Raw genomic sequence first — 72,089 nt, forward strand, 5'->3', positions numbered from 1 at the left:
TCTTATCTAATTGGGTGGCTGTATATGTATGAGCCACATGTGGGGCAGGCTCTGAATGGGTGTTCCTTCTGCCTCTGTTCTAAACTTTGCCTCCCTATTCCCTGCCAAGGGTATTCTTGTTCCCCTTTTAAAGAAGGAATGAAGCATTCGCATTTTGGTCATCCTTCTTGAGTTTCATGTGTTCTGTGCATCTAAGGTAATTCGAGCATTTGGGTTAATATCCACTTATCAATGAGTGCATACCATGTGTGTTTTTCTGTGATTGGGTTACCTCACTCAGGATGATATTTTCCAGTTCCATCCATTTGCCTATGAATTTTATAAAGTCATTGTTTTTGATAGCTGAGTAATATTCATTGTGTACATGTACCACATTCTCTGTATCCATTCCTCTGTTGAAGGACATCTGGGTTCTTTGCAGATTCTGGTTATTATAAATAAGGCTGCTATGAACATAGTGGAGTATGTGTCTTTGTTATATGTTGGGGCATCTTTTGGGTATATGCCGAAGAGAAGTATAACTGGGTCCTCAGGTGGTTAAATGTCCCATTTTCTGAGGAACCTCCAGGATGATTTCCAGAATGGTTGTACCAGTTTGCAATCCCACCAACAATGGAGGAGTGTTCCTCTTTCTCCACATCCTCGAAGCATTTGCTGTCACCTGAGTTTTTGAACTTAACCATTCTCACTGGTGTGAGGTGAAATCTCAGGGTTGTTTTGATTTGCATTTCCCTTATGACTAAAGATGTTGAACATTTCTTTAGGTGTTTCTCAGCCATTCGGCATTTCTCAGCTGTGAATTCTTTGTTTAGCTCTGAACCCCATTTTTTAATAGGGTTATTTCTCTCCCTGCAGCCTACCTTCTTGAGTTCTTTATATATTTTGGATATAAGGCCTCCATCTGTTGTAGGATTGGTAAAGATCTTTTCCCAATCTGTTGCTTGCCATTTTGTCCTAACCACAGTGTCCTTTGCCTTACAGAAGCTTCGCAGTTTTATGAGATCCCATTTGTCGATTCTTGATCTTAGAGCATAAGCCATTGGTGTTTTGTTCAGGAAATTCTCTCCACTGTTCATGTGTTTGAGATGCTTCCCCACTTTTTCTTCTATTAGTTTGAGTGTATCTGGTTTGATGTGGAGGTCCTTGATCCACTTGGACTTAAGCTTTGTACAGGGTGATAAGCATGGATCGATCTGAATTCTTCTACATGTTGACCTCCAGTTGAATCAGCACCATTTGCTGAAATTGCTATCTTTTTTCCATTGGATGGATTTGGCTCCTTTGTCAAAAATCAAGTGACCATAGGTGTGTGGGTTCATTTCTGGGTCTTCAATTCTATTCCATTGGTCTATCTGTCTGTCTCTGTACCAATACCATGCAGTTTTTATCACAATTGCTCTGTAATACTTCTTGAGTTCAGGGATAGTGATTCCCCCAGATGTCCTTTTATTGTTGAGGATACTTTTAGCTATCCTGGGTTTTTTGTTATTCCAGATGAATTTGCAAATTGTTCTAACTCTCTGAAGAATTGAATTGGTAGTTTGATGGGGATTGCATTGAGTCTGTAGATCGCTTTTGGTAAAATGGCCATATTTACTATATTAATCCTGCCAGTCCATGAGCATGGGAGATCTTTCTTTCTTCTGAGGTCTTCTTCAATTTCTTTCTTCAGAGTCTTGAAGTCCTTATCATACAGATCTTTTCCTTCCTCGGTTAAAGTCACACTGAGTTATTTTATATTATTTGGGACTATTATGAAGGGTGTTGTTTCCCTAATTTCTTTCTAGGCTTCTTTTTCTTTTGTGTAGAGGAAGGCTACTGATTTATTTGAGTTAATTTTATTCCCAGTCACTTTGCTGAAGGTGTTTATCAGCTTTAGTAGTTCTCTGGTGGAACTTTTGGGATCACTTAAATATACTATAATATCATCTGCAAATAGTGATATTTTGACTTCTTCTTTTCCGATCTGTATCCCCTTGATCTCCTTTTGTTGTCTGATTGCTCTGGCTAGAACTTCAAGAACTATATTGAATAAGTAGGGAGAGAGTGGGCAGCCTTGTCTAGTCCCTGATTTTAGTGGGATTGCTTCAAGTTTCTCTCCATTTAGTTTAATGTTAGCAACTGGTTTGCTGTATATGGCTTTTACTATGTTTAGGTATGGCCTTGAAATCATATTATTTCCAGGACTTTTATCATGAAGGGGTGTTGAATTTTGTCAAATGCTTTCAGCATCTAATGAAATGATCATGTGGTTTTGTTCTTTCAGTTTGTTTATATAATGGATCACGTTGATGGTTTTTTTATATTAAACCATCCCTGCATGGCTGGGATGAAGCCTACTTGATCATGGTGGATGATTGTTTTGATGTGCTCTTGGATTCGGTTTGCCAGAATTTTATTGAGTATTTTTCGTCGATATTCATAAGGGAAACTGGTCTGAAGTTCTCTTTCTTTGTTGGGTCTTTGTGTGGTTTAGGTATAAGAGTAATTGTGGCTTCATAGATGGAATTAGTAGTGCTCCATCTGTTTCAATTTTGTGGAATAGTTTGGATAGTATTGGTATGAGGTCTTCTATGAAGGTCTGATTGAATTCTGCACTGAACCCGTCTGGACCTGGGCTCTTTTTGGTTGGGAGACCTTTAATGACTGCTTCTATTTCGTTAGGAGTTATGGAGTTGTTTAAATAGTTTATCTGTTCCTGATTTAACTTCAGTACCTGGTATCTGTCTAGGAAATTGTCCATTTCCTGAAGATTTTCAAGTTTTGTTGAATATAGGCTTTTGAAGTAGGATCTGATGATTTTTTGAATTTCCTCTGATTCTGTAGTTATGTCTCCCTTTACATTTCTCATTTTGTTAATTTGGACACACTCTCTGTTTGCTCTTGTTAGTCTGCCTAAGGGTTTATCTACCTTGTTGACTTTCTCAAAGAACCAACGTTTGGGTCTGTTCATTCTTTCTATGGTCCTTTTTGTTTCTACTTGGTTGATTTCAGCTCTGAGTTTGATTATTTCCTACCTTCTACTCCTCCTGGGTGTATTTGCTTCTTTTTGTTCTAGAGATTTTAGGTGTGCTGTCAAGCTGCTGACATATGCTCTCTCCTGTTTCTTTCTGCAGGCACTCAGAGCTATGAGTTTTCCTCTAGCACAGCTTTCATTGTGTCCCATAAGTTTGGGTATGTTGTACCTTCATTTTCATTAAATTCTAAGAAGTCTTTAATTTTTTCTTTATTTCTTCCTTGACAAGGTTATCCTTGAGTACAGCATTATTCAACTTTCATGTATATGTGAGCGTTCTTCCCTTATTTTTATTGAAAACCAGCTTTAGCCCGTGGTGGTCTGATAGGACGCATGAGATTATTTCTATCTTTCTATATCTGTTGAGGCCTGTTTTATAACCAATTATATGGTCAATTTTGGAGAAAGTACCATGAGGTGGTGAGAAGAACGTATTTCCTTTTGTTTTAGGATAGAATGTTCTATAAATATCTGTTTAGTCCATTTGGTTCATGATTTCTCTTAGTTTGTCTATGTCTCTGTTTAATTTCTGTTTCCATGACCTGTCCATTGATGAGAGTGGGGTGTTGAAATCTCCTACTATTATTGTGTGAGGTGCAATGTGTGCTTTAAACTTTAGTAAGGTTTCTTTTATGTATGTAGGTGCCCTTGTATTTGGAACATAGATATTTAGGATTGAGAGTTCATCTTGGTGGATTTTTCCTTTTATGAATATGAAGTGTCCTTCCTTATCTTTTTTGATGACTTTTAGTTGGAAATTGATTTTATTTGATATTAGAATGGCTACTCCAGCTTGCTTCTTCTGACCATTTGCTTGGAAAGTTGTTTCCCAGCCTTTCACTCTGAGGTAGTGTCTGTCTTTGTCTCTGAGGTGTGTTTCCTGTAGGCAGCAGAATGCAGGGTCCTCGTTGTGTATCCAGTTTGTTAATCTATGTCTTTTTATTGTGGAGTTGAGACCATTGATGTTGAGAGATACTAAGGAATAGTGATTATTGCTTCCTGTTATATTCATATTTGGATGTGAGGTTATGTTTGTGTGCTTTTCTTCTCTTTGTTTTGTTGCCAAGATGATTAGTTTCTTGCTTTTTCTAGGGTGTAGCTTGCCTCCTTATGTTGGGTTTTACTATTTATAATCCTTTTTGGTGCTGGATTTGTAGAAAGATATTGTGTAAATTTGGTTTTGTCATGGAATATCTTGGTTTCTCCATCTATATTAATTGAGAGTTTTGCAGGATACAGTAACCTGGGCTGGCACTTGTGTTCTCTTATGGTCTGTATGACATCTGTCCAGGATCTTCTGGCTTTCATAGTCTCTGGAGAGAAGTCTGATGTGATTCTGATAGGTCTGCCTTTATATGTTACTCGACCTTTTTCCCTTACTGCTTTTAATATTCTTTCTTTACTTTGTGCATTTACTGTTTTGACTGTTATGTGACGGGAGGAGTTTTTTTTTTTCTGGTCCCATCTACTTGGAGTTCTGTAGGCTTCTTGGGTGTTTATGAGCATCTCTTTCTTTAGGTTAGGGAAGTTTTCTTCTATGATTTTGTTGAAGATATTTACTGGTCTTTTGAGCTGGGAGTCTTCACTCCCTTCTATACCTATTATCCTTAGGATTGATCTTCTCATTGAGTCCTGGATTTCCTGTATGTTTTGGACCAGTTGCTTTTTCCGCTTTACATTATCTTTGACAGTTGTGTCGATGATTTCTATGGAATCTTCTGCTCCTGAGATTCTCTCTTCTATCTCTTGTATTCTGTTGGTAATGCCTGTATCTATGGCTCCTTGTCTCGTCCTTTGGTTTTCTATATCCAGGGTTGTTTCTCTGTGTTCTTTCTTCATTGCTTCTATTTCCTTTTTTAATTCCTTCATCTGTTTTATTGTGTTTTCCTGGAATTCTTTCAGGGATTTTTGTGATTCGTCTCTATAGGCTTCTACTTGTTTAGTTATGTTTTCCTGCGTTTCTCTAAGGGAGTTCTTCATATCTTTCTTGAAGTCCTCCAGCCTCATGAACAAATATGATTTTAAATCTAGATCTTGCTTTCCTGGTGTTTGGATATTCACTGTTTGCTTGGGGGGGGATTGGGCTCCAATGATGCCATGTATTCTTGGTTTCTGTTGCTTGGGTTCCTGCGCTTGCCTCTCACCATCAGATTATCTCTAGTGTTACTTTGTTCTGCTATTTCTGACATTGGCTAGAATGTCCTATAAGCCTGTGTGTCAGGAGTGCTGTAGACCTGTTTTCCTGTGTTCCTTCAGCCAGTTATGGGAACAGAGTGTTCTGCTTTTGGGTGTGTAGTCTTTCCTGTCTACTGGTCTTCAGCTGTTCCTGTGGGCCTGTGTCCTGAGTCGACCAGGAAAGTCGCTTGGAGCAGAAAAGTTGGTCTTATCTTTGTTCCTGTGGCTCAAGTTTGCTCGTGGGGGGCTGCTTTTGAGCTCTCCGTGAGGGTGGCAACCAGGAGGGCCTTGCTGCCTTTTCTGGGAGCCCCCATGTACCAGTGTTCCAGATGGCATTAGGTGTTTTCCTCTGGAGTCAGAAATGTGGGCAGAGTGTAGTCTCTTCTGGCTTCCCAGGCGTGTCTGCCCCTCTGAAGGGTTAGCTCTCCCTCCCTCGGGATTTGGGTGCAGAGAACTGTTAATCCAGTCCCTTTAGGTCCCGGCGGTGTCTGGAACGCAGGGGACCTGCCGCGTAAGTGCCCATACTATGTGTATTATTTTGTGACTCATTTACCTCACTCAGGATTATATTTTCAAGTTCCATCCATTTGCCTGCCAATTTAATTTTCTTTAATAGCTGAGTAGTATTCCCTTGTGGAAATGTGCCACATCTTCTGTATCCATTCCTCTGTTGAGAGACATCGTGGTTGTTTCTAGTTTCTGGCTATTATAAATAGGGCTGCTATGAACATAATGGAGTATGTGTCCTTGTTATATGTTGGAGCATCATTTGGGTATATGCCCAAGAGTGGTATAGCTGGGTCCTCAGGTAGTACTATGTGAAAATTTGTGAGAAACCTCTAGACTGATTTCCACAGTGGTTGTACCATCTTACAATCCCACCAACAATGGAGGAATGCTCCTCTTCCTCCACATTCTCAGCAGCATCTGTTGTCACCTGAGTTTTTGATCTTAGCTATTCTGACTGGTGTGAGGTGGAATCTCAGAGTTGTTTTGATTTGCATTTCTCTGATGATTAAGGATATTGAACATTTCTCTAGGCACTTCTCAGCCATTCGATATTCCTTAGCTGAGAATTCTTTGTTTAGCTCTGTATCCCATTTTTAAATAGAGTTATTTGATTCTCTGGAGTCTATATTCTTGAGTTCTTTGTATATTTTGGATATTAGCCCTCTATCTGATGTAGATATAGATGGTAAAGACATTTTCCCAATCTGTTGCTTGCTTTTTTGTCTTTTTGACAGTGTCCTTTGATTTACTGAAGCTTTTTAATTTTATGAGGTCTCTTTTTTCAACTCTTGGCCTTAGAACATAAGCCATTGGTGTTCTGTTCAGGAATTTTTCTTTTATGTCAATGTGTTTGAGGTTCTTCCCCATTTTTTCTTCTGTTAGCTTGAGTGTATCTGGTTTTTATGGAGGTCCTTGATCCACTTGGACTTAAGCTTTGTACAGGGCAATAAGAATAGATTGATTTGCATTTCCTACATGTTGACCTCCAGTTGAACCAGCACCATTTGTTGAAAATGCTATCTTTTTCCACTGGATGGTTTTAGCTTCATTGTCAAAGATCAAGTGACCATAGGCATGTTGGTTAATTTCTGGGTCTTCGGTTCTATTCCGCTGATCTACCTGCCTGTCTCTGTATCAATACCATGCAGGTTTTGATCACTCTTGCTCTGTAGTATATCTTGAGGTCAGAGAAGGTGATTCCCCCCACAAGTTCTTTCATTGTTGAGAATATTATTTGATATCTTGGGTTTTTTGTTATTCCAGATAAATTTGAGAATTGCTCTTTCTATCTCTGTGAAACACTAAGTTGGAATTTTGATGGGAATTGCATTGAATCTGTAGATTGCTTTAGGTAAGATGGACAATTTGACTATGTTAATCATGCTGATCTATGAGCATGGTAGATCTTTCCATTTTCTGAGATCTTCGATTTCTTCAAAGACTTGAAGTTCTTGTCATACAGACCTGTCATTTGATTGGTTAGAGTCACACTGAGATATTTCATATTATTTGTGACTATTGTAAAGGGTGTCTTTTTCCTGATTTCTTTCTCATCCTGTTTATCCTTTGAATAGAGGAAAACTACTGATTTGTTTGAGTTAATTTTATATCCAGCCACTTTGCTGAATTGTTTTTAAGTTTTAGGACTTCTCTCCTGGATTGTTTTGGGTCACTTATTTATAATATCATATCATCTGCAAATAGTGATATCTTGACTTTCTCCTTTCTAATTTATATTCCTTTGATCTCCTTTTGTTGCCTAATTGCTCTGGGTAGAACTTCAAGTACTATATTGAGTAGAGAGGGACAGTGGGTAGCCTTGTCTTGTCCTTGAATCTGGTTTGATTGCTTAAAGTTCCCTCCATTTAGTTTTCTGTTGCCTATTTGCTTGCTGTATATTGCTTTTACTATATTTAGGTATGGACCCTGAATTCCTATTCTTTCCACTATTTTTAGCATGAAGGTGTGTTGTATTTTGTCAAAGGCATTTTTAGCACCTAATAAAATGATTATGTGGTTTTTTTCTCTGGGTTTGTTTCTATAGTGGATTATGTTGATGGATTTCCATATATTGAACCATCCCTGCACCCCTAGGATGAAGTCTACCTGATTATCATGAATGATCATTCTGATATGTTCTTGGATTCTGTTTGCAAGAATTTTTTGATATATATTTGCGTCAATATTCTGAGGGAAATTAGTTTGAAGTTCTCTTGGATCTTTGTGTGACTTAGGTATTGGTGTAATTGTGACTTCATAGAATGTATTAGATAGTGTTCCTTCTGTTCCTATTTAATGAAATTCTTTGAGAAGTATTAGTATTAGGTCTTCTTTGAAGGTCTGATAGAATTCTGTACTAAAACTATGTGGTTCTGGCAATTTTTTTGGTTGGGAGAATTTTAATGGCTGCTTCTATTTCCTTCAGAGTTATGGGACTGTTTAAATGGTTTATCTGATTCTGATTTAACTTTGGTACTTGGTATCTGTCTAGAAAATCATCCATTTCATCTAGATTTTCCAGTTTTCTTGAGTATAGACTTTTGTAATAGGATGTGGCATTTTTTTTCGAATTTCTTCAGTTTCTGTTGTTATGTCTTCCTTTTCATTTCTGATATTGTTAGTTTGGATACTGTCTCTATGCCCTCTTGTTAGTCTAAGAGTTTATCTATCTTGTTGATTTTCTCAAATAACTAGCTTCTGGTTTTCTTGATTCTTTGTATAGTTCTTTTTGTTTCTACTTGTTTGATTTCAGCTCTAAGTTTCATTAATTCGTGCTATCAACTTCTCTTAGGTATGTTTGCTTATTTTTGTTCTAGAGCATTCAGATGTGCTATTAATCTGCTAGTGTATATTCTCTCCAATTTCTATATGGAAGCACTCAGAGCTATGTGTATTCCTCTTAGCACAGCTTTCATTGTGTCCCATAAGTTTAGTATGATGTCCCTTCACTTTCATTAAATTCTAAAATGTCTTTAATTTCTTCCTTGACAAAGTTATCATTCCATCTTGTTTCTTGGGACCATTTGCCTTGAAAAAAATTCCAGCCATTTATTTGAGATGATGTATGTCTTTGTCACTGAGAGGTGTTTCCTCTATGCAGCAAAATGTTGGGTCCTCTTTTTGTATCCAGCCTCCTAGTCTATGACTTTTTGTTGGGGAATTGAGTCCAATGATATTGAGAGATATTAAAGATCAATGATTGTTGCTTCCTGTTATTTTTTCTTGGAGGTAGAATTATGCTTGTGCTTTTCAGTTCCTTTTGGTTGTTGTGAGAAGATTAGTTTCTTTCTTTCTCTTAGGTGTAGTTTCCCTCCATGTGTTAGAGTTTTTCTTCTATTAGCCTCTGTAGGGCGGGATTGTTGGAAAGGTATTGTTTGAATTTTGTTTTTTCATGGCATATCTTGGCTTTTTTCCCCTAGGTATTTGAAAGTTTTGCTAGTATAGTAGCCTGGGATGGCATTTGTGTTCTCTTAGGGTCTGTATGACATCAGCCTAAGATCTTCTGGATTTTATAGTCTCTGTAGAGAAGTCTGGTGTAATTCTGATGGGTCTCACTTTATGTTACTTGATCTTTTTCCCTTACTACTTTTCGTATTCTTTTTTGGTTCTGTGCATTTGGTATTTTGAATATTATGTGACAGGAGTAATTTCTTTTCTGGTTCTATCTATTTGGTGTTCTGTAAGTTTCTTTTATGTTTATAGGTATTTCTTTTTTAAGGTTAGGGAAGTTTTCTTCTATAATTTTGTTAAAGATGTTAGCTGGCTCTTAGAGTTGGGAATCTTTACTCTCTTCTATACCTATTATTCTTAGGTTTGGTCTTTTCATTTTGTCCTGGATTTCTTGAATATTTTGAGTTAGTAGCTTTTTGTTTTTTGTAATTTCTTTGACTGTTGTGTCAATATCTTCCTTCTACTCCTGGGATTTTCTCTTCTATCTCTTGCATTCTGTTGGTGATGCTTACATTTGTGACTCCTAATCACTTTCCTAGGTTTTCAATCTCAGTGTTGTCTTCCTTTATGATTTCTTGTTTCTATTTTCATTTTTAGAACCTGGATGGTTTTGTTCAATTCCTTTTCCTGTTTGATTTTCCTGTATTTAAGAGATTTTTTTTTTCTTCTTTAAGGCCCTTCTACTTGTTTACCTGTGTTGTCCTGTATTTCTTTACAGGAGTTATTTATGTCCTTCTTAAAGTCCTCTATCATAATTATGAGATGGGATTTTAGGTCCGAATCTTACTTTTCAGGTGTGTTAGGGTTTCCAGGTCTTAGTGTGGTAGAAGAACTAGGTTCTGATCTTGTCAAGTAGTATTGGTTTCTGTTGTTATGTTCTTACACTTGCCTTTCCATTTGGTTATCTCTAGTGTTAGGCTTCCTTTGCTGTCTCTGACTGGAGCCTGTCCCTCCTGTGATCCTGGTTGTGTCAGAACTCCTAGGTATTCAGCTAGGTGATTCTGGGAGCCTGTGATCCTGCAATCCTGGGTTGTCAGAGCTCCTGGGAGTCAAACTTTCTTAGGGTGTTGCAGGAGCCAGAGCCCTGGGTCTGCACTGGAGACAGGTGCAAGCTGAAGGGACTTGTGCCTCTGGCTGGGCCAATGTCCCTGAGTCCCTGGATCCTGGGGGTCCCAGTTACTCTGGGTGGAGGGGCAGGTGTTGTGAACTTACCTGTGATCCTGGGCATACTAGAGCACCTGGTTGTTGAACTTCCTTTGTTTTTGTTTTTTGTTTTTTGTTTTTTGTTTTTGTTTTTTGTTTTTTGTTTTTGTTTTTTGTTTTTTGTTTTGTTTTGTTTTGTTTTGAGTGGGTGCAGAGCCACTGCCCCATGTCTGTTCTAGGTACAGCTTCAAACAGAAAGGAACCCATGCTCTGGCTGGGCAAGGGTTCCTGCAACCCTGGATTCTAGGGTGTCCCAGTTACTTCTGGTGGTGGGGTAGAGGTTGTGGCCTCACCTGTAATCCTGGGTGTTTCAGAGCACCTGGGAGTCAGGCTCCCTCTGTGTGTTGTAGAAGTGGGTGCTACTCATAAAGGCATCTTTTTTCTGTAAGTATATTATGTACCTTGACCATATTCACTCCCAAACTGTCTCTGTGTCCCCTCTTTCACATTATGATAGCATCCTTTCCTCCTTAAAATAATCTCACTTTAAGGTCATAAATACAAAAATGGTTTTATGTATCTATATGAAATCTATAATACATAAATTAGAGAGTATGTATAATACTTGTCTTTTTTTGATTCTGAGTTATTTCACATATGTGATGATCTTTCATTGCATGTATTTTTCTACAAATGTTATAATTTAATTCTTCTTCATCACTGAATAAAATCCTATTCTTTCTATATATCACAGTCCACTATGGCAGGTAGAGTAGAGTAGATCAATGAGGTTCATATTACAGTGGCTAGAAAGGATATAAAAAGAAAATGCAGGCTAGGTCCAGGGAAATTATAGCTATAAGAATCGATTTCAACTTCTATTCTTCCTCTAGCTAAAATTCAAATTTTAAAGATTCTAGACGTTACCTTAATGGTGCCACCAACTAGGAAGAGTGAAATACAAGCCAATGGAAAAGTTACCTGTGAAAAAAATTAACTTGAGACATTTTTGTTATTTCAATAAGCTATGTACACACACTTGTATTATTAAGTTCTTTGTATTTGGTACATTTCTCGTTGCCAATATATATCTTAGAAGAAGCAGTTTGTGAAGAAAGAGTTAATCTTAGTCTCTAGTTCTAGAGCATCATTTCATATGACATGGAAGGCATGACAGCAGGAGTGGGAGGCATGAGAGAGGTTCAAAGACTCAGCTTCTAGGCATTGTCCTGGTGGTATGCATTATGGATCTACTAGGTGTAGGGAGCTGTATTGGATTTGGGCCTGGCTGCTTTTTGACTGCATGGCTCAAAGTGGCTAGATGACTCTGGGCTGTTTGGCCACAGATATTCACCCCTAAGATGACTGACATAAAGTCTTGAGATTGTTGGACAAAAGCCTCTCCCATGAATTTATGGCACAGGAAGATAACATTCAAGGGATGCCTCAGCTCGAGCAGATACCAGTTATCTCCTGAGTCAACACCCGGTGTCTCCACCGCCTGTCCTCATCGTCTACCGCCTGACCGCTTTGCCTCCTGCTATCACTGCCTGTACCCTCATCCCTCCATCCTTCATGTTTCACAAAGGACACTCCCCCTACCCAAAAGCCTTAAAAACTGTAACGTTCACCCCAATAAATGAGACCTTGACAACAGAACTTTTGCTTGGTCTCCTTCTTCTCTTCACCCCCATTTGGCCCACAGGTAGAAAGCCTCTTCAGGACCCTGAATAACTGGGTCTCCGCTGGCGGGGGCAACTAGGTACTTCACTCAATGTTGTAACAAAATTGCTTGGAAGTAATGACTGATAGGAATAAATATTTATTCTGGCCAGAGCTTCAGAAGAAGAGTAGAGTGTATCTTGGAGGTATGGTAACAAGAGCAACTCTGTTAATGGTTATGGGAACGTGACTATTGTTTACCATATTATGGCCTATCAGGACTGGGAGAATTAGATGCTGACCAAAAGGAATTATCATCTTCAAAGTAACCTCTAATGGTCTGCTTGCCAATTGGGTTCCATATCCCAAAGGTTATTCGGCCTTTCAAAATAGTTTTCCACTAGCTGGAGAACAAATGTTCCCATAAACTTATAGGAACATTTCATGTCCAAACCATAAAATTCTGCTCCTGGTCCTAGAGTTTCATGATCATCTCATAATATAAAATATATCTAGTACGACTTCAAGAGTTTTCAAAAGTACAAAATGCAAAGTCTTCGTTGAGATTTAAATCAATTTCTTAGCTGTGAGTGCTCATGAAACCAAAAAGCACAAGTTACATATTTGTAATGTCAATGCCTTATCCCAAAAGGAAGGAGTGGAAAAATAGCATGAAAAGGCCAGACAAAAAGAAAACTAACCCCAAACAAGATTTAATCGTCAATCCCACACCTCCACAGCTAGTATATAGCACACATAATATCATTATCTGGATTTGTGCCAGACCGTAGAGGATTTCAATTTCAAGCCCTAGATTTAATTTATTTTCCATCTTAAGTGGAAGCATCTCTATGGCAGCTGGTTATTTAAAGTTGGGGAAAGGATGATGTCTTAGGGTTTCCATTGCTATAAAGAGAAACCCTGATCAAGGCAATTCTTTTAAAGGCACACATTTAATTGGGACTGGAGTACCAAGTCAGAGAGGTTTAAGTCCATTATAATCATAGTAGGAAATATGGTAGTATGAAGGCAGAATGGTGCTAGAGAAGGAGCTGAAAGTTATGCATCTTGATCCAAAGGTGACCAGGAGAGACTGGCAACTATCTGTAGGCAGCCAGATGGAGACTTCTTCCATACTGGAGCCTGAGCATAGGACCTCAAAGCCTGTATACATAGTGATACACTTCCTCTAACAGGGACACATCACCTAATAGTGCCACTTCCCATGGGCCAAGCATATTCAAAATATCACATTTTACTCCCTGGTTCCATAGACCTGTTCAAACACATGAGTCTATTGCGCCACACCTAGCCATAGCATAATGAAAAATACATTTAGTTCAACTTCAAAGATCCCCATAGTCTATAGCAGTTTAACAATGTTAAAATTCCAAAGTTCAAAGTCTCTTTTGAGATTCATTCAGTCATTTAACTGTAATCCCCAATGCAAGACTAAAAACCAGCTGGACAAACTCCAATTTCGGCATCTCCATGCCTGATATCAAAGCAATCTTCAGATCTCCAACTCCTTTCTGCTCTTTTGATTAGAACAATCTTCTTTTTATTGAATGGTTCTACTACCTGTAAACAGCTTTCCTCAGAAGGTATCCCATAGCTCTGGGTTCCATACATGATCTCCTAGATTCCTCCAAAGGCCTTGGTCACATCTTCAGCTGCTGAGTCTAGCATGGCTTTGGGTATGGGTAGAATGAAACAGGGCCATCAGACATGGGCCTCCATGAGTGTCAATGGCTACTGTGGACATAAGACTTGTTTGTATAGTAATGTACATATTTTCACATTCCTCTGAGGAATGTCCTCCCTGTTAATGTTAATGACTCCATGTTAATTAAAACAGTTCAAGTCCAGGAGTTGAAGGTATGTCTTTCTTTAGTAAAATGTTCAATGCTAGAACCTTCAGGACAGCCCTTAAGGCTGCTGAATAGAACTCTAAACATATGAGTTCAAAAATATATAATTTCTCAACTATGTAAAATATAAGGATGCTATATGAATTGTATAAGAAGCTTTATATGTCTAAAGGAAGAAAGGCAGCTGTGCTATGAGCCAACTTGTCAGAAAGATACTAACGAAGGATATAAAGAGATTTTGTGAGTTGTGATCACAGGAGATTCTCACCCCGCTAAGTTTTTGTTGTTGTTGTTGTTTATGCTTACAATGGCAGGCAGATTCCTGAGTTGGGATTGGCCTGGGACAGAGAAAGATTAGGCCCAGGCAAGGTAGAATTGATAATTTCAGGGCCAGGTCCCACCCTGTTTATCATCTGTGTTTAACAAATGCAGGAAGAGCTCAAAATTCTTTTGATATGTTAAAAATGTGCTTGCTGTTTCCCCGGAATCAAAGGGATAGGGTAATGAGATGTTGATTCATGGGATAATTAAAATGTAAGCTGGGGTAATGTTTGAATTGATATGGAAAATAAAAGATTGGTTGTTTGGTTTTTTTTGTTTTTTGTTTTTTTTTGTTATTTTTGCTTTTTTTGGTTCCCAGAGTGTTTTTAGACTAGCAAGAGAAAGCTGTCTCAAGCAGAGTAGAACACACACACACACACACACACACACACACACACACACACACACACGAGAGAGGGAGGGGGAGCAAGCAGAGTTTGGAAAGCTATCTTGAGCAGGACGTAGGCTGCCAGCTTGTATCCCATGATTTTTTTTTTAACTGCTCTTGAAAGGAAAATTATACAGATTTAAGGTTTAAAAATATGAAGTTAAAAGAGTAAGTTTCAAAATTCACAGACTCAGGGCTAAACACTGTGAAAAGCAAGTCCAGGCAGCCCCGCCCTGCCGCTAGGACTAACAGACCATAAAGATAAAGAAAAGGAATGCAGGAACCAGCCCGAGTTATCAGGACTGACTCAAACCATCTGGCAGAAGGGCACCTCCCCCAGCTTACTCAGAGTCACACCTTAACCAGATGTCCTTCAAACCCTGATACACCCCTAGCTTCTAAAATCCTGTACGCTCCAGTCAATACATACTCTCCTGCTATGCTGTAATCTCACTGCCATGTTTAAATGAGACAATCACTTATAGCCGCGCCAGAAATTAGCCAATTGTGTGTAACGTGCAAACCCCTAGCCTTCCTATATAAACCCCTGACTTTTTTGAGCTTGAGTTCGACACCTCTGTCTCCTGCACAGGATGCGTAATAGACCTGGAATCCCGTAATAGATATCCGTAATAAACCTCGCCTTTGCTTATTACATCCAAAATGGTCTCTCTGTGTCTGGTGTCCGCGATTTCCCGCGACTTTAGAAAGGGTCTCTCTTTGGGGATCTCTCACTCTCAAACACCCCTTCTCTCAGGACCCCTTTCTAAGCTGAGGCTTGTTCTTGGCATCTAGCTCTGGCTTCTATAACACTACAGGGTCTGGTTGACTCTATCTACTTTATTGCTGCTGCTGGTTGCTGGTTTTGGTAGTCATCCCATTGTACTGGCATCTCCAATATGCTGGCGCCTTCTGCTGCAACTAGGCTTCACCAATAGCCTCTATAGGCTCTCTTCATAGTGCCAAGCCTCAAGTCCTTTGCATGACTTTTTCAGTCCTCACTTCAAAACCAATACCACCTGGCTGATTTTTATATATTACTAAGTCCAGCTGCAACATGAGGTACAACCTTGAATATCTCTGGAACACAGCTTCTTTGTGCTCTCAGAAAATACTTCCCAGAATATTTCACCTCAGTGATGTTGGTCTCTTCTTAAGCACTGCTAATTTCTTAGCTAAACCTAATCAGCATCAATTGTCTCAGTAACCACTTCTACTTGTGACTTTAAAGCCAGACACATGGCTAAAGCTGCCAAGTTCTGCTGCTTTCTGGGGTTGGAACATGCCCCCCACCTTGTTCTATTATATCATCACTAGCTTTCTATTTTCCAAATTCTTCATTGCCTAAACTTGGCTGCCCTGGAATTTATCCTTTAGAGTGACCTTGCATGGCTCTGTCTCCTGAATGCTGGGATTAAAGGCATGTACCACCACACCTGGACCTGTATCTTTCTTACTTGGAACCCGCTCTGTACCACACTGCTCTTGAACTCAGAGATCTGCTTGCTTTTGTCTCCTGGAATTAAAGGTGTGTACCGCTATACCTGGGCATAAGCTTTTCATGGCCACTGTGCTTCAAGATTCAGATAAAAATGTATATCATCTCATGACAAGATCCTCTTGGGCCAGGAATGTGAGCAGAAGTGGTGGTCTCCCTGATCTCTCAGGATGTCTGCATTTTTGAGGGTCCAGCTCTCTCCCCAACTAGATTTGGGTGCAGGGAGCTGTGGGGACCGGTTGAGTTCAGTTCCAGGTGCACGCAGAAACCAGCTTGTTCCTACAGCTGACTGCTCCTATATTCCTATATCCAGAGGCCACTCACTAAGCAGATTCTTCTTGGGTCAGGAATGTGAGCAGAAGTGGCAATCCTGGGCTCTCAGGATTGTCTGCACTTCTGAGAGTTCAGCTCTCCTCCTCAAGGAATTCTCAGATGCCCTTCAACAGAGTGAAAGATAAAAGTTTTAAAGTTGCCCCCCTAGACACAAAGTTTAGAGCAGAAAAAAAAAAAGAAAACAGGTTAGGCCCCAGAATTGTATGTTCCAAGAAGCCTCTCCTAGGGCTATAGAATGGATAATTACATTGGCCAGCTCAACAGCTTTCTCCCAGAAACTAGCTGACCATAAATCTTAGAGAACAATTTTGAGAAGCAGGAAACAACGTCTCCTAAGAACTAGCGGACCATGAAGTTAAACAATCTGAGAAGTAAGAGACAGCTTCTCCTAGGAAACAATCTTGGGAGACAGAGAGTTCTTCCTTGTGATTTTTCACTGTTATTCTATGACGCCATCCCTGCCCCCTCAGGTTGTGGTTTCTCCCTTTAAATACCTCTTCTTCCAGCCTCTCGGGGTCGAACTCCACTGCCCCTGCATGGGATAGGAGTCTCGACCCCAGTGCACTGGTTGCTATCGATAAACCTCATGTAATTACAACAGGGCGGTCTTGTGTGAGTTCTTGGGGGTTGCGTCATCGAGACTTGGTGAGGTCTCCCCCTCCGGGGTCTTTTCATTTGGGGCTCGTCCGGGATGGGTGACCCCCTCATCTCCAAAGACCCACTTGGAGGTGAGATAGCATCTGTGTCTTTGTCTGTGTCTGTGTTTTGTGCCGGCTAAACTCTGGGTCTGTATTTGCTACTCTGGGTCTGTATTTGCTCGCGTGTTCTGGAGTTCTGGTTTCACAGTCACTCCCATCTCGCGCTGAGAGGGAGGCTCGTTTCTCAGGAGAGAAGCGAGTGTGAGCGGTAGACGTGCCTGGGGCTCACTGATTGCACTGCCCTGGGAGACGTCCCAGGAGGTGAGGAGGGACCCCAGGGATGCCTGGGAGATTCCCATCTGGGTGCTTGTGAGGATTCAGTGATTCTCCTGGATTGGAGAAAAGACCTGCCCTCCTGGCCATCTGTATTTCCAGAGTGGTTTTTGTCTGTGTGTCTTAGGTCTTTGTTTTGTGTTCTGGTTGGGAAAGAGGAGTGATGTGGAATCCGCTCCCCTTCATCTGTTTTTGGTGAGCTCACGGAAGCTCCCATCTGAATCAGTTTGGTTTTGTGGTGATCTTGCGGTGGCCACTTGTCTTTTGTTTTTGTGCACACTTCTGTTTTTTTGTCTGTTAATCTCTTGATTGTCTTTCTGTGTGACTGAATGCTTTTGTCCTTTTTGGCGGACCTCTATTTTCTGGACTCTCTTCTTGCTTTCTCACCACCCCACTTGAGATGCTTGTTAATAGCTGTTACAGGAAATACAGAATCCTACTAGAGGCCAGAAAAAAAATGTTCCAGACACGGATGTAAGGCCCTCAATTCTGCCTGTTGGATTCAATACGCCTGAAGGTAGGGGAGTGCTCCGGGTCTGCCCCAGGCTCAAGGGTGGGTCTCGAGGGGCTGGAAAATGCCCCACCAATCTGGCTAAGATAAGAAAAAAGATATAAAGAAAAGTTACAGAAATTTAAAGGAGTTAAAAAGTTAGAGAAACTGAAGAGATAAAAAGACAAGAGGAACATATACTGGCCACAGTAGTTAGGGAACCTAAGAAGACAGTACCTGACAACAAAGAGAATTCCTGGCTAAAGATTAGTGTGCCTAGTACAAAAAAAAGGACACTGGGTCAGGGACTGCCCAGAAAAGAACAAGAGGGGCCACTGGAGAGCCTCTTGGTCCTAGAGTGCTAGCTGTCTTGAGATAGAAAAAAAGCCTGCCCAGTTGTTTTATGGATACAGAGTCCCAACCCTCTGTGCTCCCTACGACCCAGTGAGCCAGTGTCCATCAAAAGACCTTGGGTACAGGGGGCTACTGGCAACAAACAATACTTATGGACTACCCGAAGAACAGTGGACCTTGGCGTGGGCCGGGTAACCCACTAGCTCATGGTCATCCCTGACTGCCCCTATCCCTTGCTCATGAAAAATTTGCTCTCCAATATGGCTTGCGTGGGCTAAAATGGCTGGGTGAGGCCATGTATATACATATCTGCAGACTGTGTATGTGAAGCTTAAGACCTGTCTCAGTGCATCAGTACCTGATGCTGGGAGATGTGTGGCTTAGTGCTGTTCTGCCTAGAACCCATCACTCCTGCCAGCTGGACACTAACAATTATTACTCAATCCAGGACTTAAACTGTGGTAGAGTGGCTGATGTTTTGCCTTTGAATAAAACATCCCAAAGGATGGGACCACTGGTCAGCTGCCATGGACTAGATTCTCCACCTGTTGGGGGCAATCTGGTCACCTTGCTGCCAATCCTGACCTGAGCCACTACAACATGAGTGTCAAGCACTGGCAGAAGCCCATGGGTGGAGGGAAGACCTCTACGACTGGCTGATTGACCCCTGCTGAAAGCCGAGGACCTTGTCCACAGACGGGAACAGTTCTCTTCATGAAGGTCAGAGATAAGTGGGTGCTGCCGTGGTAGACAACACAATGTCATCTGGGATGGCTGAACCCCAACCCCCCAGCACATCAGTGCCGCAGATGCCTTTGCCATCTCTTGGATGCCCTGGTGAAGCCAACAACTGTGAGTACTATTCATTGCTCAGGATATCAGGAGGGAAGAGATTCAGTATATATAATTGTTATTCAGCAATAACAAAACAGATAAAGTGGCTCGGAGAATGGCTATGCAGGAGCCTATCCTTGTTACAGGCCTGCAAGAGACAGCCACTGAGAACTGGGATTGGACTAAGGGATGGCCTCATTTAGAAAAGGCCCAAATTGCTTAAACGAAAAATAGACGATGGCACACTTGAGGGAAAACTATATTCCTCAGAGAACAAACAAAAGACTCACTTTGCCAAATATCATATGTCAATAAGTGAATGCTTAACAAACGAACAGGACAAAGAGACCTAGAGAGATTAATAAAAAGTCAAAGTGAATTTCACCGAGATAAAACCAAAAAAATATGATCACAAATATCTCCTAGTGCTTGTAGACACCTTTCCAGGGATAAAAGCTTTCCTCACCAAACAAGAGATGGCCTCGGTAGTCATCAAGAAGATACTGGAAAAAATCTTCCCCAGGTCTGGAGTGCCCAAGGTAATCGAGTCAGACAACGGCCCTACTTTCGTTGCCAAGGTAAGCCAGGGTGTGGCCAAGTATTTAGAGGTCGATTAAAAATTACATTATATCTACAGACCTCAAAGTTCAAGACAGATAAAATAAATAGATAAAGCTCTAAAAGAGACCCTGACCAAATTAACCATAGAGACTGGTGCAGACTGGGTGATACTCCTTCCCTCTTGCTCTCTTCAGAGCAAGAAATCTCCCTTCTAGATTCAGCCTAACCTCCTTTGAGATCTTATATGGGGCCTCAGCTCCTCTGACTATATTAGATGATGTTACTGAACCAATATGTCATAGTAATAATTTTATATGCCAGGCTAAAAGACCTACAGGTGATACAGAAAAGAATCTGGTCTGATTGACAACAGCCTATGGCCCGGGGACTCCTGGACATCTCACCAGTTCAGGTTGGAGACTTGGCTACATACAACGACACTGAGCCCAGACACTTGAGCCCTCTAAAAAGACCGTACCTGGTGCTGCTGACCACCCTGATAGCTGTCAAGTCTCAGCCTTCACCAGCCACATACTAGCTGTTGGGGCTAAGAGCTGGGACCTAGAGAGACACTCAGATCTTCAAAAAGCTCCCTAGACTTACACATCAGAGATGGTTCGAGAGCTGGTTTAGTAGATCTCCTTGGATGACTACTCTGATATCTTCCCTTATGGGACCCTTCTTAATTTTGCTTCTGTTTCCGATTATAGGTCCCTGTGTGTTAAATAAGCTAGTTACCTTTATTAGAAAAAGATGAGTACTGTTCAGATTTTGATGTTACCTCAACAATACCATGTTTTACAAGGTTAAAAAAAAACAATATTATAAAGATACAAAAATTTAGTTCTAAGAATAGAACTAGCCACAAGAAGAAGTGGGGAATGAAAGATAAAAGTTTTAAAGTTGCCCCCCTAGACATAAAGTTTAGAGCAGAAAAAGAAAACAGGTTAGGCCCCAGAATTGTATGTTCCAAGAAGCCTCTCCTAGGGCTATAGAATAGATAATTACATTGGCCAGCTCAACAGCTTTCTCCCAGAAACTAGCTGACCATAAATCTTAGAGAACAATTTTGAGAAGCAGGAAACAACGTCTCCCTAAGAACTAGCGGACCATGAAGTTAAACAATCTGAGAAGTAGAGACAGCTTCTCCTAGGGAAACAATCTTGGGAGACAGAAGTTCTTCCTTGTGATTTTCACTGTTATTCTATGGCCCATCCCTGCCCCCCTCAGGTTGTGGTTTCTCCCTTTAAATACCTCTTCTTCCAGCCTCTGAGGTGAACTCCACTGCCCCTGCATGAATCGATGTCTCGACCCCAGTGCACTGGTTGCTATCGATAAACCTCATGTAATTACAACAAGGACGGTCTTGTGTGAGTTCTTGGGGGGTTGCGTCATCCCGAGACTTGAGTGAGGGTCTCCCCACTCCGGGGGTCTTTCAAGAGGAATGGATACAGAAAATGTGGTACATCTACATAATGTAGTATTACTCAGCTCTCAAAAACAATGACCTCATGAAATTCATAGACAAATGGATGGAACTAGAAAATATCATCCTGAGTAAGGTAACCCAATCACAGAAAAACACACACAGTATGCACTCACTGATAAGGGATGATATTAGCCCAAAATCTCAGATTACTCAAGATGCCATCCACAGACCACATGAAGCTGAAGAAGAAAGATGACCAAAGTGCAGATGCTTCAGTCCTTCTTAAAAGGGAGAACAAAAATATTCATAAGAAAGAATATGGAGGTAAAATTTGGAGCACAAACTGAAGGAATGGCCATTCAGATCCTGCCCCACTTGGGGATCCAGCCCATACATATACAGCCACCAAAACTAGATAATGTTGATGAAGCTAAGAAGTGCATTCTGACAGGAGCCTGAAAGTCACCTGAAAGGCACAGCCAGAGCATGCCAAATATAGAGGCGAATGCTAGCAGCAAACCATTGAACTGAGAAAGGGGTCTCTATTTGTAGAAATTAGAAAAAGGATTGGAAGGGAGCTAAAAGGGGCAACTCCATAAGAATAATACCAACCAGCAGAGCTCCCAGGGCCTAAACCACTACACAAAGCATCCATATGGATAGACCCATGGCTCCAGCTGCATATGTAGCAGAGGATGGCCTTGTTGGGCACCAATGAAAGGAGAAGCCCTTGGTCCTGCCAAAGCTGGACCCCTCTCCCAGTGTAGGGAAATGCCGGGGTGGGGCAGGAAGGGAGGTATTTTGGGTGGGGGAACACCCTTATAGAAGAAGGGGGGGGATGGTATAGGGGGCTCATGGTCAGGAAAACAGGAAAGGGAGTAACATTTCAAATGCAAATTAAAAATATCCAATAAAAAAGAAGGGCATCTGTTTTTTTCCAGTTTCTGGCTATTATAAATAGGGCTGGTATGAACATAGTGGAGCATGTGTCTTTGTCAGGGACTGGACGTCAGAACTAAGCAAAGCTAGAGCCCTGCCCTGAGCAGATTCCTGAGAAGGGCTTGACCTTTTCAAAGAACTTGTCCCGGGAAGACTGTTGCCTCATTGTCTAAGGAGAATACCTTGCAGTTTAATGATTCACCTTATGTACTTGGGCACTTCCCAGTACTACCCCACACCCTAAGCTTCAGTTCCTGCTTCAATTCCTGCTACATAGCTTTAAATGCTGTACTTTCCTCTCAATAAACAGACCTTGACAAGGACACTGCTTGGTCTCTCTACTCTTTCTTGCCCATTCCTCTTCAGGTTTAGATCCCCCTCGGTTCCTGTAAATTACGAAGCTCCTGCTTGCAGGGGCATAGCTTTTTTTTTTATTATTATTATTATTAACTTGAGTATTTCGAGTATTTCTTACTTACATTTTGAGTGTTATTCCCTTTCCCGGTTTCCGGGCAATCATTCCCCTAATCCCTCCCCTTCCCGTTCTTTATGGGTGTTCCCCTCCCCATCCTCCCCCCATTGCCGCCCTCCACCCCAACAATCACGTTCACTGGGGGTTCAGTCTTAGTAGGAAAAAGGGCTTCCCTTTCCACTGGTGATCTTACTAGAATATTCATTGCTACCTATGAGGTCAGAGTCCAGGGTCAGTCCATGTATAGTCTTTAGGTAGTGGCTTAGTCCCTGGAAGCTCTGGTTGCTTGGCATTGTTGTTCATAAGGGGTCTCGAGCTCCTTCAAGCTCTTCCAGTTCTTTCTCTGATTCCTTCAACGGGGGTCCTATTCTCAATTCAGTGGTTTGCTGCTGGCATACGCCTCTGTGTTTGCTGTATTCTGGCTGTGTCTCTCGGGAGAGATCTACATCCGGCTCCTGTCGGCCTGCACTTCTTTGCTTCATCCATCTTGTCTAATTGGATGGCTGTATATGCATGGGCCACATGTGGGGCAGGCTCTGAATGGGTGTTCCTTCTGTCTCTGTTTTAATCTTTGCCTCTCTATTCCCTGCCAAGGGTATTCTTGTTTCCCTTTTAAAGAAGGAGTAAAGCATTCATATTTTGATCATCCGTCTTGAGTTTCATTTGTTCTAGGCATCTAGGGTAATTCAATCATTTGGTCTAATAGCCACTTATCAATGAGTGCATACCATGTGTGTTTTTCTGTGATTGGGTTGCCTCACTCAGGATGATATTTTCCAGTTCCAACCATTTGCCTACGAATTTCATAAAGGCATTGTTTTTTATAGCTGAGTAATATTCCATTGTGTAGATGTACCACATTTTCTGTATCCATTCCTCTGTTGAAGGGCATCTGGGTTCTTTCCAGCTTCTGGCTATTATAAATAAGGCTGCTATGAACATAGTGGAGCATGTGTCTTTTTTATATGTTGGGGCATCTTTTGGGTATATGCCCAAGAGAGGTGTAGCTGGATCCTCAGGCAGTTCAATGTCCAATTTTCTGAGGAACCTCCAGACTGATTTCCAGAATGGTTGTACCAGTCTGCAACCCCACCAACAATGGAGGAGTGTTCCTCTTTCTCCGAATCCTCGCCAGCATCTGCTGTCACCTGAGTTTTTGATCTTAGCCATTCTCAGTGGTGTGAGGTGAAATCTCAGGGTTGTTTTGATTTGCATTTCCCTTATGACTAAAGATGTTGAACATTTCTTTAGGTGTTTCTCATCCATTTGGCAGTTCTCAGCTGTGAATTCTTTGTTTAGCTCTGAACCCCATTTTTAATAGGGTTATTTGTCTCCCTGCAGTCTAACTTCTTGAGTTCTTCGTATATTTTGGATATAAGGCCTCTATCTGTTGTAGGATTGGTAAAGATCTTTTCCCAATCTGTTGGTTGTCATTTTGTCCTAACCACAGTGTCCTTTGCCTTACAGAAGCTTTGCAGTTTTATAAGATCCCATTTGTTGATTCTTGATCTTAGAGCATAAGCCATTGGTGTTTTGTTCAGGAAATTTTTCCAGTGCCCATGTGTTCCAGATGCTTCCCTAGTTTTTCTTCTATTAGTTTGAGTGTATCTGGTTTGATGTGGAGGTCCTTGATCCACTTGGACTTAAGCTTTGTACAGGGTGATAAGCATGGATCGATCTGCATTCTTCTACATGTTGACCTCAGTTGAACCAGCACCATTTGCTGAAAATGCTATCTTTTTCCATTGGATGGTTTTGGCTCCTTGTCAAAATCAAGTGCCCATAGGTGTGGGTTCATTTCTGGGTCTTCAATTCTATTCCATTGGTCTATCTTTCTGTCTCTGTACCAATACCATGCAGTTTTTATCACTATTGCTCTGTAATACTGCTTGAGTTCAGGGATAGTGATTCCCCCAGAAGTCCTTTTATTGTTGACGATAGTTTTAGCTATCCTGGGTTTTTTTGTTATTCCAGATGAGTTTGCAAATTGTTCTGTCTAACTATTTGAAGAATTGGATTGGTATTTTGATGGGGATTGCATTGAATCTGTAGATCGCTTTTGGTAGAATGGCCATTTTTACTATATTAATCCTGCCAATCCATGAGCATGGGAGATCTTTCCATCTTCTGAGGTCTTCTTCAATTTCTTTCTTCAGAGGCTTGAAGTTCTTATTGTACAGATCTTTTTTTACTTGCTTGGTTAAAGTCACACCGAGGTACTTTATATTATTTGGGTCTATTATTGTCGGCGCCAGCACCGACACAGTACCGAGAATCGGGCGAAAGCCTACGGGATGAAAGAAACAGGCACACACACACAGGTTATCATGTCAAGCCAGGAGGAAGAGAGAGAGAGAGAGAGAGAGAGAGAGAGAGAGAGAGAGAGAGAGAGATGGGGAAGAGCAGAAGGAAGAGTGAGAGTCTCCTGTAGCTTTATTCACCACTTATATACCCAAGTCTCCAGGTAGAAAATAACTGGGAAGCACAGTGGGAAACCCTGGCTCATGACTTCGGTAACAAAAGACCAACTAGGTGACCTGAATTAATTAGGGAGAAATCCGAGAAGACCAGCCTAAATCTCAAGGATAAAGGCTGAGGAAGCAAAAGGCAGAAGTAAATTGACCACCATCCAGGTGTGGTCCAGGTGTGTCAGTTCCTCATGTATCAGGCGGCTCAGCAGAGGTCATGCAGTGGAGACACCGGATGTTACTACTTGGGTCTTTTCTTCCTGTGCCGTAAATACATGGGAGAGGCCTCTGTCCAACAATCCCATGACGTCTTAACTGTGGCCATGCAGTTACAAAGCGACCAGACCCAAATCCAATATGGCTCGCTACATATTATGAAGGGTGTCATTTCCCTAATTTCTTTCTCGGCTTGTTTCTCTTTTGTGTAGAGGAAGGCTACTGATTTATTTGAGTTAATTTTATACCCAGCCACTTTGCTGAAGTTGTTTATCAGCTTTAGTAGTTCTCTGGTGGAACTTTTGGGATCACTTAAATATACTATCATATCATCTGCAAATAGTGATATTTTGACTTCTTCTTTCCGATCTGTATCCCCTTGACCTCCTTTTGTTGTCTGATTGCTCTGGCTAGAACTTCAAGAACTATATTGAATAAGTAGGGAGAGAGTGGGCAGCCTTGTCTAGTCCCTGATTTTAGTGGGATTGCTTCAAGTTTCTCTCCATTTAGTTTAATGTTAGCAACTGGTTTGCTGTATATGGCTTTTACTATGTTCAGGTATGGGCCTTGAATTCCTATTCTTTCCAGGACTTTTATCATGAAGGGGTGTTGAATTTTGTCAAATGCTTTCTCAGCATCTAATGAAATGATCATGTGGTTTTGTTCTTTCAGTTTGTTTATATAATGGATGACGTTGATGGTTTTCCGTATATTAAACCATCCCTGCATGCCTGGGATGAAGCCTACTTGATCATGGTGGATGATTGTTTTGATGTGCTCTTGGATTCGGTTTGCCAGAATTTTATTGAGTATTTTTTAAATTCGATATTCATAAGGAAATTGGTCTGAAGTTCTCTTTCTTTGTTGGGTCTTTGTGTGGTTTAGGTATAAGAGTAATTGTGGCTTATAGAAGGTATTCGATAGTGATCCATCTGTTTCAATTTTGTGGAATAGTTTGGATAATATTGGTATGAGGTCTTCTATGAAGGTCTGATAGAATTCTGCACTAAACCTGTCTGGACCTGGGCTCTTTTTGGTTGGGAGACCTTTAATGACTGCTTCTATTTCCTTAGGAGTTATGGGGTTGTTTAACTGGTTTATCTGTTCCTGATTTAACTTCGGTACCTGGTATCTGTCTAGGAAGTTGTCCATTTCCTGCAGATTTTCAAGTTTTGTTGAATATAGGCTTTTATAGTAAGATCTGATGATTTTTTGAATTTCTTCTGAATCTGTAGTTATGTCTCCCTTTTCATTTCTGATTTTGTTAATTTGGACACACTCTCTGTGTCCTCTCGTTAGTCTGGCTAAGGATTTATCTATCTTGTTGATTTTCTCACAGAACCAACTTTTGGTTCTGTTGATTCTTTCTATGGTCCTTTTTGTTTCTACTTGGTTGATTTCAGCTCTGAGTTTGATTATTTCCTGCCTTCTACTCCTCCTGGGTGTATTTGCTTCTTTTGTTCTAGAGCTTTTAGGTGTGTTGTCAAGCTGGTGACATATGCTCTTTCCTGTTTCTTTCTGCAGGCACTCAGCACTATGAGTTTTCCTCTTAGCACAGCTTTCATTGTGTCCCATAAGTTTGGGTATGTTGTACCTTCATTTTCATTAAATTCTAAAAAGTCTTTAATTTCTTTCTTTATTTCTTCCTTGACCAGGATATCATTGAGTAGAGCATTTTTCAATTTCCATGTATATGTGGGAATTCTTCCCTTATTGCTATTGAAGACCAGCTTTAGGCCGTGGTGGTCTGAAAGCATGCATGGGATTATGTCTATCTTTCTGTACCTGTTGAGGCCCGTTTTTCGACCAATTATATGGTCAATTTTGGAGAAAGTACCATGAGGTGCTGAGAAGAAGGTATATCCTTTTGCTTTAGGATAGAATGTTCTATAAATATCTGTTAAGTCCATTTGGCTCATGACTTCTCTTAGTCTGTCTACGTCTCTGTTTAATTTCTGTTTCCATGATCTGTCCATTGAAGAGAGTGGGTGTTGAAATCTCCTACTATTATTGTGTGAGGTGCAATGTGTTTTTGAGCTTTAGTAAGGTTTCTTTTATGTATGTAGGTGCCCTTGTATTTGGGGCATAGATATTTAGGATTGAGAGTTCATCTTGGTGGATTTTTCCTTTGATGAATATGAAGTGTCCTTCCTTATCTTTTGATGAATTTTAGTTGAAAATTGATTTTATTTGCTATTAGAATGGCTACTCCAGCTTGTTTCTTCCGACCATTTGCTTGGAAAGTTGTTTTCCAGCCTTTCACTCTGAGGTAGTGTCTGTCTTTGTCTCTGAGGTGTGTTTCCTGTAGGCAGAAGAATACAGGGTACTCGTTGCGCATCCAGTTTGTTAATCTATGTCTTTTTATTGGGGAGTTGAGACCATTGATGTTGAGAGATAATAAGGAATAGTAATTATTTCTTCCTGTTATATTCATATTTGGATGTGAGGTTATGTTTGTGTGCTTTTCTTCTCTTTGTTTTGTTGCCAAGACGATTAGTTTCTTGCTTCTTCTAGGGTATAGCTTGCCTTCTTATGTTGGGCTTTACCATTTATTATCCTTTGTAGTGCTGGATTTGTAGAAAGATATTGTGTAAATTTGGTTTTGTCATGGAATATCTTGGTTTCTCCATCTATGTTAATTGAGAGTTTTGCAGGATACAGTATCCTGGGCTGGCATTTGTGTTCTCTTATGGTCTGTATGACATCTGTCCAGGATCTTCTGGTTTCATAGTTTCTGGCGAAAATTCTGGTGTGATTCTGATAGGTCTGCCTTTATATGTTACTTGACCTTTTTCCCTTACTGCTTTTAATATTCTTTCTTTATTTTGTGGCGTTTGGTGTTTTCACTATTATGTGATGGGAGGTGTTTCTTTTCTGGTCCAATCTATTTGGAGTTCTGTAGGCTTCTTGAATGCCTATGGGTATCTCTTTTTTTAGGTTAGGGAAGTTTTCTTCTATGATTTTGTTGAAGATATTTACTGGTCCTTTGAGCTGGGAGTCTTCACTCTCTTCTATACCTATTATCCTTAGGTTTGATCTTCTCATTGAATCCTGGATTTCCTGTATGTTTTGGACCAGTAGCTTTTTCTGCTTTACATTATCTTTGACAGTTGAGTCAATGATTTCTATGGAATCTTCTGCTCCTGAGATTCTCTCTTCCATCTCTTGTATTCTGTTGGTGAAACTTGTATCTACAGCTCCTTGTCTCTTCTTTTGGTTTTCTATATCCAGGGTTGTTTCCATGTGTTCTTTCTTGATTGCTTCTATTTCCATTTTTAATTCCTTCAACTGTTTGATTGTGTTTTCCTGGAATTCTTTCAGGGATTTTTGTGACTCCTCTCTATGGGCTTCTACTTGTTTAGTTATGTTTTCCTGGAATTCTTTCAGGCATTTTTTCGATTCCTCTCTGTAGGCTTCTACTTGTTCTCTAAGGGAGTTCTTCACGTCTTTCTTGAAGTCCTCCAGCATCATGATCAAATACGATTTTGAAACTAGATCTTGCTTTTCTGGTGTGTTTGAATATCCCGTGTTTGCTTTGGTGGGAGAATTGGGCTCCGATGATGCCATGTAGTCTTGGTTTCTGTTGCTTGGTTTCCTGTGCTTGCCTCTCGCCATCAGATTATCTCTAGTGTTACTTTGTTCTTCTATTTCTGACAGTGGCTATACTGTCCTATAAGCCTGTGTTTCAGGAGTGTTGTAGACCTGTTTTCCTGTTTCCTTTCAGCCAGTTATGTCGACAGAGTGTTCTGCTTTCAGGCGTGTAGTTTTTCCTATCTACAGGTCTTCAACTGTTCCTGTGGGCCTGTGTCTTGAGTTCACCAGGCAGGTCGCTTGCAGCAGAAAAGTTAGTCTTACCTGTGGTCCCGAGGCTCAAGTTTGCTCATGGTGTGTTGCTTATGAGCTCTCCCCGGCCGCAGCAACCTAGAAGATCTGCGCCGCCCTTTCTGGGAGCTTCTGTGCACCAGGGTTCCAGATGTCGTTTGGTGTTTTCCTCTGGAATCAGTAATGTGTGCAGAGTGCAGTCTCCTCTGGTTTCCCAGGCGTGTCTGCCTCTCTGAAGGTTTAGCTCTCCCTCCCAAGGGATTTGGGTGCAGAGAACTGTTTATCCCCAGGGGCATGTCTTTATTGTATCTTGGAGCATCTTTTTTTTTTTTTTTTTTTTTTTTTTTTTTTTTCCGGAGCTGGGGACCGAACAGGGCCTTGCGCTTCCTAGGCAAGCGCCTACCACTGAGCTAAATCCCCAACCCCTTTGGAGCATCTTTTGAGTAAATATTGTTCCCATAGTATGCCACCATTATATATTCAGGTAATTGTTTATTGTTTGTAAATTGATTCTTTGTAAACTTAGCCATTTTCAATGATGCAATAATTTTTTTTATAATTGCTGTTTTATATGTGTGAAATCACCAGACCTCGTAGAAAAAAATGACACCTCTTTGAAAATACATCTGAAATCTAGTCATTTTCTGATAACAGTTTGATATCAAGATTATAATGGTGGTGAGCTCAAGTCCTTTCCACCGAAAGCTCTGAGTACTGAGCTACATATGTGTCTCATTGGCAGCACCTTCCCATTCCTATAGTCCCCAGCCCCCAGAGCCTGAATGATTCAATGTAGAGTATCCTCAAAAAACTAGAAACAAATCTATTATATACTCAACCATATCACTCCTCAGGAATTCATATTCTATTACAGAGGCACTTATGCAATCATGTTTGTATAAACCATACTCATAAGAGCTAGGAAATGGAATCACCCTCGATGCTCCCCAACTGATAAACATATACATACACTGTAGTCCACAGTGGAATACACTGTATATATACACTGTGGAATTTTTTTGAGATAAAGAAAAATTATGAAATTTGTACGTAAACTGATAGAACTGGTAATAATTACTGAATGGGGTAACTGAGACCCAGAAAGACAAATACCAGATGGTAATATGTAGTGAAGGAAACTAGCTTTAAAGCCATACACATGCATATTTAAATTGGAGTATTCAAAGAAGTCAGAAAAGTAGTAAGGTGTCTTGATGGAGAATTTAAATGGAAAGGACATAAAATGCAGGTAGTATAACAGGGGAAAGGTCATAATGAGGCAAAGAAGATTAAATATGGTGGGGATGGAAAAGCAGGGTAGACAAGGAGAAATGGAGAGTGAAAATAACACTGAATACCTTTGAAATCTCCATATAGAAACTATAGCAAGGAATGGGGACTGGGATGAACTCATCAGTTCAGTTGGTGTCTAGGTACCTTCTCTGAATTTTCAGTCGTACCCTCAGCTGTAGGCAGAGGCATTCAATTAGGTGGATATTTAACAAGAAAACAGGAAGCAGAACTGTCTTTTAGTATTCCTGTTTTCCAGAAAGGGCATCTTAAGAATTGCAGGTTTGGGCATCATGTAAAAGTCACTTAAGAAAAAGAGCTATGCAAATTCTTAGCAGCCTACTTCTTGTTGTAGTATTTCCTGGATTTTGAACATGGAATATTGTGATTTAATGTTTTCCTGGTTGACTTCAATATGGCTTTGTAATTAGTTGTTGCCCTTTTCTTGTGACTAGCTTTGGAATTAGACTATTTATCTGGTGTCATTTTATCTTGAAGGTACTGAACTTTGTCTTTTACTTCTTTCAGGCTATACCAGCCAAGAGTTTTTCTTGAGTCTCAGTGGAGACTTTATACTTGGACTTTTGAGCACTACTAGGATAAATCTCCAGACAGTTTTGGAAATTAACTGAAAATATTTTGCAATTAAGAAGTACATAAGAATTTTGGGGCCAAACTATAGTTCAGTGTCCCTAGAAAGCACGCATATTAAAGATTAATCTGTAGCTTTGCAGTATTGGAAAGTAGTTCAAACTTTAAGATTGGAACCTAGTGGGAAGCCTTTCATTCGCTATAGTTTCCCTGAGATGATAGCAGGATTCTAGACCTTTTCTCCATTTTAATAATGAAGAAGGATCTGGCTATTTTATTTTGTTTTCTTTTCCATATGTTAAGTTGAAAGATCCCCAAAGAGAGACCCTTACTCAAGTCTTGGGAAATCGTGGACCCCAGACACAGAGAGACCATTTTGGATGTAATAAGCAAAGGCGAGGTTTATTATGGAGATCTATTACGGAGATCTCCAGGCCGACACGTATCCCATGCAGGAGACAGAGGTGGCGACCCGGGCTTTTAGAAGCAAGGGGTTTTTATAGGGTGAGGAACAGGGGGATGGGGAGAGTTGGCTCAGCTATAAGTGATTGGCACATTCAAACATAGCAGTGAGATTACAACACAGCAGAAGAGTACGTGCTGACTGAAGCTTACAGGATTTTAGAAGCCAGGGGCTTATCAGGGTTTGAAGGACATCTGGTTAAAGTGTGACTCTGAGTAAGCTGGGGGAGATGCCCTCCTGTCAGATGGTTTATGAGTCAGTCCTGATAGCTTGGGCTGGTTCCTGTATGACTTTTTTTTATCTTTATGGTCTGTTAGTCCTACTGGCAGGGCGGGCCCGTCATGTTTGGACTTGCCTGGGCTTGTTTTTCACAGTGTTTAGCCCTGAGTCTGTGAATTTTGAAACTTAAACCTTAAATCTGTATAATTTTCCTTTCAAAGTGTAACAGGAATAAACAAAATGTGGCAAGGTCATCCATGAGATTGTTTCATTTTCATACAAACATAGAATTTGTATCAGAATGAAGGTTCAGTGAATGGAATAAAATATCACATCATTTTAGTCTGAGTAGCAAGCATTTGACAAATGTAGAACATGTCTCTATAAATCATCCTTTAAGTCTTATGAAATGTCAATTGCACATGAGCATGTCATTTACCAGCCCGCAGCTCTGCATGCCTTTGGGGAGGCCTGCTGCCACCTGGGACAATAATTCTCAGAGGCCTGCTATTCTCATAGTCTACCAGGACAGCCAGTATCAGAGATAAACAGAAGTTTAGGGGAAAGTGCAAGAACACAATCTACAAAAGCCAGTGAAATATGGCAGCATCAAAACCTAGTTCTCCTACTGCACAAACCCTGGATATTTTACACACTTGAAGAGCAAGACTATGACATTAAATCTCATCTCATAAAGATGATAGATGCCTTTAAAGAGGAAATAAATGAATCCCTTAAAGAAATACAAGAAAATACAGCCAAACAGATGAAGGAAATGAATAAAATTGTTCAAGACCTAAAAATGGAAATAGAAGCAATAAAGAAAGGCAACCATAAAGATGGAAAACCTAGGAAAGAGAACAGGAACTATAGGCACAACTATCACCAACAGAAAATAAGACAGAAGAGAATCTCAGGAGAAGACAGTACATTAGAATTGGGAGGGGTTAGGGGGCTGATGGACAGGAAACCAGGAAAGGGAATAACATTTGAAATGTAAATAAGAAATATCCAATTTTAAAAAAAGAAAATTAAAACAAAACCAAACAAGGAAACAAACAAAAAACAAAAAATAAAAAAAAGAAGAAATTGATGCATTGGTCAAAGAAAATGCCAAATCTATGGAGTTTCTAATGCAAATCATGCAGAAAATTTGGGACAGTATGAAAGACCAAACCTAAGAATAATAGGAATACAGAAGGGAGAAGATTACCAGTTCAAAGGCCTAGAAAGTATCTTCCCAAAAATCCTAGAAGAAAATATCTCTAACTTAAAGAAAGACATGGCTATAAATGTATATGAAATATACAGAATACCAAATAGATTGGAGAAGAAAAGAAAATCCTCTCACCACCTAATAAATACAACACTAAATGTATAGAATAATAAAAGATATTAGAAGATGCAAGTGAAAAAGGTGAACATGTAAAGGCAGACCTACCAGAAATATACCTCACTTCTCCACAGAGACTCTAAAAACCAGAAGATTGTGGACATATGTTTTGTAGATCATAAGAGATCACAGATATCAGCCCAGACTATTTTACCCAGCAAAAATTTCAATCACCATAGATGGAGAAACCAAGATATTCTATGTCAAAACCAAACTTAAACAATGTCTTTCTACTAATTCAGGATTACAGAGGAAACTAGAACAAAAACTCTGACATAAGGAGGGTGACTATATCCAAGAAAACACAAGAAATTAATCATCTCATAACAAACCCAAAAGAAGAAAGTCACAAACACATAATACTACCTCAAACAACAAAAAATTAACAGGAAATACCAATCTTTTTTAAATCTTTATTAACTTGAGTATTTCTTATTTACATTTCAATTGTTATTCCCTTCCCAGTTTCCAGGCCAACATCCCCCTAACCCCTCCCCTTCTCCTTCTCTATGGGTGTTCCCCTACACAGCCTCCCCCCATTAATGCCCTCCCACCAACAATCACGTTCACTGGGGGTTCAGTCTTGGCAGGACCAAGGGCTTCCCCTTCCACTGGTGATCTTACTAGGATATTCATTGCTATGTATGTAGTTGGAGTCCAGGGTCAGTCCATGTATAGTCTTTGGGTAGTGGCTTAGTTCCTGGAAGCTCTGGTTGGTTGGTATTGTTGTTCATATGGGGTCTCACGCCCCTTCAAACTCTTTCAGTCCTTTCTCTGATTCCTTCAACGGGGTTCCCATTCTCAGTTCAATGGTTTAATGATGGCATCTGCCTATGTATTTGTTGTATTCTGGCTGTGTCTCTCAGGAGAGATCTACATCCGGTTCCTGTCGGCCTGCACTTCTTTGCTTCATCCATCTTATCTAGTTTGGTGGCTGTATATATAAGGGCCACATGTGGGGCAGGCTCTGAATGGGCGTTCCTTCAGTCTCTGTTCTAAACTTTGCCTCCCTATTCCCTCCCAAGGGTATTCTTGTTCCAGTTTTAAAGGAGTAAAGCATCTGCATTTTGGTCATCCTTCTTGAGTTCCATGTGTTCTGTGCATTTAGTCTCATTCCAGCATTTGGGCTAATATCCACTTATCAATGAGTGCAATGAGGTCTTATAATATCTCCCAACATCAGTGGACTGAACTCCCCATAAAAAGACATAGGTAAACAGACTGGTTATGAAAGCAGGATCCAGCATTTTGCTGCATACAAGAAACACACCTCAGTGACAAAGAGAGACACTACCTCGGAATAAATGGCTGAAAAATATATTCCAAGCAAATGGACCCAAGATACAAACTTGAGTAGCCAATGCAACATCTAATAAAATAGGCTTTCAACCAAAATTTATCAAAAGAGATGGGGAAAGACACTTTATACCCATCACAGGAATAATCCACCAAGATAAGGTCTCAATTCTATGCCCCAAATACAAGGGTATCCAAATTCATAAAATAAACATTATTAAAGCTCAAATAACATATCGAAGTCCACAAAATAATAATGAGGGACCTCAACACCCCACTCTCCGCAATGGAGAGGCCATTGAAACAGAAATTAAACAGAGGAATAATGAAACTAATAGATGTTATGAACCAATTGAATCTAACCGATATCTACAGAACCTTTCACACAAAACCAAAAGAACATTCCTTTTTCTCAGCACCTCACAGTACACTCTTAAAAATTTACTATATATTCTGGTACAAAGCAAGCCTCAATAGATACAAGAAGATTGACGTCACCCCTTGAATCTTATCAGATTAACATGGATTAAGGCTTTATTTCAACAACAACAGAAACAACAGAAAGCCTACAAATTCCTGGAAACTGAACAACTGTCTACTTAATGATTACTTAGTAAGGGAGGAAATAAAGAAATGAAAGACTTTCTAGAATTCAATGAAAAAGAAGGTAGAGCATACCCAAATATATGGTACACAATGAAAGCAGTGCTAAGAGGAAAACTCATTGTACTAAGTGCCTTCATAAAAAAATCAGAGACATCCCATAAAGTAACTTAATAGCACACCTAAAAGCTCTAGAAGAAAAAGAAGAAAACACACCCAAGAGGAGTAGATGTCAGGAAATAGTCAATTTCAGGGCAGAAATCCATCAGTTAGAAACGGAGAACAATACAAAGAATCAACAAAACTGAGAGGTGGTCCTACGAGAAAAATCAACAAGATAGACAAACCCTTAGTCAAAATAACTAAAAGGCAGAGTCAGTATCCAAATTATCAAAATCAGAAATAAAATGGGGGATGCAATAATAGACACTGAAGAAATGAGAAAAATCATTAGGCTTTATTTCAAAAGCCTGTACTCCACAAAATTGAAAAATCTATGTGAAATAGATGATTTTTTTAGACAGATAACAATTACCAAAGTGAAGTCAAGATCAAGTAAACCATCTAATTAGCTTTATAATCCTTAAAGAAGAAAAGCAGTTATAAAAGGTCTCCAAACCAGAAAATTCCCAGAGCCAGATGGTTTTAGTGTAGAATTCTATCAGACATTCAAAGTAGAACTAACACCAATTTTCCTCAAATTACTCTACAAAATAGAAACAGAAAGAACATGGCTGAATTCATTCTATGAGGCCACAGTCACCATGATAACTAAACCACACAAAGACTCAAGAAAGAAAGAGGATTTCAGCCCAATTTCCCTTAAGAACATAAATGCAAAAATAATCAATAAAATTTTTGAAAACCAAATCCAAGAGAACATCAAAAACATCATTCAACCTGATCAACCAGGCTTCAATCCCAGGGAGGCCAGAATGATTGAACATATAAAAATCCATCAAATTAATCCACCATATAAACAAGGTGAAAGAAAAAACAAATCAGGTGATTATCTCATTAGATGCTGAAAAAGCCTCTTACAAACCCCAACACCCATTAATATTAACAGTCTTGAAAATACCAGGGATACAAGGCACATACCTAAACGTAATAATAGCAATATACAACAAGACAATACCCAATATCAAATTAAAGGAAGAAACACTTAAATGTATTCCATTAAGATCAGGGAGAAGATATAGGTTCCCACTCTCTCTGTAACTATTTCATATAATACTTGAAGTTCCAGCTAGAACAATAAGACAACAAAAGAGATCAAGGAAATACAAATTAGAAAGGAAGATCTTAGTCAAAGTATCACTATTCATAGATGATATGATAATATACATGTCACCCAAAAATTCTACCAGAGAACTCCTACAGCTAATAAACAACTTCAGCAAAGAGTCTAGATAAAAATTAACTCAAAGAAATCAGTAGCTTTCCATTACACAAATGATAAATAGGCTGAGAAAGAAATTAGTGAAATGACATCCTTCAGAACAGCTAAAAACAGCCAAGCAAGTGAAAGACCTGTATTCACATACAGGTATTCAAATACAATGGTAGTGGACAGTAGTAGACAGTGGTGGACAACGGTAGTGGATAGTGGTTGACAGTGGTGGACAATGGTAGTGGACAGTGTTGGACATTGGTAGTGGACAGCGTGGGACAATGGAGGGCAGTGGTGGTGGACAGTGTTTGATAATAGTAGTGGCCAGTAGTGTACAACAGTAGTGGACAGTTATGGCCAGTGGTGGACAACAGAAGTGGACAGAGGTGGACAATACTGGATAGTAGTGGACTGTGGGGGACAACAGTGGACAGTGGTGGACAGTGGTAAGCAGTAGTGGACAGTGGTGGACAACAGCGATGGATAGTGGTGAACAGTAGTGTACAACAGTAGCGGTCAGTGGTGAACAGTATTGACAACAGTAGTGGACAGTAGAGGACAGTGGTGCACAGTGATGGACAATGGTAGTGGACAGTGGTGGACAAAAGTGTGGATAGTAGTAGGACAGTGGTAGACAATGGTAGTGGACAGTAGTCGACAACAGTAGTGAGCAGTGTTGGACAATAGTAGTAGACAGTGGTAGAGGATAGTGTTGGACAATGGTAGTGGACAGTGGTGGAGAGTAATGTACAATGATAGTGAACAGTGGTGAACAACAGTAGTGAACAGCGGTGGTCAGTGGTTGACAACAGTAGTGGACAGCAGTGTACACCAGTAGTGGACAGTGGTAGTCAGTGGTGAACAACAGTACTTGACAGGCGTGGTCAGTGATGGACAGTGGTTGACATCAGTAGTAGACAGTATTGTAAAACAGTAGTGGACAGTGGTGGTCAGTGGTGGACAAGAGTAGTGGACAGTGGTGAATAGTGCTGGACAGTAGTGCACAGTGGGGGACAACAGTGGACAGTGGTGAACAGTGCTAGACAGTAGTGGACAGTAGTATACAACAGTAGTGGACAGTGGTGGTCAGTGGTGAACAGTGGTGGACAGTAGTGGACAGTGGTGAACAATGGTAGAGGACAGTGGGGACAGTAGTGGACAGTGGTGGACAACTGTACTGGACAGTGGTGGGTGGTGGTGGACAATGGTAGTGGACAGTGTTGGACAATCATAGTGGACAGTAGTGGACAGTGGTGGACAACCATATTGGACAGTGGTGGACAGTTGTGGACAATGGTAGTGGACAGTGGTGGAGAGTGGTGGATAGTAGTGGACAGTGGGGGAAAGTAGTGCACAGTGGTGGACAAATGTAGTGGACAGTGGTGGACAATGGTAGTGGACAGTGTGAGAGAGTAGTGGGCAGTGGTGGTCAGTGGTGGACAATGGTAGTGTACAGTGGTTGACAGTGGTGGACAACAGTGGACAGTGTTGGACATGGGTAGTGGACAGTGAGGGACAGTAGTGGTCAGTGGTGGACAATGGTAGTGGACATTGGTGGAGAACAGTAGTGGAAAGAAGGGGAAACAGTAGTGGAGAGTAGTGTACAACAGTAGTGGACAGTGGTAGACAGTAATATACAACAGTAGTGGTCAGTGGTGAACAATACTTGACAAGAGTAGTGGACAGTAAAGGACGGTGGTAGACAGTGATGAACAATGGTAGTGGACAGCGTTGGACAACAGTAGTGGACAGTGGTAGTGGACAGTGGTAGACAATATTAGTGGACAGTGACAACAGTAGGGTACAGTGTTGGACAACAGTAGTAGACAGTGGTAGTGGACAGTGTTGGACAATGGTAGTGGACAGTGGTGAGCCGTAATTTACAACGATGGTGAACACTGGTGGATAACAGGAGTGGACAGTGGTGGTCAGTGGTGGACAGTGTTTGACAACAGTAGTGGACAGAGGTGGACAACAGTAGTGGACAGAGGTGGCCAGTGGTGGACAACAGTAGAGGACAGAGGTGGACAGTGCTGGACAGTGCTGGATAGTAGTGGACTGTGGGGGACAACAGTGGACAGTGGTAGGCACTAGTGAACAGTATTGGAGAACAGTGATGGACAGTGGTGGACAGTAGTGTACAACAGAAGTGGTCAGTGTTGAACAGTAGTTGACAAGATTAGTGGACAGTAGAGGACAGTGGTGGAGAGTGATGGACAATGTTAGTGGACAGTGTTGGACAACAGTATTGGACTGGTAGTGGACAGTGGTAGACAAAGGTAGTGGACATTGGTTGAAAACAGTAGTGAACAGTGTTGGACAACAGTAGTAGACAGTGGTAGTGGACAGTGTTGGAAAATGGTAATGGTCAGTGGTGGACAGTAATGTACAGTGATAGTGAACAGTGGTGGACAACAGTAGTGGACAGTGGTGAATAGTGCTGGACAGTAGTGCACAGTGGAGGACAACATTGGACAGTGATGAACAGTGCTGGGCAGTGGTGGACAGTAGTGGACAACAGTAGTGGACAGTGGTAGTCAGTGATGGGCAGTAGTGGACAACAGTAGTGGATGGCAGTGGTCAGTGGTGAACAGTGGTGGACAGTAGTGGACAGTGGTGAAAAATTGTAGTGGAGAGTGGGGACAGTAGTGGACAGTGGTGGACAATTGTAGTGAACAGTGGTGGACAGTGTTAGACAATGGTAGTGGACAGTGGAACCGTGAATTTATAAATGATGGTGAACACTGGTGGATAACAGGGTGGATGGTGGTGGTCAGTGGTGGACAGTGTTTGACAACAGTAGTGGACAGTAGTGTACAACAGTAGAGGACAGAGGTGGACAGTGATGGGCAATGGTAGTGGACAGTGGTGTACAACAATAGTGGACAGTGTTGGTCACTGGTGGACAATAGTAGTGGACACTGGTGAACAGTGCTGGACAGTAGTACACAGTGGGGGACAACAATGGACAGTACTGGACAGTGGTGGACAACAGTGATGGACAGTGGTGGACAACAGTAGTGGACAGTTGTGGTCAGTGGTGAACAATGTTAGTGTACAGTGGGGGACAGTAGTGGACAGTGGTTGACAAATGTAGTGGACAGTGGTGGACGGTGGGGACAACGGTAGTGGACAGTGGTTGACAGTGGTGGACAACAGTAGTGGACAGTGTTGGACAATCATAGTGGAAAGTGGGGGACAGTAGTGGACAGTGTTGGACAGTGGTGGACAATAGTAGTGGACAGTGGTGGAAAATGGTAGTGGACAGTGTTGGACAATGGTAGTGGACAGTAGTGTACACCAGTAGTGGACAGTGGTAGTCAGTGGTGAACAACAGTACTTGACGGGGTTGTCAGTGATGGACAGTGGTTGACAACAGTAGTGGACAGTAGTGTACAATAGTAGTGGATAGTGGTGGTCAGTGGTGGACAACAGTAGTGGACAGTGCTGAACAGTGCTGGACGGTAGTGCACAGTGGGGGACAACAGTGGAAGTGGTGAGCAATGCTGGACAGTAGTGGACAGTGATGGACAAGTGATGGACAGTGGTGGACAACAGTAGTGGACTGCGGTGGTCAGTGGTGGACAATGGTAGTGGACAGAGGCTGACAGTGGTGGACAACAATAGTTTACAGTGGTAAAAATTCATGGTGGACAATGAGGGACAGTAGTGGACAGTGGTGGACAACAGTATTGAACCGTGGTGGACAACAGTAGTGAACAGTGGTGGACAAACATATTGGAAAATAGGGGACAACAGTAGTGGACAGTGGTGGTCAGTGGTGAACAGTGGTGAACAATGATAGTGGACAGTGGGTGACAACAGTAGTTGAGAGTAGTGTACATCAGTAGTGGACAGTAGTAGTCAGTGGTGAACAATACTTGACAGGGGTGGTCAGTGATGGACAGTGGTTGACAACAGTAGTGGACAGTAGTGTACAACATTAGTGGACAGTAGTGGTCAATGGACAAAAGTGGATAGTAGTAGACAAAAATAGTGGACAGTGATGAACAGTGCTGGATAGTAGTGCACAGTGAGGGACAACAGTGGACAGTGGTGAACAGTGCTGTACAGTAGTGGGCAGTGATGGACAACAGTGACAGACAGTGGTGGACAGTAGTGGACAACGGTAGTGGACAATGGTTGACAGTGGTGGACAACAGTAGTGGACAGTGGTGAACAATGGTAGTGGACAGTGAGGGACAGTAGTGGACAGTGGTGGACAACAGAAAACTGGAAATAGTTCTACCTCAATACACATCTATACCACTCTTGGACATATACACAAAATATGACCCACTATACTACAGGGACACTTGCTCAACTATGTTCATAGCAACTTTTTTGTAATAGCCAGAAACTGGAAACAACCTAGATTTCCCTCCACTGAAGAATGGCTAAAGAAAATATTGTGCATCTATACAATGGGATACTATTTAGCTAATAAAAACAAAGATAGGGATTTTTTAGAAAAATGGATGGAACTTGAGAATATCAAATTGAGTGAGGTAACCCAGACCCCAAAGGACGTGCTTGGTGCTCATTTATAAGTGGATATTACCCATAAAATACAGGATCTTCATGCTACATTCTACAGACTTAAAGAAGCTAAACAAGAAGAAAGGCCCAAGCAAGGATGGCTGAGTCTCACTTAGAACTCGGGTTAAAATAGTCATAGGAGACAGGTGGAGCAAGGGGAAAGCAGAGGTTATTGAGGAAGGGAATGGGGGGTTCAGCATCAGGTGTGAGGTGGGACATGAGAGATGGCCAGATGACCATGAGAAGGAATGGAAATATGCAACTGACAGGAGTGGGGAGCTGGGGGGGCATCTTAAGAATGTGACAGAGATCAATGATAGGGGCAGTGCCCAAGAATCAATGAGTGTGACATTAGGTGTTACTCATTGTGTTGGGGATATGGACCCTGAAGAAGACATCTTCTATAGCTAGGCAGGAACTCTGATGAAGCACTCGGGACACAAACCCACCCCAAAACATTCAACCCAGAATGTATACTGCCTATAATAAATGCAGGTATAGGGGATGGAGCAGAGACTGAGGAATTGCCAAGCAATAACTGGCCCAACTAGTGACCCATCTTGTGGGCAAGCACCAATACCTGACTTTATTAATGATACTACATTATGCTTTCAGACAGGAGTTTAGAAAGGCTGCCCTCTGAGAGGCTCTACCCAGCATCTGACACAGAGGGATGCAGAGACCCACAGCCAAGCAGTAGATGGAGCTTGGGGACTCATGTGAAAGAGTTACAGAGAGGACTGAGGGCCCCGAAGTGATAGTAACTCCACAGAAAGACCAACAGAGTTAACTAACTTAAATCTTTGGAGCTCTTAGAGACCGAACCATCAACCAAAGAGCATACAGGGGCTGGGTTGAGGCCCCAGGCACATATACAGCAGATGAGCAGCCCGGTGTTCATGTGGGTCCCTCAAAAAGCAGAGCAAGGACTGTCCATAAAAGCTGTTTCTTGTTCATGTGAGCAAGGACTGTCTCTAAAATCTGTTGCTTATCTGTAGAATCTGTTCCCCGACTGGGTTGTCTTGTTTGGTTTCAGCGGAAGAGGATGCTCCTAACCTTGTAGAGACATGATGTGCCAGAGTGGGGGCATGGGAGGAAGTAGTCTATGATCAGGGGACTACAACAGGTTAGGTCAGTGATAGGGATGTAAGATGCATAAATTAATTAGTTAATGGTGAAAAAACCATATGATACACAAACAAACACACAAATACATATGTACACAAATGCACACACTAAACACACATTAATACACATGCACACATAACACTGGCTCACAGCTTTTGATATTTGGATGCTGGTCTTTATTATAGTTCCACAGAAGCAGAGCGGCTAGTTTGAAAGTAGTTTGCTTCCCTAAGGCCATTCTGTGAAATCTAGGACTCAGCATTCTTCAGAGCAGCTTATGAATCCACTCCACTCCAGGCTGAAGGATAAAGTTGAAAGATGGAAATAAAAAGAAAGGGTCATTAATTAGAAAGAATGCCTGATATGATAAAGATTATAACCAAACACATAGTATTGTAGATTGAGGAGAACTTGGATTGTTTCTAAAGGCTGTCCCTCCCTGAACTCCACCAAAGATCTGTAATTTTGATGCCTTTGAAGATAGAGTTCAGTGGTACACACATCAACCCCTTAGGTACACCTAATGGCACTTAGGGAATAAATTACCAAATGCTAGTGTAGTTACAATTATTTTTGGTAACTACAACCTGCTAAAAGTCGCACTGTGTTATCACTAATGTTTTTATGATTGAAACTTTCAAATTTGAAAATACAACACTAATTCTACAAGACTAATAACATTTTTTTACATGGTAAATTGCCATTTAGTCTTTCTACAAGTACACAGGTTTTTCCTCTTAGTTACAATGTCATAGTATTTTTTCTTTCTTTCTCTTAATTTATAGCCATCAAGTGAATATATGTATATTTGTATATACATATACATGTATAGGTGTATATGTGTGTTTACATAATAATTTCATGCTTTGATAACAATAATTATACAACTAATTTCAGAATTTTTCTGTTTTAATCTTTATAATTATGCATACTTTGATTTTCTTTCTATGAAATTTTTTAGCAATTTTTTTAAAGGTTTATTTATTTTATATGAATACACTGTAGCTGTCATCAAACGCACCAGAAGAGGGCATTGGATCCCATTACAGATGGTTGTGAGCCACCATGTGGTTGCTGGGAATTGAACTCAGCACCTTTAGAAGAGCAGTGAGTGCTCTTAAACACTGAGTTGAATCTACAGCGCCCTCCCTCCTTTTAAAAGATTTATTTATGTATTGGGTACTTTGTTTCCATGTATATCTTCAAACCAGAAGACAGCATCAAACAGGTGTGGGATGCCATGTGGGTGCTAGGAATTGAACTCAGAACCTTTGGAAAAGCAATGAGTGCTCTTAACCACTGAGTCATCTCTCCAGTCCGCAAATTTCCTAAATAATATTTTACTATGGCTCTTCTGACATATCCAAACTTGGTCCTAGATAAAAGTTAAGAGAATGCTAGAGAAGATGAGACAGATGAATAATGAATGATAAGGAAAAGGATATGTTTGATGCCTAACTGTAACTTGGATTGTCTTACATTTAGCATGACAGAGAGCCTCAGCTCTTAGTATGAACAAACAATGAACAAGGTAAAAGCAGAGGGAACAGGTTTGTAGCGTTTGTCTCAAATAAGTAACTGGGTAACACTTTATCCAAAGATTAGAAAAACCTAGAAAGAGATGACAAAATATATATCAGGAGTGCCTTCCAAAGTGATTTGTTATATTTATGTTCCTCAAATCCCCCTGGCTATTTAGAAAAGGGGAATGAAAGAACAAATCACTTAGATGAGAAATGTGGAAATTAGAAGTCAACAAAGTATTTATCCCCAAGAAGAGGACATTAACCTGAAAGGGATGGTTAGAAACCAAAGGAGATTTTATAACTTCTGAAAAGTTAATTTTGGTTTTCACTGTCAGTAAGAATCAGGGCTCCTTAAAACCTTTGTTTCAACTTGAATAGAATAAGAATTGTGTATTCCTGAATCTTGATATTCTTTTTATCTGTTGAGTGCACTTTGTTTAATTGAGACTTACTGCATTAAGCAATTTCCCAGAAAATGTCTTTATGCTTCATTTAAATGTTCCCATGGAGTTTTAATCATTTTTTAAAAATTGCTTTCCAAAAGTGTTGTATAGTTCACTATTTCTGTAAAATGACTAAAAGTAAGTAAAATGTTTACTTTAAGTCACAAACGACTTTCCCCTGCTCTAGTCAAAATAAGTATTTTTCTCTTGAAATTTAAGCATTTGTTTGGCAACTTGGTTAGGCTGTTTGGTTGGATTTTCATCTTTCTTGCCTCCAAGTTCCAAATTACTGTTAAATATTGAATAATGTTAAATATCAAATAAAATAAAATTATTGCCTAGATAACACACACACACACACACACACACACACACACACACACACTCAGACTTTTAAGCTGTCTCATTTCAAAAATCTGTCCTAAGTATTACATATTAGTAAACATACCAAAGGAGCATATTTTGGTTTTGGAGGCTGAAGTGGTTTCTTGCACTGACAGACACGTCTAGACTTAGGTGGTGCTTTAAAAGGCTCACACGGAGGGAAGGGTAATCTTTCTCTTGATGAAGGGATTCTACCACTCACAAATCTTTTCCCCTTGTCATCGAAAGTTGTCTTTTTAGATAATGTTCTGAATCCTTTCCTTGTTCCTGTCATTCCCCTCTTTGAGTCTGTAGATGAGACATCTGAATCATCAGTAGACTTTATAACTCTAAACTCTGATGAGTCTTCAGATTCAGTATCTGAGAGTCTTGAAATTTTTCTTCTGCCTCCCTTGGTAGATGTATCAGATGCTGAATCACTGCAACTCCCCGTGTCCTTTACTTTATCTTTCTTTCCCTTCTTTATTGCAAAATCAGAATCACTTTCAGTAGACACTGCATTCTTCTTTGATTCCTTCTTTTCTCCTTTCTTCGTAATTTTCTTATCCTTCTTTTCACCCTTTTTACCTGTTGAATCACCCTCAGATTCAGAATCAGCATCAGTAGACACTGTATCCTTAATAGGCTTCCTCCTCCCTTTATTTTCCTTCTTTTCATCTTTCTTGCCCCTCTTTGACGCTGCATCTGATTCAGAATCAGTAGACAATGCAGTCTTCGTGCCATCTTTCTTTGATTGTCTTTTTACTTTCTTTACCCCCTTTGAATCTACAGATCCACTACCAGAAGATGCTAAATCCCTTTTGCCTATACTCTTCTTTTCTTTATCTTTCTTTGAAGCCTTGGATCCCCCAGATTCACCACCAGTAGATTCTGCATCCTTCTTTTTCTTGGATTCCCTTTTCTTATCGGTTTTTGATTTTTTCTTTCCACCCTTGGAGTCAACAGATTCAGCATCGGTAGATTCTGAATCCTTCTTTGTCTTGGATTTTTTCTTTCCCTCTTTCTTTGCATCCTTTGAGTCTACAGAATCAATATCTGAGTCCTTTTCCTTTTTTCCACTCTTCTTGGAAGGCTTCTTTGCATTGTTCTGTGAGCAATTTGTCAACCATTCATCAAAATCTGTGGATTCAGCTCTGAACTCATTTAGATGCAACATTAAATCCATATTTGAGCTGTGTATACACTCTGATATCTCATCAGAATATTTATCAGTGCTATTCTTAGAGTCTGTATTAGGATTGTCCTTGCAACATGTGGTTGCATTATTGATCGCTTTCCTAATGAAATTCGTTGAATTTTTGTTGTCATTTCTCAAACCCATTTCCAAGGTTTCCTTAGAATTGCTGGATTCTAGATTTGTTTCTGATGTAGAATTTGACTTCTTAGGCAATTTACTTTTATGTGATGATTTTGATGGATTTTTTTCTGTATTGCCTAGTATTTCAGGTTTCCCATTGGTTATTGTTTTCATGGACTCAGATTTATTAGACATGAGCTTATTTTTCCCTGAATTTTGTCTTCAAAGTTTTTCTTTTTTTATCATCTTTGGGCTTTCTAGTCTCTGCCATTATATAATGGTTTTGAGGATTATCAAGATATTTGAATGGAGCCTGTATAGTAAAAGCTAGAGAAAAGGATGACTTTAAGAAAACTTCTCTTAAAAACCGGTCTATCCACACATGAGTTGGTTTTTGACCTTCCTCAATTTTCCTTTTCTCTCGTCTCTGAAAAAAATTGGAAAATGATGAAAAGAATATGTAAATGATAGATATTTTTTTTTTTTTTTTTTTCGAGGCTAGGGGACCGAACTCAGGGCCTTGCGCCATAGGGCAAGTGCTCTACCACTGAGCTAAATCCCCAACCCTGATAGATATATTTTCATTTGCAACATAAAAATGAAAATCAGTCCCCTATAAAAAGCATTTTTATTTCAAGATTGTGTGTGTATTTAACATTCCTAGTCTTCCATGTGTGTGTCTATGAGTGTGTGTGTGTGTGTGTGTGTGTGTGTATGACAGTAATTAATGAGTAATTAATGAAGGAAGGAAAAATGAAAGAGAGTAAGGAAGAGTATATGGGAAGTTTTGAAGTGAATAAATGGAAGGGGAGATGATGTAACTTTCTTTTTTTACAGTTTAATGCTTCAGTTAAAAACAAGTTGATAGGACTGGTGAGATCGCTAAGCATATAATAGTGCCTACTATATAATACTGGTGACCTGAATTGGATCCTGTAGTGGAAGAAGAGAAGCATCTTCTGAAAGATGTACTCTGAACAATTGTACACTCATGCCTGCACTCACTCAAACACCCATTTTATATATATATATATATATATATATATATATATATATACAGTAATAATAACAAATCAAGCAACGTCAAAATGATTTTATGGAAGTGAATAGTTATAACACAAGATTAAAATGTAACCAATACACAAATGTAGCACAGTAAGAATACTGTTTCAAAAGATAATACCAAAACACAGGAACATTTATGAAAGATGAGTACCTCTAATGAGTCTTGTCTTTCTAATAGTGATATGATGTAATTATAATCTCAGAAGTAAAAGAAAAAAGTTTAGTTTGAAACATGTGGGAATAATTTGTCCTATAGAGTCATAAATTTTAAGTTTTACTTCTGCATAGTAATACTCAAACTCTGTACCTCTTACTTGTGTTTATATATGCTGTCATTAGCATACATTTACTATAAAAATGATTTTTGTATACTTACAGGAACTGCAACTTCTAATTCTGAAGGTCCGGATCTCTTCTTCATATCTGGCATAGGTGTTTTGGGAAATGTCAAAGCAAAGTCTTCTTGATTCCATTTTTCCCTAGTTTGACGGACTGAGATGAGAAAATAACCAACATTTAGAAATAATAGCCAGACTCTTACATAAAAAAGCATTGTAAAGCAAGAACTATACTAATTAAGTGAAAGTAAGTTGTAATAAAATATAGCCCTTCTCCTTTCAGTGTATCTGAATAGCAATTAGGGAACATAAAAACCATTTTTCCAAGTTAGTATTGGCTTATGTTTAACATTCAATTTTTGTTTTCATATAAAAACAATTTTTACAAATAGTTGCTTAAATAATGATATTAAACTACTTTAATAAAACAAAAGAAATAAAATATAGACATACTTCAATTGTTTCTATTCAAATGCTTTCATTGCCTTTCCTGTCTTGATTTTTAATGTCATTTTGGTTAAGTGAGAGATGATATGATTAATACTTTTATGATTTCTTTAATTAATCGCATGACACTGAGCATGAAGTAACCAGTGAAAGTGATTATTTTCAAGGATGTCCCAGAATGTTTACTCCTCTGAATTTAATGGCATCACCAGCCACAGAAATTAGAAATTAGAGCTATATATACAAATTCTGTCTTCCGTTCTGTAAATTCTATAAGGATATAGACATATCTGAGGTTATTTATAAAAATCAGGAATATTAAACTATCTGGAAACTTTGACAAAAGAGGAATTTGGAACAACATTTCAGATAGATTTCCTAGACAGGAAGAGGATAATGAGAAATGTGATTGCTTTTTACATATATTTGAAGAGCTACTATATGTATAGTAATAATTATAGCATACTGTTAATAGTTAATGCTTTTATATTCTGGATTATATTATATACCTTCATAATTTTCAACCAAATCCTTGAAACTTCTTTTTGAATTAGATAATGACATTGCATAGCCTACAAACTTATAAAAATGACACACTGCCATGTGTTAAATTTCTTATTCTAAATCACAAAGCTAGTAAACAACCAAGTTAAGATTCATATACAATTTGACTTCAGAGTCAGTCCCTTAACTCAGGTATCATAACATTCCTTATAAGTTTGCTGACTAATATATGCCACTGTAGGCAGATTTTAGTTTAACGCACTAAGTTGACCTCTGTAAACTTGCAGCTTCTCAACAAATGGATTATTTGCTAACTAGTCTCACTGCTTTAATTTTTATTGCCCTTTTTATATTAAGTTTTTAATTGTGAACTTTGAGCACAAGGGGAGCTTGTGAGAGTAAGCATGATTTCTATGTGAGAAGAAAGAACAAACTAAATGCTTCTTGTGTCAGAAATGTTTTTGCACATGCATCAATATATATATATATATATATATATATATATATACCTACATGTATGCATGCATGTGTGTGTTTGTGTATGTACAAAAGCAGGTGTCAAAACTGAAATAAATTCAGGACACTTTTTATCTTACCACATTTAGTAGGGGGTAAAAGTCATTTGTTGATTCGGGTTTTAGAAATGTAAATATAAATAAATTTCAAAGAACAAATTCTTACTCAAACTGTAATCGTCATGTGTTGCAGTATTTATTTCTTGCCTGTAAAAGATAAAAAAAAATGTAAGCTGAATTTGTACAATGGTTAATTATTATTATGCATTATTCTTTCAGTACCAACGCTTTGATATGTTTAGTGTATTCTCTTATTGTTAAATTCTTTAATTTAAAATAAAATAAACCAAAATAACAAGATATAATTAATTTTGAATCCAAACTATTTATACTTCCTAAATACCCAGAAAAGGCCTGATACCCAGAAAATATCAAGTCTATTATCATCATTGAGTAAATACTATCTTAATAAAGCTTTAAAGATACTCATAGACAATTGCAGAAGAGAGAGCAAAAAGATTGTAAGAACCAGAGGATCCAGGAGTTAGCTGTGATATAGTGTCTTCTATAAGTGTCAGGGAAAGTATGCCCAAGAAATCTCAGCAACATGGCTGCCCAAAGGAGATATGAACTATGACAATACCAGTTATCACGCCAACACAGATGAGGAGAATCTCATGGGGTCTTACCCCTAGATGATTAGTAACAGACAATTAATGACTGCTGAGAAAGCAAGAATTAGTGTTTGCCAGGGATGCGCCCCTAAATTGTATAGTCAATATTAAGTTTTCAGCCTTAAAACCTATACACACAAGTAATACTGCATAACGTCAGCAGATTATATATTTATTCATATATCATATGTAATAATAATAATTACAGAAAAGGAGGCCACAAATTTGAGAGGGAATAGGGAGCATGGAGAGAGTTGGAAGGTCTTGGAAGGAGGAGGTGGAGTATTTCTATTGTCATGATAAAATACCATGACCAAAAGCAATGTGGGGAGAAAAACTTTATTTCATCTTACAATTTACAGTCCATCAGTCAGGAAAGTCAAAGTAGATAGTCAAGGCAGGATCCTGGAGACAGAAACTGAGGTCATGGGAAAGTCCTGCTTACTAGGTGCATACATACTCAGAATGGTATGCTTAGTCTGCTTTCTTAGATGATCCCAAGGTCAGGAGTTTCACTGTCCCACTCCCCTAAGATAACTCACACAACCACCGTACACACTTGACTATAGGCAAATCTTATAAAGATATTTTCTGAACTGAGAGTCTCTCTTCCCAAATGGCTCTTTAAATTGTGTCAAGTTGACATAAGGGTAGCCAGCACAGGGAGAAATAATACAGTACACATGTATGAAAATATTAAAAATAAATTATAAAATATACATAATTCAGAGGCTTTCGACAAGAAGCAAATACAGAATTGATTAGGAATATTTGAAGAAGCATAAGCCTAGTTTAAATTATGAATCACAATTCCTCGATTTTGTTAATCAAATCTCCATTTAAAGACTTAGGTATTAAGCTCTATACCACAGGCATTCCTCTTAATATTTTGAAAACAAAATTGTTGTAGATTTATTAAATAGTTAAAGTTTTCTTTAACTATTTGGAGGGACTGGTTCTTTACTCAAAATGTCACCTGTCAATATTCAGTATCAAAACAGTTGCACTATAGGGTCCTCTTTCTCCACTGGGAGGAGAATACAAACTAGCCAGGAATCTGCAGGGTGCCCACCTAACAGGCTGAGAAGAAACCACCTAAACATAGCAATTGGTGGGGACACTTGAAATATGAGCACACCACGAGCCCATAGACTGCAAAAAGTTCTTACAGTCAATGGGTTAGCCAAGGTAAGCCAACCTCCCCCAAACGAATTCCAAAATAATATAAAATTTAATAAATTCTTTTTTTAACATAAGCTGTTCAAGATTTCTCCAGCACTGACTGATACAGAGCACAAAGAGATGACACTTTAGAGACAACAGCTTCAGGAAAGAGGAATGAGATGACTTTCATGTGGCTAAATCAGTGGCACAAACATAATTTCCTTCTTTGTCTCCCTTGGGGGCAGGTGAACACTAAGAGGTCACCACAACGCTAAGGGGCAGCGTGATACATTTTTGAGCATTTGGGAAAGGAGTAAGAGCTGAGACAAAGCTCGGGCTCAGGGCTGGGGCTGAAAGGTAGGGCTCAGGGCTGAAGGCTTGAACGCTTGCCTAACATGCACGAGGCCCTGGGAGGTGGGGGCGTCTCAGATGACTCACTGTCTTATTTGGTCACATTGGATGTAAAGAGTAAAAAAGAAAAATAAGTGTAACTTGTTCAAAGATATCAAAGCTCAAAACCTTCACAGCCCGGACTGTTATTTTTTTTCTAACTTCCTAGAATCCCCCTGTTGTTTGGCTAGGTTGTTGGTGCAGAGCACTGAAGTCTCCCACAGTGGAGTCTGCCTGGGCTCTCCTGGCTCTCAGTAAGGCAGGCCCATTCCTGTGTTTCTCCTCCATTATGCTAAGATGTGCTGCTCCAAGCTGCACAAGTGCTTGGAATGTTAAAAATGGTTGCTAAGACAAAAAGTAATCACAATATGCATCACAACTGCATTGAAGGCACTTTGCGTTGTGCTTACATTCTATAGGTGTATTTAGTTCAGTGCTAAGCTGGGAACTCTGGTAAAAGCTTGACACAGTTTAATGAAAAGGCAAGAGGGGTAGAAAGAAAGGTGGCAGGAGGGAAAGCAGCCTTCAGTTAAAGAGCTTGGCCCTCAGTTTCAAGGTCAGCTTTAGGGAGGTTGGCCTCAGTCAGAGTTCAGGTTAGAGGCAGGAGCAGCCACCAGGCAGTGCAGGAATTGGGAGGTCTACATCTCGATCAGGTCCAGCAGGGTCTAGTCCAGCATCCTTTGTGTATAGAGATGCTCCTCTTTGGTGCACTTCAGCTTATCTCCCAAGTCATCAATGGTCTTTTCCAGTTTGGCTACCAATCTTTCAGCAAACTCAGCCAGGGTTTCCGCCTCCTTCCTTGGGTTTATCAGTTAAGAATCGTTATTTCTTCTTCATACTTGTCTTCTTTTTGAGAGTACTTTTCTTCAGCAGCACTTAGACACTTCAGGTTCTGGTCCATCAATCTGATCTGCTCATCCATCTCTCGGCAACGGGACTCTGCCAGCTCAGCACGTTCCTCCATGCGTTCCAAGTCTCCTTCGATAATCACCGTTTATGAGCCACCTCTTCATACTTCCTTCCTCTTCTTCTGCAATGTGCTTCCTTTAGCTGGATTTTAGAATTCCATCTTTTTTTCATCTTTTTAGAGCCTGTTTTTTTTATCACTTTCTACCTCTCTCGATTCTCATCAGCAGCCTTTCTGCTTCCCTTCCAGCTTCTACAAAGCAGTGGCAAGATGCTCCTGGGCTTGGTCTAGCTCCTCTTCAACCAGCTGGATCCTGCGGTTCAAGGAGACCACCTCAGAGTCAACCTACTCCTTAGCCCGCCTTTCTCCCTCCACTTCCTGCTGCAGGCACTTGGCCCTCTCCTCCCCATGATCAGCTACTGATGCAGAACCTGGGTCTTGCACTTTACTGCCTTGGTGGTGGTGCTCCCAGCCGTGGTGTCTACCCAGCTGCTTCTGGAAATCAGGTTACTACCTCCTCTGCTGGGCGTTGTAGCCACTTTCCCCACATTTTTCTTTTTCGCATAAAATTGACTGATGACCTAGTTGTTTGAGGTTAAAGCATATTAATTGAACGGAGTACCTTGAATATTTGATGAGTTCTATCTCTGGAAATTACTTTAGAGGTCAACTCATGACTTGCATTGGTTGTGGTGGCACAGCGCCCACAGGATTTGCTGAAGGAGGCAGGCAGGAGGACCATGACCCTACATCTTCATCTGAAGGCTGTCAGCAGAATACTGACTTACAGGCAGATAGGATGAGAGTCTTATAACCAACATCCAAAGTGACACACCTACTCCAACAGGACCACACCTCCTAATAGTGCCACTCCCTGGCCCAAGCATATACAAACCATCACATTAGCCTTTTATACTCTTAAAGATTGTACATGTGTATTGAGTTTTGAGTTCCTTCCTAGAAACTTTGTTTTCTAAAGTCTCTTTTCAAATATTATCAGTAAGCCATTTTAAGAACATCAATTCATTAACGTGAGGCAGATCTGTCAGGAGGCAGATCTGACCCCATATCAATTAACCACGGTAATCTCAGGCTCAAGGCAGGATTCAGTGACAGACTCTCTAACAATTCTAGGCACTAGGTCTGCATTTGAAGACTTTAGTGCCAAGCAACAGTCATTTTCTAAACACCAGCTAGCTCTCTACAATGGTCTGATGTATATACACTCCTATTTTAGTCTTTTGAAAAACTTTTCATTGATTCTTACTGAATTTTACATCATGATCATGACTTCGATCCCACTCATCTCCCTGTCTCTTTGTATAACCTCAACCCCTAAATAAAATAAGCTTTAATACTAATACTAATACTACTAATAATACATCTTGTAGAAGCTATAGCGTGCCCCAGGGTATCACACAGTATACCCTTTTGTCCACACATATTTACTTGGAAATGTTCGTTGGAATGAATCATTGGTCTGGTTCAAGACCTCTGGCTTCTGCTATACTATCATTACTGGTTTCTCACCTGGTAACCTCTCAGATATCCTGTTGTTTCCCTGTGTCATGAAGATCCTGCAGTTTTGGAACTACAGAACTAACCTTTTAATGCACTCTAGCAGATGGGGTAGATGTTGGGGCAGATCAACTCATAATCCTGGATTTAGACTTGTAAGGTAGCTGAGTTGTTCAGCTGTCAGTTCTCCTGCCCATACCACCAGTGTGAGCTCTCCAGCACCGACCCAGCTAGCTTACCAAATGCTGTAGCCAGTAAGGGGCAAGACCAGCTCCCCTGGTCTCATGCCATTGGTGTCAGCTCACCACAGCCTTCACAGCCAGGGTCTACTGTGCTGTCCAGACCAGGTGCGGGAACTGTTTCAACCTGTGAAGGGTGGAGCCGCCTCAGGACCTTATGGCTGTGAGTGGTAAGGAGCAAGGTGGGGTAGAGCATCTCTCCCTCATCCAAGCCACCCAAAGGTGTGGTCTGTTCTAGGGCAGGGCCTGCTCTCCCACACTCTTTTCTTCAGAGCTGGCTCCCTGCTCTCCACTATTTAGAGTCAGCTCTACTGCTGTGCAGGGCCAGCTGTCTTGAATATGGTGGCCTAGCTAGGCCAGCTCAGCAGAGTGCCTCAGGCAGCAGTCCAGACCAGGGACATCTGCATGGTGTTTGGTGGTAACGTAGGCCCAGATCATCAACATAGTCTTTAATAGGGTCATAGATCCAGACATGGTCCCTGGCAGCAACATTGGTCCAGATGTCTCCATGGCCTCAGGTAGCAGCCCTGGGTTCTCATCATGTCTCCCCATACCCATGGTAGCCCAGCTATTAGACATCCACATGGTCTCCACTGGAAGCCCAGACCATGGACATTCACTTGGTCTTTGGTAGTAACTGGGGCGACAGAATCGACCCAGACCTCAACTGCAGCAGAACCACAGACCCATACATGGCCCTTGGTGGCAGCCCTGGCAAAGAACTTACTATGGTCTCCTTATATCTCCTTGTTCCTCACTGATGTTGAGTCTCTGGTTCCACTTTTCCCACAGGGTACAAACCCCTGGACTTTGCTTTTTCTCCCATCTTTCTACTGAGTACTCCATTTTCGCCATCTTTTCATCACAGTTGCCACTAGGTGTCTCTTTTTCATACCATGGGGCCTTTCAATTTTGTTGTAGCCCCTGACCAGCTTTTACAGACACAGATCCAGCTAACTCATGAAGTTTCACAGACTAGTGCAGCAGTTGAAAACCCAGCCTTCATATAAGCCCCTTCATGTGTAAGATCTAGGCCTGCCAGAGCAAGGGCAACCACTGATGGCCCAGTATGCTGTCAGTGTAGCTAACAATGTCTTATATTTCAATCTCATATAGGTACTATGTTAGGGACTGTAGGCCTAGCTTTTAGGACTACCTAAGCTTCTAAGTCATAGACATTAATTCTGTACTAGCCTTAGTTACCTCAGGCATGGGACTAGCATCTATAAATCCAGCCTTCAGAGAAGCTACCCTAGATGTAAATTCAAGTGTTAGTGCTAAAGAATGGCCCTGAATCTTTAGTCTGTAAGTCAAATCCTACAAATCACACTTCAGCAGATCCAGGGCCTAATAATCCCTGCACATTCCAGTGTCAGGTACAAAAGCTACCAAGGTGGACTAGAATTCTTAGCTAGCATCCAAACACATCTGTTCCAGGCCAAACTGCATGATCCCATAGTGCATTTTAATAGCAGACATAATCAATAGTCATGTAGAAGAGAGAACCAATGAACTGATTGGTGAAGGGAGATCATTTGAAATTAGTAATCAAAGAAACAACAACAACAAAACAAAAAGGAGTGAAGTAGCCAATGATAATCACGGAGCATTATCAAGCAAAAGTAGAGTACTCATCAAAAAGAGCACAGAAAGAGAGGGGCAAGGACTTATTTAAAGAGATAATGAAAGAAAACATGTCATAACAGGAGATAGAAACTGATGTTTAGGCTCATAAAACACAAACAATGGAAAAGTTATTTAACATATAGGGCTCTTTGTAAAGACACAATACAGTCAAATTATCAAATGTTAAAGACAAGGAAGAATAGAGAATAGCCAAATAATCACAACTTACCTATAGAGTAATGAATGGATTTATGGGTAGAACCCAGAACACATTTTTAGGACCTAGGAAGCAGCAGCAAGAGGCTTGTTGAACTTGTTTATACTGCAATTGTAGGTGTTTATTATTTGTTTATTTACAATCCAGAAGTCTGCCTCCCTACCCAATCCCCCACCCCTTGCAGTTCCCACTGCCTCTCCCTTCCTTTCACCTCTGAGATCAGCCCCTTTGAATATCCCTATTTAGTCAGGCCAGGCAGCATTCTGCTATATATGTGCCAGGAGCCTTGACCAACCCATGATGCTCTTTGGCTGGTGGCCAAGTCCCTGGAAGCTCTCAGGGGTCCAGGTTAGTTGACACTTTCAGTCTTTCTATGGGATTGTCCTCGCCTTCATTCATTCTCCTGGCTCTCTGGACCCCTCTCCTGTCCATCCCTATACCCGATCCTGCCCTCCAGTTCCCCTCCCTGCTTCCCCCACCCAGTTTCCTCCCTCTTTCTGCTTCCCATGACTATTTTGTTCTTTCTTTTAAGTGGGATTCAAATATCCTCACTTGGGCCTTCTTTCTTGTTGAACTTCTTTGGATCTGTGGGATATATCACTGGTATTCTGTGCTTTTGGCTAATATCCACTTATCAGTGAGTATGTAGCGTGCTTGTCTTTTTGGTCTGAGTTACATCACTCAGGAAGGTATTTTCTAGTTCTATACATTTGACTGTGAAATTCATGATTTCCTTCTTTTTAATAGCTGAATCATATCTTATGGTTTAAATGTACCATATTTTGTGTACCCATTCTTGAGTTTAGGGCCATCTACATGGATTGCTTCCAGTTTCTGGCTATTATGAATAAAGCTGCTATGAATAAAGTAGAGCATGTGTCTTTGGGATATGGTAGAGTATCTTGGGTATGTAGATGGGTCCTTCAGGTAGAACTATTTCCAGTATCTGAGAAACTACCAGATTGATTTCCAGAGTTGTTTTACAAGTCGGCAATCCCACCAGCAGTGGATGAGGGTTCTCCTTCTTCTACTGGTCTTGGCCAGTGCAATATGGACTCTTGGAGTTGTTTTGATTTCTATTTCCTGATGACTAAGGATGTTAAACATTTGTTTAGGTGCTTCTCAGCCATTTGCAAATCCTTATTGAGAATTTTATGTTTAACTCTGTATACCATTTGCTTTGGGGGGGTTGGCTATTTTTTTTTTTTAGTCTACCTTTTTTTTGAGTTCTTCATATATTTTGGACATCAGCCCTCTGTTGAATGCTTGGCTACCATTTTGTACTATTGACAGTGTCCTTTGTCTTACAAAAGATTTGCAGTTTTATGAAGACCCATTTATCAATTAATGACCCTAGAGGCTGAGCCTTTGGTGATTTGTTCATAAAATTTTCTCCTGTGCCAATGCTTTCAAGGGTGTTTCCCATTTTCTCATCTACTAGTTTCAGTGTATTTGGTTTCATATTGAGGTTCTTGATCCACTTGGATATGAGCTTTGTGCAGGATGACAAATATAGATATATTTTCACTCTTTTAATGCAGTTATCCAGTTAGGTCAGCACTATTTGTTGATGGGGCTCTCCTTTTTTCCCCAATGTATGAGTTTTGCTTCTTTGTCAAAAATAAAGTGTCCATAGATATGTGAGTTTATCTGAGTCTTCAATTCTGTTCCATTGAGAAACCTCTCTGTTTTTGTACAAATACCATGCAGTTTTTACTATTTCTCTGTAGCATAACTTGAGGTCAGTGATGGTGATTCCTTCAAAAGATCTTTTATTGTTCAATTGTTAGCTATCCTGTTTTTTGATTGTTTGTTTGTTTTGTTTTTCCATATGAAGTTGAGAATTGCTCTTTCAAGGTCTTTAAAATATTGTGTTGGAATTTTGATGGGGATTGCATTGAATCTGTAGATTCCTTTTGGTAAGATGACCATTTTTACTATGTTAACCCTACATATCCATGAATATGGGAGATCTTCCCACCTTCTGAGGTCATCTTCAATTGTTTTCTTCAGTGACTTGAATGTAGTTCTTGTCATATAGATCTTTCACTTGCTAGGTTAGAGTTATACCAGGATATTTTATATTATTTGTGGTTATTGTGAAGGGTGTTGTTTCCCTAATTCCTTTCTTGTCCTGTTTATCAATTGCTTAATGGAGGATTACTGGTTTTTTTGACTTAATTTTATATCCAGCTACTTTGCTGAATTTGTTTATCAGCTGTAGTTCTCTGGTAGAATATTTCAATCTTCTTGTATCTGTTGAGGCTTGCTTTGTGCCAAATTATACGGTAAATTTTGCAGAAGGTTCCATGAGGTCCTGAGAAGAACATATTTTTTTTTAGTTTTGGGTAGAAAGTTTCTGTAGATTTGTTAAGTCCATTCAGTTCATGACATCTGTTAGTTTCATTGTATCTCTGTTTAGTTTCTGTTTTGATGACCTACCCTTAGTGAGAATGGACTGTTAAAGTCTCCCAATATTATTGTGTGAGGTTCAATGTGTGTTTTGAATTTTAGTAAAGTTTTTTTTTTTTTACTACAAATTTTGTTGCTCTTGTATTTGGGACATAGATGTTGAGAATTAAGATTTCATCTTAGTGGATTTTTCCTTTTGATGAATATGAAGTGTCCTTCCCTATTTCTTTTGCTTACTTTTGGTTGAAAGTCTATTTTATTAGCAATTACAGTGTCTACTCCAGCTTGGTAATGTTTGCTTGGAATACCTTTTTCCATTCCTTTACTCTGCAGTATTGTTTAACATTGTACTTGACACATGCATCTTTCATGGAGCATAATGGTGGATAATGTTTACATATCTAGGCTGTTACCCTGTTTCATTTTATTGGGGAATTGAATCCATTGAATTTGAAAGATATTAATGCCTAATGAATGTTAGTTCCTGTCATTTTGTTGTTGGAGGAAGTACTGTGTCTGTTTCATTTTCTTCTTTTGGGTTTTCTGTAAGAAGATTAATTCCTTGTGTGGAGTTCTCCTCCTTCTGTTGGAGTTTTTTTTTTCTAGTATTCTTTGCAGGGCTGGACTAGTAGAAAGATATTATTTAAATTTGGTTTGTCATAGAAAATCTTGGTTTCTTCATCTATGGTAATTGAGAATTTTTCTGGGTGTACTAGTCTGGGCTGGAATCCGTCGTCTCTTAGAGTCTTCCATAAATCTCTCCAGGATCTTCTGGCTTTTAGAGTATTGAGAAGTCAGGTGTAATTTTGATACATGGCCTTAATATGTTACATAGCCTTTCCCCTTACATGTTCTAGTGTTTGTTCTTTGTACATTTAGTGTTTTAATTATTATGTAGCAAGAGGATTTTCTTTTATGGTCCAATCTAATTGGTGTTCCATAGCTACTTCCTTTTAAAGGACCTCTATTATCTATGAGGATTTTTTTTCCAGCTCTTTTTGAACTCAGAGTCTTTCACCTTCTATTCCTATTATTCTTAGATTTGGTCTTTTCATTATGTCCCAAATATTCTTGGACTTTTTTAAGTTAGGTACTTTTATTTGCATTTTCTGATGTATCCGCTTTTCTTTTCTTTCTTTCTTTCTTTCTTTTCTTTTTCTTTCTTTTCTTTCTTTCTTTTCTTTTCTTTCTCTCTCCCCTCTCTTCTTTCTTCCTTCCTTCCTTCCTTCCTTCCTTCCTTCCTTCCTTCTTCCTTCCTCCCTTTCAGTTTCTTTCTTTTCTCTTTCTTCCTTTTTTGTATCTTCTATACCTGAGATTCTTTCTCCTATCACTTATATTCTCTTGGTGATGTTTGTATCTGTTGTTCCTGTTTCGCTCCCTAGGTTTTTCATCTCCAGAGCTGCCTCTTTCTTGGTTTTCTTCATTATTTCCACTTCCATTTGTAGGTCTTGGACCAATCTGTTCATTTCCTTCACCTGTTTGATTATATTTTCTGTGTTCTTTTAAAAATGAATTTATTTGTTTTCTCTTTAAAGACCTCTACCTGTTTGACTGTGTTTTCCTGCCTTTCTCTGAGGGAATTATTCATATACTTTTTAAAGGCCTCTATCATTGCAGGATTTACATATTCTGTGAATGTGAACTCAGGTTATAAGGTTTATACAGCAAGCTCCTTTATAAGTATACAAATGTCACACATAAAGAATAATAATCCTTTTTCTTTTTTTTTGGTTTTATATTATATGTTTCATAACAACTCACATATTTAATAGTAGCACATGATAGTATAGTGGGTTATAGAAGAAACCAAATATAAAATAGATTGGCAACCAACATAAAAATATCCTGCTTTTCAGAAAAGGAAACTTTGGAAAGGGTCATTCACTAAGATGCAGCATTGGCTGTTATATTAAGAATAAGAGTCTAAATATCATCCTGAGTGAGGTAACCCAATCACAGAAAAACACACGTGGTATGCACTTATTGGTAAGTGGATATTAGTTCAAGTGCTCGAATTACCCAAGATGAATGCATGGACCATATGAAACTCAAGAAGGATGACCAAAATGCGGATGCTTCATTCCTTAAAAAGGAGAACAAAAATATCCATAGGAGGGGATAGGGAGGCAACTTTTAGAGCAGAGACTGAAGGAACTGCCATTCAGAGCCTGCCCCACATGTGGCCCATACAGACATAGCCACCAATATTAGATAAGATGGTTGAAGCTAAGAAGTACATATTGACAGGAACCGGATATAGATCTCTCCTGAGAGACACAGCCAGAACATGTCAAATATAGAGGCGATGCTAGTAGCAAACCACTGAAGTGAGAACGGGACCCCCATTGGAGGAATTAGAGAAAGGACTGGAAGAGCTGAAGGGGACTGCAACCCCATAAGAACAACAATGCCAACCATCCAGAGCTTCCAGGGACTAAACCACTACCCAAAGACTATACATGGACTGACCTTGGGCTCCAACTGCATGTGTAGAATTGAATAGCCTTGTAAGAGCACCAGTGGAAGGGGAAGCCCTTGGTCCAAGCCAAGGCTGGGACCCCAGTGCAGGGGGATCGTTAAAGGCAAGATGGAAGCGGAGGAGCAATTTTCACAGAAGGGAGGGAGGAAGCGTAGGGCTGAGGTGACAGTGAAACGCAGGAAAAGGTATTTAAAATGTCAAAAAGAATACCCAGTTTGAGAACGGGACCCCCGTTGAAGGAATCAGAGAAAGAACTGGAAGAGCTTGAAGGGGCTTGAGACCCCATATGTACAACAATGACAAGCAACCAGAACTTCCAGGGACTAAGCCACTACCCAAAGACTATACATGGACTGACCCTGGCCTCTAACCTCATAGGTAGCAATGAATATCCTAGTAAGAGCACCAGTGGAAGGGGAAGCCCTGGGTCCTGCTAAGACTGAACCCCCAGTGAACTAGATTGCTGGGGGGAGGGCGGCAAGGGGGGGAGGATGGGGAGGAGAACACCCATATAGAAAGGGAGGGGGAGGGGTTAGGGGGACGTTGGCCTGGAAACCGGGAAAGGGAATAACAATCGAAATGTAAATAAGAAACACTCAAGTGAATAAAGAAAAAAAAAAAAAGAAATATCCAGTTTAAAAAAAGTGGAAAACTAAATGAATAAATAAATAGGTAAAAGAAATGTGAACACAAACACACAAAAAGAGTCTATATTATTAGCTGTCATAGCATGTAAATATTACTTTTATTTGCCTGAATAATTCTCTGATGTTTACTGCCTCAGTAACCTAGGCCTAGTCCTGGATGCTTCTAGTCTTTGTACAATCTAATCTAGGCCTAGAGAGTTTCAGCCTCTGAGACTTACTGTTTAATAAGCTTACCCTTTCTAGTTCTTTCTGAGCTCTGTCTGGTTCAACTCAGATGGCTCAAACTCCTCTCCACACTGATTCACTCTGGCTTTTTTCTCGGCCTCTGAATCAATCTGCTTGACTACAAACTAACTCTAGCTATCTTTTTGTAATCTTCTAGCCTCTTCTCATTCTCTTGCTAGTTCTGCTTTTACCTATGTCTAGTTATAGCTGTCTCGGTAAAAGTATCCCAGAAAAACTGCCTCCTTCTCCCTCTCTGTGCTGCTCTACTGTTCCTCTCAACTCTACTGCATTGCTTTCCACAAACTCTACTGCGTTCCTGTACTATACTCTCTTCCTCCTGTACTGGCTCTTCAGTAGTAGCTTTCCTTTCTTCTCTTTTCATGAGAATTGAGCATATCTTCTTCTGTCAAATCTTTCTCAGCTGTTAAAGGCTAGGCTCACAATAAAAATATAATGATCGAAATTCTTTTTCTTTCTTTTTTTATTTTTTTCTTTTTTCCATCTTTATTAACTTGAGTATTTCTGATAGAAATTCTTAATAATTTTTTGATGTTAGGGATTTGTAAATTTTAAAATTCCAAGGAAAAATAAGGGGAGGGGTTAACAATATTTTGGATAGTAAACTAAAGCCAAAGTATATATGGGAAAATTTGATGCAACAGGAGAAATAAAAAATAAGAAATATGTACTAATTATTTTAAAAATTTAGATGAAATAGGAAATTCTTTAACAACACACACAAAAACTGAAATAAGGGAAAATAAAAAATATGAGCATCATTTGCACATTCATTACTAGAAAACTAACCGACAGGAAGAACTTGAAGTTTCAACATCTTCAATAGTCAATTTTTCACCATCCCTGAATAAAATCAAATAATAATTACAATTTCTCAAAGAAATAAAGAAAATGAGAACACTTAATAAAATTTTATGTTGATAATATATCCCTGATATCAAAACCTGAACAAGATCACTAATAGAATGTAAAATTCTAGGACACTATATGGCTGCTACAGATATCTTTATGCATTTTTTTGGCATATTAAACTTTAGGAAGGATATTAATTAAAAATAAGTGGTGCTTATATTAGTTTAGTTTAACACGTGAAATTTACAATATTAAATATTAGCAAAAGGGAAAAACTGATTGTGTTAGTGCATGCTAGTCTTTAAACTTAAACGTTTTGATAAAATTTATAGCAGACATAGTTTAGGAATTTTAGAATTTTGGCAAAGTGATACATACAGGTATATAACAAATACAATTCTAAATGATGAAATATTAGAAACATTCCAAAAATTAGACACATTCCTCATAGCTCAAGAACAACAAAAAATAAGCTTATCCACTAAAAGCCTTTTGTTCACATATTCTTGGAACACTCAACTTAATCTAGTAAAAGAAAGAATAAACAAATAACATTTTTTAAAAAATAAGAAATTAAAATATAATTACTTAAAATAATATGATCTATACAAAAATTCAAAATATTTATATAATTACAATTAGAATTTTGTAAATTTATTAAGATTACTAGAAATAGAGATCCCCCGCAGTCCAGACACTGCCTGGACCTGAAGCGAATTGGTCAACAGTTCTCTGCACCCAAATCCTGTGGGAGGGAGAGCTAAACCTTCAGAGGGGCAGACACAACTGGGAAACCAGAAGAGACTGCACTCTGCACACATTACTGATTCCAGAGGAAAACACCAAGTGCCATCTGGAACCCTGGTGCACGGAAGCTCCCGGAAAGGGCGGCTCAGATCTTCCTGGTTGCGGTTTCTGAAAATTGTACATATTATCTCACATGGCAAAAGAGACTTTGTATATAATTAAGAAATTTCTAATAAGGAGACTACTCTTGATTGTTTAAGCAAGCACAATGTCATATCACAAAAGTACTTATAATAGAAGATAGAAAGAAAGGGCAAGGTGATTACAAAAGCAGACACTGAAACAATGCACTTAGAAATGGAGGAATGCAATTCATAGAGGTTGTCACTGAAAGTTAAAATATGCCAAGAAATAGATCCTACCTTCAGAATGTCTAGAACAGTGGTTCTCAATCTTCCTAATGCTGTAATCCTTTAATACAACTTTTCATGTTGTGGTGATCTCCAAGCATGCAATTGTTTTCCTTGCTACTCCATAACTATAATTTTGTTACTGTTATTAATCAGAACATAAATAGAAATGTTTTCTTGTAGTCATAGATGATGCCTGTCGGAAGGTCATTCAACCTCACAAAGGTTGTGGACCCACAGGTTGAAATACCCTGGCCTAGATGAAACAAACCATGCTAACACCTCAATTTTAGTACATTGAAATGAATTTCAGATTTCTGATATCTTGGAGACAATAACAATGTGCTATTTTAAAAGAAGGCTAGGAGCAAGAACAAAAATCAATGGGGAACATCTCTGGGATTATCCAGAAACCTGGGTTAGGGGAGGCTCCCAGGAGTCTATGAGGATGACCCTAGCTGAGAATTGTAGAGGCTGGAGATATGGAGACTGAAGTGGCTACTTCCTATAATCAGTTGTGACTTCCATTGGAGATAAGATGGCATAAACCCACCCATATAACCTTTGACACAAAATTTTATTGCCTACAAGATGTGCAGGATAGACATGGAGTAGAGACTGCGGGGAATATCCCAATGACTGCACCAAATTGAGACCTATCCCACAGGAGAGAGCCAACCCCTGATAGCATTAATGATACTCTGCTATGCTTGCAGATAGGAGGGTAGCATAACAGTCTGTGAGAGGCTTCATCCAGCGGCAGCTGAGAGAAACATGCAGAGACCTACAGCTAAACATCAGGAGCAGCTCAGTGAGTCTTGTGGAAGAGTGGGGGAAAGGATTGAGGGAGTCAGCGAGATCAAGGACACCACAACAAGACCCGGAGAATCAACTAACTTAGGTGCATGGGGGCTCTGAGAGATGGAACCATCAACCAAACACCATGCAGGGGCTGGACCTAGGGCCCCTATACATTTGTAACAGATGTATAGTTTGGTCTTCACGTGGGTCCCCTAACAATTGGAGAGGAGGCTGACTCTGACTTTGTTGCCTGCTATTGGATCCCCCTTCCTATAGCTGGACTGTTTGGTTTGGGCTCAGTATGAGAGGATGCACTTAGACATGCTGTGACTTGATGTTCCAGGCTCGGCAGATATGGGGGCTACTTCCCCTTCTCTGAAGAGAAGGAGAGGAAGTAATGGGGGAGGGATTTGTGAGGATGGGACAGAGAAGAGAGGAGGGACTGAATGTAAAGTGCATATATAAATTAATTAAAATATTGCTTAAGCATAAATATTTATTTAAAATTTGAAGTAATATCGCTGTATATTGAAACAATATGCAATAAGTAACAACTGAAAAGGTAGAATTTCTTTAAACAAAATAGAGATTTAAAATATATTGGTTTTAATTATTTAAAAATAAGGTAAGCTTCTACCCCACCAGAGACTCATGCCTGCCTAGCAAAACACTGACCACTCTTCCTCTCCTCTTCACCAGTCCTGAGGAAGCCTCCTACATCACTATGGGCTAGGCCAATGCCCTCAACCCCAGGTAAGACTACCCCTTGACCATACTTACACAGCTCAGAATAATTCCAACTGTCCCTTCCCCCTTTGTTACCATATCCCAAGCCTATAACTCCTACTGAAGCATCCTACCTAACTAGAGGTCAAGCTAGGACCCTGAAAATGAGGTAACAACCACCATCACTCTAACAAGCATAGCACTAACTGCTCCCTCCCCACTACTTGTTACAACATCCTGAGCCACACCTCTCTCAGAAGCCTCCTATTCTATCAGAGCCTAGGGCAGCATCGTGAATCCCAGAGATCAGGCCAGCTTCCTGAAAACCAGTCAGAGGCTTCTTAGCCTTCCAGAAACTAGGTTAGCATCCTGAGCCCCAGATGATCACTGGATAGATCAGAGGCAGTGCACATTGTCAGAACTCCAACTTGGGCAGCAACCTCCTGCCAGAACAGAGGCAATCCAGCTCATCAGTAGCCCAGCCCCCAACTCAAGGGTAGACACTCTAACGCACACCAGAGGCCTTTCCAGCCTGAAGATTAGAAAGGAAGCAGAAACCATAGAACAAAGCATGTATCCAACAAAAACAACCAGAAATTGGCTCTTAGATCTACAAGCACTTCAAATCCAGATGCCGAAATGTCAGTGTAATAACACAATTGATAACAGTCTAGGCAATGTATTACCACCAGTGGCCAGCTATTCCACTACAGCAATTCCTGGATATTCCAACATAGCTGAAGTGCAAGAAAACCTCATTAAAACCAACTTTACCATGAATATTGATTCAAAAATACTCAATAAAACTCTCACAAATCGAATCCAAGAACACATCAAAATGATCATTCATCATGATCAAGTAGGCTTCATCCCAGGGATGCATGGATGGTTCAATATACGGAAACCCATCAATATATAAACAAAATCAAAGAAAAAAACATGATCTTCTCATTAGATGCAGAGAAAGCATTTGACAAAATTCAACACCCCTTCATGATAAAAGTCTTAGAAAGATCAGGAATTAAAGGCCCTTACCTAAACATAGCAAAAGCAATATACAGCAAACCAGTTGCTAACATTAAACTAAATGAAGAGAAACTCGAAGCAATTTCACTAAAATCAGGGACTAGACAAGGCTGTCCACTCTCTCCCTATCTATTCAACACAGTACTTGAAATCCTAGCCAGAGCAACTAGAAAACAAAAGGAGGTCAAAGGAATATAAATTGGAAAGGAAGAAGTCAAAATATCACTGTTTTGCAGAGGGATATTATATATGTAAGTGTACTTAAGAGACCCTGAAAATTCCACCACAGAACTGCTAAACCTGATAAACAACTTCAGCAAAGTGGCTGGATATAAAATTAATTCAAACAAATCTGTATTCCCTCCCATAAGTATTTTGTTCCCCCTTCTAAGAAGGTCTGAAACATCCACATTTGCTCTTCCTTCTTCTTGTGCTTCATATGAACTGTGAACCATCTCTGACCTCAAGCTCTATTACAGAGCAATCGTGATAAAAAACTGCATGGTATTGGTACAAAGACAGGCAGGTAGATCATTGGAATAGAATTGAAGACCCAGAAATGAACCCACACACCTATGGTCACTTGATCTTTGACAAAGGAGACAAAACCAACCAAAAGGAAAAAAAAAACCCAGCATTTTCAACAAATTGTGCTGGTTCAACTGGCGGTAAGCATGTAGAAGAATGCAAATTGACCCCTTCCTTTCTTCTTGCACAAAACTCAAGTCCAGGTGGATCAAGAACCTGCACATAAAACCAGATACACTAAAACTAATAGAAGAGAAAGTGGAGAAGAGCAATCAAACACAAGAGCACAGAGGAAAATTTCCTGAACAGAACACCAATGGCTTATGCTCTAAAATCAAGAATCAACAAATAGGACTTCATAAAATTGCAAAGCTTCTGTAAGGCAAAGGACACTATCAATAAGACAAAATGACATCAACAGATTGGGAAAAGATCATTACCAGTCCTACATTTGATAGAGAGCTAATATCTAACTATACAAATAACTCAGGAAGTTAGACTCCAGAGAATCAAATAATCTTATTAAATTGAGGTACAGAGCTAAACAAAGAGTTTTCAACTGAGGAATATTGAATGGATGAGAAGCACCTAAGAAAATGTTCAACATCTTTAGTCATCAGGGAAATGCAAATCAAAACAACCCTTAGATTCCACCTCACACCAGTCAGAATGGCTAAGATAAAAAACTCAGGTGACAGTAGATGCTGGCGAGGATGTGGAGAAATAGGTATAAACCCTCTGGAAATCAGTGGTTCCTCAGAAAATTGGACACAGTAATACCTGAGGACCCAGCTATACCACTCCTGGGCATACACCCAAAAGATTTTCCAACATATAACAAGGACACATGCTCCACTATGTTCACAGCAGCCTTATTTTTCATAGCCAGAAGCTGGAAAGATGCCAGATACCCTTCAACAGAGGAATGGATAGAGAAAATGTGGTATATTTACACAATGGAGTACTACTCAGCTATCAAAAACAATAACTTCATGAAATTTATAGGCACATGGATGAAACTAGAAAATATCATCCTGAGTGAGGTAATCTAGTCACAAAAGAACACACATGGTATGCACTCATTGATAAGTGAATATTAGCCCAAAAGCTTGGAATAGCTAAGAAAACATTCACAGATCATGTGACGATTATGATGAAGGAAGACCAAAATGTAGATGCTTCATTTCTTCTTAGAAGGGAGAAGCAAATACTCACCAAATACAGGAACAAAGAGTGGAGCAGGGACTGAAGGAAAGGTCATCCAGAGACTGCACCTGGGGATCTATCCCATATGCAGCCACCAAACCCAATCATTATTGCTGATGCCAAGAAGTGTTTGTTGACAGGAGCCAGATACAGGTTTCTTCTGACAGGCTGTGCTAGAACCCTACTGATACAGATGAAGATGGTTACAAATAACCATTAGACTGAACAAGGGAACCGCAATGGGAGAGATGGAGAAAAGACTAAAGGAGCTGATGGGGTTTGCAACCCCCTTAGGAAGAATTAACAATATCAACTAATCAGAGCCCATTACAGCTCCAAGGGGACTAAACCTATGATTACACATGGAAGGGACCCATAACTCCAGCCATATACAGCGGAGGATGGCATTGTTCAGTATCAACAGGAAGAAAAGCTCTTGGTCTTGTGCAGGCTCATACCCCAATGTAGGGGAATGCCAGGGCATTGAAGTGGGAGTTGGTGGCATGTGGAGTGGGAGCATCTCTCATAGAAGCAGGGGGGGGGGGAAGGGGTATGGAGGGGGTAAAAAGGGATAACTTTGAAATGTAAAATACATAAAAATATCCATGAAAAATAAAATAAAGGGGTCCTTAAAGTGGAAACGCATGAATCTGTGAAAGAAATGAAGGGAAAGACAATAAAATCTTGGGAATCAGTAAATCCCTTAAAGAATGTCAGGAAAGGCAAGGAAAAATGAATTGATGGAAATGAATAGAACTGTTTAGACCTGAAAGTAGAACTAGAAGCAACAAAGGAAATACCAATTGAGAAAATACTGGAGGTGAAATATCTAACAATGTAAATAATAACTGCAGATGTAAGCATCAACAAAATATGAGAGCTGGAAGAGAGATTCTCAGGTGTAGAAGATAAAATCGGAGGGAAATTGAAACAAAGAAAATGTTAACTCAAAATTCCAAATGAACATAACCTCAGAAATCTGAGACACTAAAAAGCCCAAACTACAAATAATTGAAAAAGAAGAAGGAAAAGATTCCTTGGTCAAAGGCCCTGAAAATATTTTCAACAAAATCATAAAAGGAAAATTTCTTAATCCAAAGAACCAGATGCCTATAAAGGTATAAAAACCTTACTGAACAACAAGTTGATTAGACTAGAAAAGAAAGCCCCCAATCACAATATAATAATCAAACATTAAACTCAAAAAGAAAAAATATTAAAAAGCTGCATGGAAAAATTCAAATAACATAAAAGTTAGACCTATTAATTATACAACTCCTTAATAAGAGACCATAAAAGCCAGAAGAACCCTGAACAGATATCTTGCAGAAATTTGTGAGACCACAGATACAAGCCAGGCTATTATGCAAAAACAAAATCATCCCAGATAAGAAAAACAAGACATTTCATGATACAATTAAATTTAAATAACATCTGTCTACAAATCCAGCCCTACAAAAGTTACTAGAATTCAAACTCCAACCCAAGTTGGTTAACTACACCTGTGAAAACACAGAAAATAATCTCACACAAGCTTAAGGCAAAGAAAGGACACACACACACACACACACACACACACACACACACACACACACACACACACATACCTACCACAACCACCACTACCAAAATAATAGGAATAAACAATCATTTGTCATTGATATCTCTAACATTAGTGGACTCAATTTTTTTTTTTTTTTCAATAAAAAGCCAAAAAAAAACCTAAAAAATGGATACAAAAACAGAATCCATTGCTCTGTTGCATAAAAGTAACACATTTTAACATCAAAGATAGCTACTAGCTCAGGATAAAAAGTTGGGAAAAGATTTTCAAAGCAAATTTTCCAAGAAGCAAGTTGATATAGTCATTCTAATGTCTAACAAAATACATTTCAAACTAAAAGTAGTCAAAACAGATGGGGAAGGACACTTCATACTCATTAAAGAAGCCATCATGACAGTGCTTAAATTCTCAACATTTATGCCCCAAATACAATGCACACACATTTGTTAATAAAAAGTACTAAAGCTTAAACACACATCAACACTCAGACATTAAGGGTGGGAGACTTCACTACCCCAATCTCACTGTCATTGTTTGCATATGCTTGGCCCAGAGAGTGGCATTATTAGAAGGTCTGGCCCTGTTGGAGTAGGCATAGCCTTGTTGGAGTAGGTGTGTTAGTATCGGTGTGGGCTTTAACTCCCTCATCTTAGCTACCTGGAAGCCAGTATTCTAACTGCCTTCAGATGAAGATGTAGAACTCTCAGCCTCTCCTGCACTATGACTGCCTGGATGTTGCCATGCATCCACCTTGATGATAATGGACTGGACTTCTGAACTTGTAAGCCAGCCCCAATTAAATGTTGACCTTTATAAGGTTTGTATTGGTCATGGTATCTGTTCACAGCAGTAAAACTCTAACCAAGACACTCACCAATGGAGATATGTGAACCAGACATAAGCTGAACAGAGAAATAATAAAGCTAACAGATGATATGGACCTAAAAGTTATATACAGAACATTTTACCCAGACAGAAAGAATATACCTTCTTCTCAGCACGTGCAAAAAATTCTTCAAAAGTGACAACATATTGGGTAACAAAGTAAGCCTTAAAATACAAGAAAATTGAAATAACCACTTCGTCCTATCAGACCACCACAGAGTAAATCTGTATTTCAACAATGGGAACAATAGAAAGCCTACAAACCCATGGAAACTGAACAACTATGTACTGAGTGACTATTGGGTTAAAGCAGAATTAAAGAATGAAATTAACAACTTTCCAGAATTTAATAAAAATGGATGTGCATCATACCTAAACTTATGGGACAGGATGAAGGCAGTGCTAAGAAGAAAAGTCAGAGCACTAAGCCTTTATAAAGAAATTGGAGATATTTTATACTAGCAACTTAGCAGCACAACTAAAAACTCTATAACAAAAGAAGCGAAGGGACCCAAGAAGAATAGATGGCAGGAAACAATCAAACTGATATCTGACAGCAATAAAACATAAACAAAGATAATACAAAAATCAATTAAAGAGATTAAATGTTTAAGAAAATCGAAATAGACAATCCCTTATCCAAATTATCTAAAAGGCAGAGAATATCCAAATTAACAAAATTAGAAGCAAAATCAGGGGACATAATAATAGACCACAAGGAAATCCTAAGAATCATTAAATCATACTTTAAAAAATAATACTCCACACAGCTCTCTGTACCAAAATCCCATAGGGAGGAGAGCTGGACCCTTAAAAGTGCAGACATTACTGAGAACTCAGAGGAGACTACTCTTTGCCCACATTTCTGACAAAAGAGGAAATAGCCTAGTGCCATCTGTGCCCTCTGGGCATAGAGGCCTAGGAGCAGTCAGGGGAGGGCACTTTCAGTTTTCTGCCTGCTCCGAGAGCTGAAAGCCAGATGCCAGGAGTGCCTACATACCTGAGAGCAGAGGTAAGACCAACTTTTCTGCTCCAAGCAATCTGCCTGGTGGACTCAGGAAACACAAACTTCTGGTTTCTGACTGTGTTGGGCACTGATCTGAACTGATCCAACAGCTCCATGCACCCAAATCTCGTGGGGAAGAGAGCTGAAGTTCACCCAGAAGTTCAGACAATCCTGACAACTTACTACAGCCCGCCACTTCTGCCCACCTCTCCCACATCCCTGGCCCAAGAGGAAACTACATAGTGCCTCTGGATAAAGGAATATAGGAACAGTCAATGTCAGGAACCTCCTGGGTCTGGCCTATGCCCCAAACTGAACTGAACCACTCACACAGCTCTCTGTAACCAAATCCAGTGGGAGAGAGGTGGACCCTCAAAAGTGCAGGCACTCCTGAGAACTCAGAGGAGAATAATCTCTGCCCAAATTCCTGACAAAAAAGGAAATCGCCTAGTGCCATCTATGGACCACTGGGTACGGCGACTGAGGAGCAGTCAGGGGCAGGACCTTTCTGATTTCTGCCTGAGCCCAGAGCTAAAAGAAAGTCACAAGGAGCACCTACAAACCTGAGAACACAGCTCTCTGTTTCCAGATCTGGCTGAAACAAAACAGGTCTACAAGAGTGCTAAAACCCAGGCCCACAGGAGGGTCAAGCCACTATCAGAGACAGCAAGACAAGCTAACACCAGAAAAAACCTGATGGCAAGAGGCAAGTGCAGGAACCTAAGCAACAGAAACCAAGGCTATTTGGAATCATCAGAGCCCAGCTCTCCCACCAAAGCAAATACTCGATATCCCAACACACGGGAAAAGCAAGATTTCGATATAAAATCACAATTTATTTTCCTATCATCCTGAGTGAGGTAACCCAATCACAGAAAAACACACATGGTATGCACTCATTGATAAATGGATATTAGTCCAAATGCTGGAATTACCCTAAATGCAAAGAACATATGGAACTCAAGAAGGATGACCAAAATGCAGATGCTTTACTCCTTCTTTAAAGGGGGAACAAGAATACCCTTGGGAGGGAATAAGGAGGCAAAGATTAAAACAGAGGCAGAAGGAACACCCATTCAGAGCCTGCCCCACATGTGGCCCATACATATACAGCCACTAAACTAGATAAGATGGGTGAAGCAAAGAAGTGCAGGCTGACAGAAACCAGATGTAGATCTCTTCTGAGAGACACAGCCAGAATATGGCAAATACATAGGCGAATGCCATTATTAAACCACTAAACTGAAAACGGACCCCTGTTGAAGGAATCTCAGAAAGGACTGAAAGAGTTTGAAGGGGCTTGAGACCCCATATGAACAACAATGCCAACCAACCAGAGCTTCCAGGGACTAAGCCACTACCCAAAGACTATACATGGAATGACCCTGGACTCCAACTGCATAGGTAGCAATGAATAGCCTAGTAAGAGCACCAGTGGAAGGGGAAGCCGTTGGTTCTGCCAAGA

General features: G+C 39.9%; 1 protein-coding gene and 1 pseudogene across 1 annotated transcript; both read right to left on the reverse strand.

Moving 5' to 3' along the window:
* Positions 1-42,103: 42,103 nt before the first annotated feature.
* LOC116887815 (cylicin-1-like) lies at positions 42,104-49,183 on the reverse strand. Its single transcript, XM_032889337.1, is given in 7 exon segments — positions 42,104-42,136; positions 44,256-45,661; positions 45,664-45,699; positions 45,702-45,915; positions 46,930-47,045; positions 48,524-48,564; positions 49,179-49,183. Coding segments are annotated over 7 exon segments (1,851 nt in total).
* Positions 49,184-51,223: 2,040 nt separating this feature from the next.
* Positions 51,224-54,104, reverse strand: LOC116887816 (annotated as a pseudogene).
* Between the last annotated feature and the right edge of the window lie 17,985 nt (positions 54,105-72,089).

Source organism: Rattus rattus, chromosome X (assembly GCF_011064425.1).
Source record: "Rattus rattus isolate New Zealand chromosome X, Rrattus_CSIRO_v1, whole genome shotgun sequence".
NCBI classification, from domain to species: Eukaryota; Metazoa; Chordata; class Mammalia; order Rodentia; family Muridae; genus Rattus; species Rattus rattus.